Source organism: Gigantopelta aegis, chromosome 5, assembly GCF_016097555.1.
Source record: "Gigantopelta aegis isolate Gae_Host chromosome 5, Gae_host_genome, whole genome shotgun sequence".
NCBI lineage: Eukaryota > Metazoa > Mollusca > Gastropoda > Neomphalida > Peltospiridae > Gigantopelta > Gigantopelta aegis.
Window position 1 is genome coordinate 372,886 of NC_054703.1, and position 60,948 is coordinate 433,833.

Sequence of the window (60,948 nt, forward strand, 5' to 3'; positions counted from 1 at the left end):
TGGCCGGCTCCTCCGTCCATGACAGGAAAGGTGGGGGGGGGGGGGGGGGGGGAGAGGAGGGACCGCCTGTACTGGCAGGTGCAAGGGAGCACCAGCAGCCCGATCAAATCAGGTATTGGCACCACAGCTGTCATCCGTCACATTGAAATTATAAAAATAGAGATTATTATATGAGCTTGTGTGTCATACTGATTTAATGTAATGCTTGAGCAATACAATAATCATGACACAAATTCCATAACATCAGTACGATTTACACACGAGTGTAATAATTTCTTTATTATCCACATTATCCAAAATATGTATTATTTTTATGAATAACAAGCTAAGACCATGTCAAAAACTGCAATGAAATAGCTGCATCAATATTAGTGTTATTACACTACAATGTAGACTATACCTGTAATTCTAGACAGCAGTATGCCCATGCATAGTGACGTCACAAACTTATCGTCGTGTCTAAGTTTACATCTGATGTTACACGTAACAAAGGTCGTTCACAATCCACAGGATCGCCTTGTCAAGTAGTTGTAATTTTATTCTTATTAACCGTGTGTTAACAATGCGAAAGAATAGATGTCTGACATCAAGGAACGCCGTAAAGAAATTCGTGATACATATATGTATATAAAGTTTCTTTCTGCCTCTAAAGTAAAATATTTGTAAAGAGGTTCAGAAGCTTTTGTTTGGTTTCGATTACAAATACATATTTTCAATTTATTTCGTAGTATATGGAGATGTCGAGGCTTTGTAAACAATTCAATGCTGGGGGGGGGGGGGGTGGGGGGTTGTCATCTTTATTTCATAAAAGTTAGTGAAGTTAAATATCCCTGTTAATATTACCGGAAAAACATTTATCAGTAATAATGTCTTACTTGCTCTCTCTCTCTCTCTCTCTCTCTCTCTCTCTCTCTCTCTCTCTCTCTCTCTCTCTCTCTCTCTCTCTCTCTCTCTCTCTCTCTCTCTCTGTCTCATCTGTGTATCTCTCTGTCCCTCCTCTGTCTCTGTCTCTTCTCTCTGTCCGTCCGTCTATCTGTCTGTCTGCTGCCTGTCTGTCTGTCTGTATGTCTCTCTCTCTCTCTCTCTCTCTCTCTCTCTCTCTCTCTCTCTCTCTCTCTCTCTCTCTCTCTCTCTCTCTCTCTCTCTGTGTGTGTGTGTGTGTGTGTGTGTGTGTGTGTGTGTTGTTCAGGATCTCAATATACATATAGCTTAAGCCACTGTTGTGTCCTATCATGGTGCTAACATGTCTTGAATTACACCCTTTATCCTGCACAATGTCACGACATCCCATAGATCACACTTGTGTCCTGCTCAAAGTTCCAACACCCATCAGAGCACCGCTGTGTCCTGTGTAGCGTAGCGAAATCTATTAGACCACCCCTGTGTCCTGTTTAGTGTCTTAACCTTTTTTTTTACCACCGCTGTGTCCTGTTTAGTATCTTAGCATCCATTAGACCACCTCTATGTCCTGTTTAGTGTCTTAGCATCCATTAGACCACCGCTCTGTCCTGTTTAGTGTCTTAGCATCCATTAGTCCACCGCTCTGTCCTGTTTAGTGTCTTAGCATCCATTAGACCATCGCTGTGTCCTGTTTAGTGTCTTAGCATCCATTAGACCACCGCTGTCTCCTGTTTAGTGTCTTGGCATCCATTAGACCACCGCTGTGTCCTGTTTAGTGTCTTGGCATCCATTAGACCACCGCTGTGTCCTGTTTGGTGTCTTGGCATCCATTAGACCACCGCTGTGTCCTGTTTAGTATCTTGGCATCCATTAGACCATCGCTGTGTCCTGTTTAGTGTCTTAGCATCCATTAGACCATCGCTGTGTCCTGTTTAGTGTCTTAGCATCCATTAGACCACCGCTGTCTCCTGTTTAGTGTCTTGGCATCCATTAGACCACCGCTGTGTCCTGTTTAGTGTCTTGGCATCCATTAGACCACCGCTGTGTCCTGTTTGGTGTCTTGGCATCCATTAGACCACCGCTGTGTCCTGTTTGGTGTCTTAGCATCCATTAGACCACCGCTGTGTCCTGTTTGGTGTCTTAGGCATCCATTAGACCACCGCTGTGTCCTGTTTGGTGTCTTAGCATCCATTAGACCGCCGCTGTGTCCTGTTTAGTGTCTTAGCATCCATTAGACCACCACTGTGTCCTGTTTAGTGTCTTAGCATCCATTAGACCACCGCTGTGTCCTGTTTAGTGTCTTAGCATCCATTAGACCATCGCTGTGTTCCGTTTAGTGTCTCAGGGTGACCAACTTTCTGGGATTTTCCGGAAAATCCGGAATTTTCAACCCATATCCGGAATTCCGGAATTAATGCCAAATATCCGGAATTTTTTCCAAATTTGCTATCATTATTTTTTTGGGGGAAGCAATCATTTCTGAATATATTTAAAATGTTCTATATTTTTAAATCTCGAGTTTATTAAACAGAGTTTATCATTCTGCATTCTCCATTGCAACCTGAACTTGTTACTATGGACCTTTTCGTGCGCTTACTAAGACGTTTGTCTATTGGCTGTATTTGTCAACAGCCGACCAATGAAAATGCTTTTGACAATCGAGTAATTGAAGTCATGTATGAAATTTGTCTTACTTGCTGTGTAGTTTATGTATTCATTTTAAAGATATTTCAAATATCATATAGTAATTACTACGGGACAGACATCGGTTCTATGGCGATGCATGCAACTTCGCCACGATGTGTATAAATCTGAACATATAACAGAGCACTTGGGATCGTACGAAAACAAAAGAACGGATCCACAATTCTCTTCTTAATTTGTGTTCGTATGCTTTCACGTGCAACATTCACTAATACTATTTGGCTACCATAATCTGTGACACATTCATGACATTAATATTAATTAATTAATATACCTACCGATCTTGTTTTATTCAAGTAAGTTAAACTATAAAAAATGTAAATTTTTACAAACCATTGTTAGATTTTGCCGCGAAAAACGCTACTCTAATAGTAATGTAAGCGTAATGCAGAACGATAGCCAGTCTTAATGTGGGTATCAGACGTTTCGTCCCCGATTCAGTTAACCACAAATTAGTTCGACCCCACTGATGAAATAGTGCAAATGTGGCAATGTACCTTCATAAAAATAACATTGGTCCCAAGTTTGTCATTTTATTACTGATCTGTAGGTGGGAGTGAAACTGTACTATACTATTTGCTAATAAAGTGAGGCTTTTAGGGGGGTTTTTGGTGATGACTTTTGATGTTTGGTCTGCCTGTGTGTGTGTGTGTGTGTGTGTGGGTGTGTGCGCGTGTGTGTGTGTGTGGTAATGCTGTTAATTGCTGCACTAGGTATAGTAACTTTGTTTACACTGACGAATATATTTAGCATATTTTACTAGAGAAGCCATAAAGTAGGCCTATGCTTAAAAGGGAAGAAGAAATTTTTTGCCACTTGTGTGGATTGATTTATACTTTTATTATTGAATACATAACATTCCAATAAATAATACATTTTTTTTTTATTATTGTTATGTATCTCTTTGGTTGTTGTTATTTTTTAAATATGTCAAATATGATGCTATTTAATTATTTTTTATATTTTTGAATATGGCGTTTTTGCGTGCTTTAAACTATTGTTTTGAAAGGGGCGTTTGCGCGCTTACAAATTAAAATACCAGAATATTCCAGAAAAAAGATTTCCATTAGGTTGGTCGCCCTGGTGTCTTAGCGTCCATTAGACCACCGCTGTGTCCTGTTTAGTATCTTGGCATCCATTAGACCATCGCTGTGTCCTGTTTAGTATCTTGGCATCCATTAGACCACCGCTGTGTCCTGTTTAGTATCTTGGCATCCATTAGACCACCGCTGTGTCCTGTTTAGTATCTTGGCATCCATTAGACCACCGCTGTGTCCTGTTTAGTATCTTGGCATCCATTAGACCATCGCTGTGTCCTGTTTAGTGTCTTAGCATCCATTAGACCATCGCTGTGTCCTGTTTAGTGTCTTAGCATCCATTAGACCACCGCTGTCTCCTGTTTAGTGTCTTGGCATCCATTAGACCACCGCTGTGTCCTGTTTAGTGTCTTGGCATCCATTAGACCACCGCTGTGTCCTGTTTGGTGTCTTGGCATCCATTAGACCACCGCTGTGTCCTGTTTAGTATCTTGGCATCCATTAGACCATCGCTGTGTCCTGTTTAGTGTCTTAGCATCCATTAGACCATCGCTGTGTCCTGTTTAGTGTCTTAGCATCCATTAGACCACCGCTGTCTCCTGTTTAGTGTCTTGGCATCCATTAGACCACCGCTGTGTCCTGTTTAGTGTCTTGGCATCCATTAGACCACCGCTGTGTCCTGTTTGGTGTCTTGGCATCCATTAGACCACCGCTGTGTCCTGTTTGGTGTCTTAGCATCCATTAGACCACCGCTGTGTCCTGTTTGGTGTCTTAGCATCCATTAGACCACCGCTGTGTCCTGTTTGGTGTCTTAGCATCCATTAGACCGCCGCTGTGTCCTGTTTAGTGTCTTAGCATCCATTAGACCACCACTGTGTCCTGTTTAGTGTCTTAGCATCCATTAGACCACCGCTGTGTCCTGTTTAGTGTCTTAGCATCCATTAGACCATCGCTGTGTTCCGTTTAGTGTCTCAGGGTGACCAACTTTCTGGGATTTTCCGGAAAATCCGGAATTTTCAACCCATATCCGGAATTCCGGAATTAATGCCAAATATCCGGAATTTTTTCCAAATTTGCTATCATTATTTTTTTGGGGGAAGCAATCATTTCTGAATATATTTAAAATGTTCTATATTTTTAAATCTCGAGTTTATTAAACAGAGTTTATCATTCTGCATTCTCCATTGCAACCTGAACTTGTTACTATGGACCTTTTCGTGCGCTTACTAAGACGTTTGTCTATTGGCTGTATTTGTCAACAGCCGACCAATGAAAATGCTTTTGACAATCGAGTAAATTGAAGTCATGTATGAAATTTGTCTTACTTGCTGTGTAGTTTATGTATTCATTTTAAAGATATTTCAAATATCATATAGTAATTACTACGGGACAGACATCGGTTCTATGGCGATGCATGCAACTTCGCCACGATGTGTATAAATCTGAACATATAACAGAGCACTTGGGATCGTACGAAAACAAAAGAAACGGATCCACAATTCTCTTCTTAATTTGTGTTCGTATGCTTTCACGTGCAACATTTCACTAAATACTATTTGGCTACCAGTAATCTGTGACACATTCATGACATTAATATTAATTAATTAATATACCTACCGATCTTGTTTTATTCAAGTAAGTTAAACTATAAAAAATGTAAATTTTTACAAACCATTGTTAGATTTTGCCGCGAAAAACGCTACTCTAATAGTAATGTAAGCGTAATGCAGAACGATAGCCAGTCTTAATGTGGGTATCAGACGTTTCGTCCCCGATTCAGTTAACCACAAATTAGTTCGACCCCACTGATGAAATAGTGCAAATGTGGCAATGTACCTTCATAAAAATAACATTGGTCCCAAGTTTGTCATTTTATTACTGATCTGTAGGTGGGAGTGAAACTGTACTATACTATTTGCTAATAAAGTGAGGCTTTTAGGGGGGGTTTTGGTGATGACTTTTGATGTTTGGTCTGCCTGTGTGTGTGTGTGTGTGTGTGTGGGTGTGTGCGCGTGTGTGTGTGTGTGGTAATGCTGTTAATTGCTGCACTAGGTATAGTAACTTTGTTTACACTGACGAATATATTTAGCATATTTTACTAGAGAAGCCATAAAGTAGGCCTATGCTTAAAAGGGAAGAAGAAATTTTTTGCCACTTGTGTGGATTGATTTATACTTTTATTATTGAATACATAACATTCCAATAAATAATACATTTTTTTTTTATTATTGTTATGTATCTCTTTGGTTGTTGTTATTTTTTAAATATGTCAAATATGATGCTATTTAATTATTTTTTATATTTTTGAATATGGCGTTTTTGCGTGCTTTAAACTATTGTTTTGAAAGGGGCGTTTGCGCGCTTACAAATTAAAATACCAGAATATTCCAGAAAAAAGATTTCCATTAGGTTGGTCGCCCTGGTGTCTTAGCGTCCATTAGACCACCGCTGTGTCCTGTTTAGTATCTTGGCATCCATTAGACCATCGCTGTGTCCTGTTTAGTATCTTGGCATCCATTAGACCACCGCTGTGTCCTGTTTAGTATCTTGGCATCCATTAGACCACCGCTGTGTCCTGTTTAGTGTCTTGGCATCCATTAGACCACCGCTGTGTCCTGTTTAGTGTCTTAGCATCCATTAGACCATCGCTGTGTCCTGTTTAGTGTCTTAGCATCCATTAGACCATCGCTGTGTCCTGTTTAGTGTCTCAGGGTCCATTTCTGACCACCGCTGTCTCCTGTTTAGTGTCTTCCGGCATTCCATTAGACCACCGCTGTGTCCTGTTTAGTGTCATGGCATCCATTAGAAGCACCGCTGTGTCCTATTTGGTGTCTTGGCATTTTAAATCACCGCTTTGTTAAACAGAGTTTATCATTAGCATTCCCATTAGACAACCGCTTGTCCTTTGGTGTCTTAGCATCCATTAGACCACCGCTGTGTCCTATTTGCTGTCTTAGTCATCCATTAGACCACCGCTGTGTCCTGTTTGGAGTCTTAGCATCCATTAGACCGCCGCTGTGTCCTGTGTAGTGTCTTAGCATCCATTAGACCACCGATGTGTCCTGTGTAGTGTCTTAGCATCCATTAGACCAAATATGTGTCCTGTTACTACGTGTCTTATCATCCATTAGACCACAACTGTGCCTGTGTATAAAAATCTTAGCATCCATTAGACCACTTTGTGTGTCGAAAACATACCTAAACGATCCACCACTATTCTTACTGAGTGTCCTTTCACGATGAAACATTTCCACTAAATACTCGATGGCTAAAGTAATCTGAGACACATTCATGCATTAATATAATTAACAATATACCTAACGATCTTGTTTTATTCAAGTAAGTGAAACTATAAAAAATGTACACTTTTACAAACCAGCCCAAGATTTTGCCGCGAAAAAGGGACACACTCTAATTTAATGTGAGCGTAATAACACTAACGATAGTTTATCTACAAACCTGGTACACAGACGTTACAGTCCCCGATTGAGTGAAACAAATTAGTTCGACCCCACTTTGAAATGGTGCAAATTCGACTCCATAACTGTACCTTCTCAGAAATACGTGGTCCCAAGTTTTCAAAAATATGAAAAATGCATTTTGTGATATTAAAAACACCAGGATGACCCAAAAAACACTTGGAATGTACGGAAATGGTGATAATCTAAACAATAAAAATCTAAGTAAAGTATGATTTGGGTGTATCAAAAACGGCTATAATAGACACAAATTGCCTTAGTGTTTATAATGATTTATATGTGAATTTAATGATTTTTTACTAGAAAGCCATAAAGTAGGCCTATGTTTAAAAAGAAGTAGAAGATTTTTGCAAAAATAATGGATTGATTTATATTTTATTATTGAATACGACACCCAAGCTAAAAACAATATTACGGCTATGTATCTGTTGTGTCCTGTCGTTGTCAATAAAGTAGTAGACCAAACCTTGCCCTTCAAGTGTCTTAGCATCCATTAGAAACCGCTGTTCAAGTTTAGTGTTTTAGCATACACTAGACCATGTGAATTGTCCTGTTTAATACTTAAAATCCATTAAAGTCCACCGCTGTGTCCTGTGTAAATGTCTTAGCATCCATTAGGCCACCGCTGTGTAACACACTTAGATCACGTTTTTGTCAAATGGAGTGAAAAAGCAGGTTTTATATCGATAAATACCATGGGAATCCCCAACTGTCCCAATTGCTTGAAATAATTTTGAAACAAAGTATTCTGATGTCACCGGTAGAACAACGTCGATACACAACATACACTACGTCACGCCCAAGTCACAGAGTAAATTAAAGGGACACACCCTAGTTTCAACCTCGTGAAAATTAAAACTGTAAGTTTGGTTGTATCTACAAACCTGCAACACATATGGTACAGTTACAATTGAGTGAAACATGAGTCTGTGACTTTGAAATGGTGAAAATTCGTATCCATAACACTTACTTCTCTGAACTTTATGCGTTACTGAAAAATTCAAAAATGCATTTTGTGAAGAAAAAACATCACAAATGAACAAAACAAATCGAATGTACGGAAATGAATACTAGAACAATAAAATGTAAGTAAAGTATGATTTCAGTTATCACCAACGTCTCTGATATTAAAAACGGCTATAATAGACACAAATATGCCCTCTAAAAATAGATTAGACCTTGTCTGCTCAACGGTTTTTTCTGAATTTATGTATAAATGTTTTCAGAAGCATTAGATCGCCAAATTAATAAATACGATTCAAATGAATTTTAACGACACCCAAAAAAAAACATTACCAGGATTGGGTGTTAAAATAATTCAGGTGAATGGAAAGTAGTACACCAAACCTTAAACTTCAAAGAGAACTATTTTCCTTCGAAACTAAAGAAGAGCTATTTTTAGAAAAACTAAGCCGTGAATTGTAAACAACTAGCCTACAAAAGGATTAAGGAAGCAAGGAAATGTTTTATTTAACGACGCACTCAACACATTTTATTTACAGTTATATCGCGTCGGACATATGGTTAAAGACCACATAAATATTGAGAGAGGAAACCCGCTGTCGCCACTTCATGGGCTACTCTTTTCGATTAGCAGCAAGGGATCTTTTATATGCACCATCCCACAGACAGGATAGTACATACAACGGCCTTTGTTACACCAGTTGTAGAGCACTGGCTGGAACGAGAAATAGCTCAATATGGTAATTATATCTTCAACGACTACCCATAATCTAAGTTAGGGGAATAATTAATCACTCCCCTCATATTTGTTTTTCTCGGTAGTGTCTGATAATGGTATACTATTCGCATTTTTCCTGTCTATAGGATGGTGCATATAAAAAAATCCCTTGCTACTAATGGAAAAATGTAGCGAGTTTCCTCTCTAAGACTTCTTGTCAAAATTACCAAATGTCTGACATCCAATAACTAATGATTTATAAATCAATGTGCTCCAGTGGTATCGTTAAACAAAAACAAACCTTTAAACATGTTTGTGTATTAATGAAAAAAATATGTCATAAAATGAGTCGAGATACCTCTATAAAACTACTAATGGAAAAATGTAGCGGGTTTCCTCTCTAAGACTTCTTGTTAAAATTACCAAATGTCTGACATCCAATAACCGATGATTAAGAAATCAATGTGCTCTAGTGGTGTCGTTGAACAAAACAAACTTCTCCTTGATCTTTGGAACATTTGTCCGTAGTGGTGGTTTTGGGGGAGGGTGGAGGGTGGAGGTTACTTTCTGTACCCAAATCAAACCTCAAACCAGTGGTTTGTAATAATGGAATATTAGCAACAATAATTTAATATAATGACAGTCAACAATACATTCGTTTACCAGCACTTGTGGAATGTGACGACTGGAGAGCGACATAATAGAGTTATCTGCCTTCACAAACAGTATTAGTGGCTCAGTCACGTCTCACGGCCGGGCCTATTTGATCAGGGGGTGCGAGCGCAAACAGACAGAAGAGTTTGTAGATAGTGTTTCAAATCTCTCTATTACGTTCCACGTTTGTCCACGTTGAGCTATTCGTACCACGCGGTACGGGTAGACCGAGTGTTGACATTAGGAGGAAGTCAGAGCCGCGTTCTGCGTGAAGCTTTTCATCGCGAGCTCTCGATGATGTAGCTCAGTGTTAGGGTGAAGCGTGAGGGGTCGCAGGATCAAACGCCTTCAATGGTGTGAAGGGGGGTGGGGGGTGGGGGTGGGTGTGAGTGGGTAGGGACGTGTTATTTTATTTTGTTTCGAGGGGTTGTGGGGTTTTTGTTTGTGGGGGGGGGGTTCTTGTGTGGATTGTGGTTGTGGGTTCTTTCTTTCTTTTTGGAGGGGGGTTTATTGTTGGGATATTTTTATTTTTTTTTGGCTTTTGCTCTGTGTGGTTTATCGTTATTGGTTTTTTTTGTTTTGTTTTTTTTGTGGTGTTTTTTTTTTTGGGGGGGGGTTAGGGGGCGGGGGTGTTGGTCTTTGTGGGGTATTCTGTTTTGTTTTGTTCCGTTTCGTTTTCATTTCAACTTATTTTCGTGCTTATATCCAATTAAGGTTCAAGCACGCTGTCCTGGGCACACACCTCAGCTATCTGGGCTGTCTGTCCAGGACAGTGGGTTAGTTGTTAGTTGGTTAGTGGTTTTGAGAGAGAAGAGGGTGTAGTGACCTTACACCTACCCATTGAGCCCTTAAGAACTCGCTCTGGGTTGGAGCCGGTACTGGGCTGCGAACCCTGTACCTACCAGCCTGTAGTCCAATGACTTAACCACTACGCCACCGTTTCGTTTCGTTTTGTTTGTTTTGTTGTATTTTGTTAGTTTTTTGGGTTGTTTCTTTTTATTTCTGTTGTTTTTTTGTGGGGGGTGGGTGGGTGGCAATCTATTACATGTGGATCTAACAGCAGCGAGTTGGAGCTCATGTCCACCAATCAAAACCTTACTTGCAGAATCATGCCAGTGATTTGAAAATAATTTGAAAAAATTCCGAATTATCCTGAGGGTATACGATATGTTTCATGTGAATTACGAATGCCTTATTTAGACCAGTAGAACTAATTTAATCAGATTGCTAACAATACTGCGTAGTCTCCAATGTCCAGGTAACATTTCGTATGTAAATAATAATTTAAATATTGACCAATCACACTTCGCCTTTTAATAACGTTATAACGTCTATTTTAGTGGCCGCAGTACAGCGAAACATACCAATACGTACGGGATGGGTTATAAGTCTTCAGTTTTACATTACAAATTATTTATTTTATAAAATAAAACATGTTTTAAGGCATTCGTAATTCATACGAAACATGTCGTATACCCTCAGGATAATTGGGAATGTTTTGATTGGTGGACATGAGCTCCAACTGGCTGCTGTTAGATCCACATGTAACAGTGGAGCTAATTTTAATTAGATTGGGTGGGTGGGATTTTCCGTTGCTTTATATTTGTTTTCTTATTGTATGGATTTGTGGGGGTGGGGTTGATCCTAATCAATTTTCCATGCCTTATACATGAAATTCCGTGGTATGCACTATCCTGTCTATGTGAAAGTGCATACAAAAGATCTCTTGCTACTGTATAGGTTTACGTAGCCTATGAGGCGGCAGCGGGTTTCCTCTCTGTCTCTCGACCAAATGTCGAAATGACCATAATAGCAGTAACTTAAAATGTACTGAGGTGTTGCTAAACAAACGTTTCTTTCATTTTGATTTCTCTGCGATGCGTTCAGAATATATATTTGTCGCAAACGTCTGCTAAAGATTGCACTGGTTTCTTCTCGTCAAATCTATTTAAGATTAAGCGCTAAAACCAGCTGGCAAGTTTACGTAATGCAGCCGAGCGCTTGCATCAGTTGAACGCAAAGTAGAAAAAGAACATATTCTACAGATTCTGCTAAACCAAATCAATTCCCATTGCTGCCAATGTTAACATATTCTAATAAAACTGTATGAACTCGCCTTAGATGCACTGCACATTGACCTTATATTTTATCTATCTGTAAAAAAAAATTAAAGACTTTTTTTTATAGCAGCACTCTAGTTAATGGCAGCGGAAAATCAAAGATTCATTTTTTATTCTACCCTGTAATGGTTTTAACTTCTAGTGTAAACTACATACCGATTATAGACTGTAAAAGTATATTAATTCACTGACAAGAAGTTATTATAAATTCACAAATAGAGAATGTCACCAATTACTACCAATCAGAGCAGCAGTCGTTTTTAGTCCGTAAATATTGGCGCCTTAAACTGACACGGAAGTACTCAATTTCGCAGATAAACTCTATGTTCACCTGACAATCACGTCAAGAGGAATATTTACAATTACACATTGGTTGTAGTGAATTTAAATCGGTTACAGCCACGGCGGAAGCAAGTAGACATTGGGGAGGGGGCTGTCTGAGATCGAGGGCGCAAAACGACGTTTCTAGGGGGTTCGGGGTACGCCCCTCCGTTATATTTTTAAAAATAGATGTGGAATGCAATTTCCTGCATTCTAGAAGTAAAATTCATCTCTGCCTTAAGATTTACTACCAAAGATATTTTTTATTCAGAATTATTGCCCCCCCCCCTCCCTCCCCACCCAGACCCCCTATGTTCCGCCGTGCTTGGTTTATGCTACAGTACCTAGCGGTGGTAAAACATTGGCGGATCCAGGTGCGTCACAAAGGTTCCATGACTCACTCCCCCCCCCCCCCCTCCTCCGCCTGTTTGATAGATAGATAACTAGTTTAACGTGCTCATGTACCACATGAATTTCGAACACATCCATCCAGAGTCCGAACTCCGATAAGATCGGTGGCCTGACTCGGGATGGGGGGGGGGGGGGGGGGGGGGGGGGGGGGGGGGTTAGAGTTGAAAATGAGCAGAATTTTTAAAATACTAAAGTTGATAGAATTTAAAAATAATTAAATAAAAAGTCACAGTCCAAAAATAAAAGGAATTGACTGCTTGGTCGAATATTTATATAATTTGGAGCATTTTAGAAGGACAGTCCAAAAATAAATAAGAGAAAGAAGAGAGGATCGGACTATTTAATAATATTAAAAAACATAGTAATTTCGACATAAATTTTTGAACGAAGGTCTAAAAGCTTAATATGAATAAATGTGGTTATCCAGATTCTGCCATTTTCGTTTAATTCTGCAAAATCATCCTTCCACCTCCCCCACCCCCTATAAAAATGTTTGAAGTGCCCTTTTTGATGACTGGTTTTTTTTTTTTTTTTTTTTTTTTTGGGGGGGGGGGGGGTGTAAATTCATCATCCACAGTATTATACAACACTAAACTGTCCTAACAATGCGTCTCTGAACATCTATATATCAAATATTTCTGGTGATTTCGCTTTCTTTGGGAACTCGGTTCATGTGTCTTCGGCACACTCAAACTCATCCTTTTTGTAATTATGAGACCCCCCCCACACACACACACACACTGGAAAATCCTGGATCCGCTAATATATAAAAGTAAGATATCTCGTAGATTTGTCGGTACTGTGTTCATATCTCAATGCAGACACCAGCCTATGCGCGGTCGGTCTGGGGTCGATCCCCGTCGGTGGGCTCATTGGGCTATTTCTCGCTCCAGCCAGTGCACCACGACTGGTATCTCAAAGGCAGTGGTATGTGTTATCCTGTATGTGGGATGGTGCATTTAAAAGATCCCTTGTTGCTAATCGAAAAGAGTAGCCCATGAAGTGGCGACAGCGGTTTTCCTCTCTTAATATCTGTGTGGTCCTTAACAATATGTCCGACGCCATATAACCGTAAATATAATGTGTTGAGTGCGCCGTTAAATAAAACATTTCCTTCGTTCCTTCCAGCCTATGTGAAACGAAAATATTTACATTTGTTTTGTTTAACGACATCACTAGAACACATTGGTTTATTAATCATCTACCGGCCTCGGTGGCGTCGTGGCAGGCCATCGGTCTACAGGCTGGTAGGTACTGGGTTCGGATCCCAGTCGAGGCATGGGATTTTTAATCCAGATACCGACTCCAAACCCTGAGTGAGTGCTCCGCAAGGCTCAATGGGTAGGTGTAAACCACTTGCACCGACCAGTGATCCATAACTGGTTCAACAAAGGCCATGGTTTGTGCTATCCTGCCTGTGGGAAGCGCAAATAAAAGATCCCTTGCTGCTAATCGGAAGAGTAGCCCATGTAATGTCGACAGCGGGTTTCCTCGCAAAATCTGTGTGGTCCTTAACCATATGTCTGACGCCATATAACCGTAAATAAATTGTGTTGAGTGCGTCGTTAAATAAAACATTTCTTTCTTTCTTTTATTAATCATCTGTTATTGAATGTCAAAACATTTGGTAATTCACTGTCTTGGAGAAAATCTTGAGCGGGACGTAGTCAAGTAATAAGGCCTGATGCACGGTCGGTATAAGATTGATCCCCGTCAGTGAACCCATTGGGCTATTTCTCGTTCCAGCTAGTGCACCACGATTTATACATCAAAGGCCGTGGTATGTGACATGAAAGATCCCTTGCTAGTAATGGAGAAATGTAGCTGGTTTCCCTCTAAGGCTATATGTCAAAATTATCAAATGTTTGACATCCAGTAGTCGATAATTAGTAAATCAATTTGTTCTAGTGGTGTCGTAAAACAAAACAAACTTTAATTTTATTTTTAAAATAAACATTGTCTTCAAAACTGTGTTTAATATCAAAACCATCCACAGCAAATAACATAATAAGTTACTTTGAACAAAACAACATTTATTTTCTGATCATAACTACATTTTTGGTCAGTGACCATAACGTGATTTATCTAGTCATCATATCTTGTTAACATAATCCATCATGCAACCATGCTTTAAGAATCCTATAACCGAATAACCCCAACATGATAATTCGAAGTGTTATTCTGTCACTGCCTGATAACACCTCCGTTGCTAGCACGATAACCTTGGCGTCGCTATGTGTGTTATCAGATCACTAGGGAATGAATTCTGCGCATAAAGTTTCAGGTAGGTTGTTTCCTCAATAATTGTTGAACTGCATGAATAAATATAACATTTACACTTCCCATAACATCAAATTGTCTCTTATTTTTCAATTCTCCATTCTTCGCTCCCATTCGAAAAGAGTCAGCGTTTTGAATTAAACATTTTAAAACTGAAAAGAAAAACAAGTAGCTTTCTGCAAAGACTGTTTACATTGGAACAGCGTCTGACATCACATTCACTAACAGTCAGTGATGTTGGTGTTCACGTCACACATGTATTTTATTTAAAATTTGGAGACACATACCTTGTTTGACTGGCTAATAATACCGCTTTTGACTGAAACCTATTACAAAAATATAGCTTGAAAGGGTTACATGATGCGTTTTGTGACGCAAACAAAGGTATAGAATTACACGGTAATTGCCCTACAAAACATTGCTGAAAACAATTTACATTTTCAATTTGTATGCACTGTCCTGTCTACAGAAAAAATCATATTAAAAAAAGACAACTTGCTGAAAAGACGTCCTATGTGGTGGCTGGTGGTTTTCTCTCTTTGTCTCTCACTGATCCAAATGTTGAAAGAACCAATGTTAGTGACCGGAAATATAAACATTTATTTAGTCACCTTATCTTAACCATAAATATAGTGATTGCATTTAATAAAGTATTTTTTCCTCTTTTTTTTTTTTTTTTCCTTTGGACGCATTACGGTTCGTATTAATATCCCTTTAGTTATGCCTTTTCTGTTTCAAGTCGCGTCGTGTTAACGAACCTTTAGTAGTACACGAAAACCTGGATTTAATATTCCTCACCGATCATACCGAGTCCGCCACCGTCAACGCGTGTCAACAATCAAACATTGAATGGGCGTGGTTATCGCTCATTACCACTAGATGGCACCGGTGGTGCTAGTGTCGTCTGTTTGCCGCCGGGTGTGAGAGGGTCAAAGGTCAGGTTTACCCGACGTGCTGGAATCCGTTCTGGCTTGTGTTTACGACTTACACATAAGTGGTTTTCAGATTTCTATGAAGTATCATAGAAGGATGTCAGTCTGAATAATTTCAACTTGGGGTTGTTTTTTTCTGTTCTTTCTTCGTTTCTACGATTTCATACAATCGTTAAAGCAGTAACACGTGGTATATTTCGATTAATTAACCAGAATAAATCATCCATCAGTCTATCCCATTAAACATATTAAACCTGCAGTCTCGTGAATATTTGTATTATTTGTCCAACTAAAACGTATTTGCTGTGATTGCGACTGCACAATAATCATACAGGTAGTCCAAACCCTGAGTGAGTGCTCCGCAAGGCTCAATGGGTAGGTGCAAGTGATTTTGAGAGGAAACCCGCTGTCGCCACTATATGGGCTACTCTTTCCGATTAGCAGCAAGGGATCTTTTATTTGCGCTTCCCATAGGCAGGATAGCACAAACCATGGCCTTTGTTGAACCAGTTATGGATCACTGGTCGGTGCAAGTGGGTTACACTTACCCACTGAGCCTTGCGGAGCACTCACTCAGGGTTTGGAGTCGGTATCTGGATTTAAAAATCCCATGCCTCGACTGGGATCCGAACCCAGTACCTACCAGCCTGTAGACCGATGGCCTAACCATGACGCCACCGAGGCCGGTACAATATATTAAATGATGGGAAAGTGAAAGTGGGGCTTTAAGACTGTAGTTTTGTACTTGTTTTTTAAAGTTAGTAAATGATAGACAGGCAAAATTGTGGCTTTAGGTAGTACTAAACCTAATAACTTCCGGCTGGGTCAAAGTTCGAGTTGCGCCGAACTTTTGATAAAGCAGTCTTGTGATTTGGTGATAAATGTGAGTGTGTTGATTGTAAAAAAAACAAAAAGGTTTCATCTGGGCAAAAAGAAATGTATGGAATTTTATTTCATCTAGTACCACTGTATCAAGTAGCCTTGTACTTGAAACATATATGGGGTACCTGTTAAAAAAAAAGTACTCGAATTTTGAGCGGAACTAGAGTAGTCATTGACGCTACCCGTTATCTCAGAAATGAGCAGCTTGACCCGCATTCCTTTTTTTTTTTACTCACTTTAAGGGTGAGGGGTGGTAGTATTTATATCCGTGGTGTATATGTCAATTGATACAGGTAGAAATTTTAGCCATATATTTTACTATTTTCTATGGGATTTGATTTGGTGGTATACACCCTTTAAGACTATAGTCGGGTGTCTTGTATGTTTTACATTATTAAAGATATTAAATTACTGGGAGGTAAGATCCAGCTTTAGTGAAATTGTTTTTCTCTATTGCAGACATCAGCCATGATCGCAATTTATCAAGACAAGATTTCAACAAGTTACAAAAAGTATGCTTTCTGCTCTTTCGTTAGCCTTAAATATCATTTTTCCTCCGTCTATGTAACTGTTTTCTTTCTGTTATTAAATAATCTATTTATTACTTTGTATATTAATAATTCCACCACATTTTTAACCTGAAAATTTAACAATGGGTAATAAATAACGCATTTACTTTAATAATTTTATATCAGTGTTAAAAAATGATTTAAAAATGATTGTTGTTTTTTTTGACATAGTAACCAAAATTGATTACAAAACGAAAATCCAATTGAACAATAATTACTATTATTCACAAATGTATTTTCGAAAATGATTATAAATATAAGTATACATGTTTGTTGTGCTTTGTAAATGATTCTGGGTGTTAATGTGTTAACAGATACGTGTCATTTCCCCTCCTAACATCGCAACCAAAACTGATTACAGAATGAAAAAACTAATTGGAAAATAATTACTCCAGTTACCCAATCGTTTATTTTTTACCTTAATTATGCATGTGTCTTGTATTTTGTAGTTGATGCTGGCGGTAAAGGGGTTAACTGGCAGATGTCAACAGAGCAGATCGATCCAGAACCGACTGGCTGGCATCTGGTCGGGGTTAATAAAGAGTTCCAAGAACTACAGAAAGAATCCCTTACAGCTACACGTAAGTAACACCTCTGGTGTAATCGTGGGGGAGGGGCATTTTACCACGTCTCCCCCCCAAAAAAAAACCCCACCCCCCCAAACACACCTCGTTTTTGCACTACCTTTTATATTTGTCTGCCCACCAGTATTCACATACGTTCGTAAATCTAGTTATCGTACTTATTAAAATATTTAAAGGAGGTAAATGGGTATCATACGTTGACTGTAATACCTTAAATAATATTGAGCCTGAAAATAAAATTTAGCTTTTTCTATAACATATTGTAATTTCGGAGGGGGGGGGGGGGGGGGGGGGGGGGGGGGGGAGTAGGTGAAAAGGACAAAACAAAAAGGAAATGTACGTAAGCCTAATCGTTTGTGCATAACAATGAACATAATAATACACCAGCTATTTAAAACTCAAAATGTACTATATTTCACACGCACGCACACACACACACACACTACAAACATACACACGCGCACACACACACACACACACACACACACAAACACAAACATACACACGCCAACCGAAGTTTTTCAGTATTCTCTATAGATTATATTAGACATGGATGTCGAGTATTAACTAAATACACTTACAAATCATTGTCCAGGACCTTTTCAAAGATATTAGACAGACAGACAATGTATTCCGTATAAAGGCCATAGTCCCATAATACAATCAGAAACAGTTTGCGCGTATGTGTAGCGAACATTTGTACAGTGTACTATAGGTATATATTTAAATATTGAAGTATTTTTAATTTTTTGCACATTATAAATATAAATACTTACATTAAATAATACATCCAGATTTTCTGATATCATAATATCTATAAAGGTTTGTAGTAAATTAATTTTTATAAATTTCGAAATATGGTGATCTCTTGGTGCATTATAACGCTTATATATAAGCAAAATATGGAGATATTAGAAAGATTATTTACTTGAACGTTGTATTTTACGTAATAATGAATTCAAAGAATAAAACATAATTAGGACACTAACGGTGAGTCAAAAGTAGCGAGGGGTGGGGGTTTTTCACCAAAAAAACGAAAGGACATATTAAACTGTTATTATTTGTTTTAATTTTTGTTGATTTGTAGCTCAGCGTTTTTGAGTGGTTGGTTTACTGGAGTGACGTCACCAAGGCGGCGAAGACATGCGGTGATTGGCCAACCAGCTCTGTGAGCGGGGAGGCGGACTACCAATGGCATCACGAGTTTATTGACCTCATGTTTGAAATATTTGACACGAACAGTTAGTGTATACCTCTTTAAAACACGTTAAATATCGTTTCATTTAAGCTAAGGGTGACAGTAACATAAAGAATGGAGAAACAGAAATACAATTTACACTTCTAAACTGAAAAAGCAAGTTTTTCGAATTTTTCAGGATGAACTACCTTATTAGTTACGGCCATTTGTGAATATTCATTTTTATTCCACTAAAAAACCCAACTGTTTTATATATTATACTGCCGTTCGAAAGTAATTACTAATCTATTTAAAATTATGATTAGATAGAGTTTGGTTGTTAACAGGATTTTATAGGCCTACTTGCTATTATGATGTAATGTCGCTCTCACACAACAAAAAATAAACAAACAAAAATAAAACTTTATAAAAATCTACAGTCCATCCAAAACAAAATAAAAAAACGAGAAAAAAACAAAAAAAACATATAAAAACAAAACCGAAAAAAGTGTATTTTGTTTTCTCTCTTGTACAGGAGAATCTGATGACGTATTATAATGCTTCCTTTTTTAGATGACAATCACATCGATGAAGAAGAATACTGTAAATGTCTCATTCACTTTGGTGTTCCAGAAACCTCATGTCGTAAAGCATTTAACACATTATCACTAGAGGTGGGTCTCTCTCTCTCTCTCTCTCTCTCTCTCTCTCTCTCTCTCTCTCTCTCTCTCTCTCTCTCTCTCTCTCATTGCAACTACAAATCTAGGATTATTAACAAAAAAATAAACAAATGTGACATCACATATTTTAATTCTCTAGTCTTTTCAACTTCCACAATATCGTTTTACTTTTACTTGTAATGATAAATAAAATTATTTAGTTGTAAATGTTATGGTATAGTAAAATTACATTTCAAAACAAAAATTAATAAATATTTTTGCGAGAAGCCATTGTGCAATTGATAGCGTCCCTTTAATAATTATTTTTGTTTCTTTTTTCTTTTCAACAGACGTCAAAACAAGGAATCAATCACCAGCAGTTCAAAGATTTCTGGCTGGAATTCATTCTCAGTGACAATGTGTCTGATACCGGCAATTATTTGTTCGGCGACCCATTTGTACCGAGAAGTGAAGATGGAGCCACTACGTAAACGTGAAGTAGACGTCGCCATTCAGGAGTTGAACCCAGGTGTTCACAAAACGATTATAAAACACTGATGATAGTTTATAGTATGCGAGACTCGGACATTAGAATGGTTTCGCAAACATACCATTACTTTTACGGATAGTAACAGTACTAATCGTTTAACTAGTTTTGCAGATCGGCACGGTTAGTGGCTTAAAAATGGCGGCATTCTCACACGTGTTATTTGTTTATTATTGTTTTTTAAATTATATATCAGGGGTCGCGTTAAGATGCGTCCATGCGTCCCTGAACGTATGGAAAGCAGACTTGGACGCCTGCTCATCACCACAAGTGATAAGAAATCCGTCCCAGTTTATTTTCAAAGACGCATTCCAGACGCATGTTTATTCCATTATTTCATCATCACCATGTCGTAAGAGATCTGGACGCATGGAATCAGATAGCCAAGTCAAACAATTCGTCACTCATAATCCCGCCATGATCTCCACTGTCGTTCCCACTATAAACATATTGTACAAAATTAATGTAAATCACTTTCTTCTCCCGATCGTCTGGTGGTATTGTGGGAATGGCAAGACGGGTCTATATTTTGAAAGGTATAGAGGACACTTCGATTGATTACGGTTTATTCTTTCAGGCCGAAACGCCATCGGAAATCCTCGTGTGGTCAATGTACGTCACAATCAATGGGGTTTCCGTAAGCAGACACGGGCTATGTTACTAACACCGGAGCCGTGTTAACAGTCGACGTGTACTTTATTATAGTGGAAAGATGAAATGCCACACTAAGTTAATTATTGCGGCCACTATATCAGCAAACTACATCAATATATCACTATGCGTCTGAACATTGATATAGTTTAGGTATAGTGTGGATTTGGTTATGTATTTAAACCATTAACACGACTATCGAAATTAAAGTCTAAAAAAATGACGTAAATTGACCACACTGATATTGGCAATCGGAAAACCTCGTAACTTCTGTCGAAACCGAACCGAGTGTAGCTATACAGTTTACTAACTTGTTTGAATATTCCTACAAGCGGATAGATTTTCCTTTACAAACAAAACAATCTAAATTAGATATGCATCACTAATTGTTTATTTTGATAACAAATAACTAACCTATAACAACATAATATCAATACGATAACCAATTTGGAAATTGGACTTGCCCGAGATCAGACATAGAAACAATCATGGCCGCCCAAGTTGTTCGCTTCGAACGATCTAAAACGCAATTTTTAACATCATTAAAAAAATAAATAACAAACTCGTACAAGACGTGGATGTTGTCCATCCTGACTGAAGCTATGGAAACGTGTTCTTAAGCTGTTATTTCCTATAAGAAAAAAAGGGACTCGTGGATTTTCAGAATGGACTCATGGAAATGAGCCAATTCAGGAGCAAATGAGTCCACTGGGAAAAGAAATTGACTCCTGGGAAAAAATCCTTAATGCTACCCCTGTAGGCCTATATTAACCACGAATTTTATTATCTGTTGCAGGCCTTTTAATCGTAAAGAGCGAGAAGCAAACTGCTGTTACGTCTCCAGCTACACCGAAAGTGTGTCACGTTCCGTAAAAGTAACGGTTAGGTTGCGAAATCTCTATTAAAAACAAAATGTATACTGTCCAGTTTTAACTTCCGAAATTCTTGTGTTCGTGAATTTCCGCCTGTACCTTGTATTTTCGTGACTTTTCGGATGTATTCGGATGTATTCGAAAATTCATAAGAAGCCAGAAAAATACTTTTGGGCTCATTGTTCAATTTTCGAAGAATTTCTTTCAGTGAAGATGTTAAAGTAGGCCTACAAACAACATTGTTTTTAAGTACTGACGGAAACTGTGAAAGTCAATTTTAATTTCAAAAACTAGAAGGTGTGTTTTCTATGTTAATCTTGTCGACGCAGTTCATTAGAAAACGGAGTCATTAAAGTCGCAATCTCTTCTTCAGTACAGTGGCATTTACATGGCCAAACACACTGGGAATTTCCTCTCACGCAAAATGAAATACAGTTTATCTCGGTCATAGACAGCACTCTCTGGCGAAGTCAGAGGTTGTGTGCCCACGACAGGCGTGCTTGGACAGTTCTCTGATATAACCATCAAGTGGACAATGGGTGTGCTAGAGGTGAGCTGTTTTGGCTTTCAGCACAGGCGCTCTAAACACGTGATGTATTTTAAAGGCATATTGCCACAGACCACTGACCGATTAAATGGCCTAACAAAGTATATGCATTTGAATAGTCTCTAAATGTACTTTTTTTAGTAACCATCCATACATCACTTATTAATGATATTTTTTAAAAACATAATTGAATTATGGCAATGGTCCATAATTTAAAAACTAATATTACCAAGAGGGTTGACATGGATTTCACTCCATCATGGTTCAGTTAAAGTGATTCAATAGCCAGGTTTGGTTTCCAAACATTGATCTAATTTTCATTTATTATCCACTTTTGGAGAAACAAGGTCCTTAAATCCGTGACAGTATGCCTTTAATAGTCGGTTAGTAATTATGTACTGTAGCAGACGGTTAGCAGCAATACGTAACAAAAGTTGATTTTGATTGGAACAGCTGCTGTCAGAATTCATTGTTGACGATAAGTGCTAAAGCCAACGCCTGTACATTTGAAAATGACGGCGGGCAAACGACGAAATTATTGATTAGTAGTTGAGTAATGGTAACCGAAACTAGATACATAATCACAATGTATACAATTAAATGTCTTTATTATGAAGTCTGTCCCATAGCGTAATATTCACTAGAAACTGTTTATCTCGAACTATTTCGAGATAACTATGTTTGTCATTATTTTCGTTTTTATACTTTAAGGAAGGTGCTATAATCACAATGTTTTATTGAATGTATTAAAACACATATTACTGAAAACAGAGTTCCTATTTATTTCTGTTGTTAAAGGGATGGTCCGGAGTTTGCTGCAATTTTTAAGATGTCATCGACTAACAGAGACGTTTTAACGATCGTAATTACATATCATATATATTTTTCTGCATAAAATATTAGTGGCTGTATATTAAACGTGTTTCTGGTCGTTCTAATATTTGTACTAGGTTAAATTTCATTTTATTTCTTAAAATAATCTTTTTACGTACGTACGAAATTATATGAAGACGAAATCCAGTTTGGGTTTCTTACAAATATTAAGACGACCACAAACACATTGGACATACAGACACTGATATTCTAAACAAGAAAATATATTTAATATGTAAGTTAAATCGTCGAAACATTTATTAGTAGGAAACATCTTACGATGCAGCAAAATCAGGAATGTCCCTTTAAACGTTGTATTATGTCTTAGTCTGAAAAGCATTGTGTGGTACATCTTCATAAATCAAGGCTAATATTCGTTCCTCGTATTCAGCCTTGATACACGTAGTCAAGATTACTGATATCCACTACTAGCGCCCTCTATTGGAAGAAAATTTGTAACACCGATTATGTCCCTTACACGTTGACATCGCTGACCAATCACAGCATCGGTAACATGTGACAATCATGAAAGCAATATCAAAAATTAACCGCCGGACGCTGACGCTGCCATCTTTGTTTGCAATAACAAGGGAATCTATAAGGAGCGTTGCGATTCGTTGCAATCAGATCTCATCGCATCCAATGAAATTTAAGCATTTTGTGGCACAATTTCTTGACGACATGTATCAAGGCTGAATACGAGGAACGAATATTAGCCTTGATTTATGAAGATGTGTGTGGTACATCTGGTTGCTTACTACAGCTATAGGCGTTCGGGCTCTCAGTTTTGAAGTGGGGCAAGCTGGCTTTGGCCCAAGTTGAACAAAAATGCTAGAATCTGGATAACAACATTTATACATATGACCATTAATGCCAACCAGCAATATAGGGTTGCAAACCGAATCACTACTACGCATTTTTACATGGATTACAATTAATTGTTAGGGTGAAATGACGGAAATACATGGCGAAATTTTCTTTTGTATTCCTATAAAACAAGGGTGTGTACACAATGGGAAGAAAGGAAATGTTTTATTTAACAACGCACTCAACACATTTTAATTACGGTTATATGGCGTCAGACATATGGTTAAGGACCACATAGATATTGAGGGAGGAAACCCGCTGTCGCCACTTCACGGGCTACGCTTTTCGATTAGCAGCAAGGGATCTTTTATATGCACTATCCCATAGACAGGATAGCTCATACCTCGGCCTTTGATATACCAGTGGTGGTGCATTGGCTGGAGCGAGAAATTGTGCACATACTACACAACCATTGCACCCCTTTCCCTTCCCCTTCCCCTTGTCCATTGGCGTATCCAGGATTTTATATTTGCGGGTACCCACACTATGACAAACATAATACGTGGTGGGGTAACAGAGGTGTGATTGAGGAGCCTCTGGCGCATCCAGAAGTGGTGTTACATGGATCACAGAAGTGGGGTTACAGGGATCCCAGAAGTGGGGTTACAGGGATCCCAGAAGTGGGGTTACAGGGATCCCAGAAGTGGGGTTACAGGGATCCCAGAAGTGGGGTTACAGGTATCCCAGAAGTGGGGTTACAGGGATCCCAGAAGTGGGGTTACAGGTATCCCAGAAGTGGGGTTACAGGGATCCCAGAAGTGGGGTTACAGGTATCCCAGAAGTGGGGTTACAGGTATCCCAGAAGTGGGGTTACAGGGATCCCAGAAGTGGGGTTACAGGGATCCCAGAAGTGGGGTTACAGGGATCCCAGAAGTGGGGTTACAGGGATCCCAGAAGTGGGGTTACAGGTATCCCAGAAGTGGGGTTACAGGGATCCCAGAAGTGGGGTTACAGGTATCCAGTAACATCCAACCGTTTGAAGTGCCCTTTACAATTACTTTATCCATAATATACAACACTAAAATGTTTCTAAAAAGCACCACCTATCATCATCTTTATTTCAAAACATTTTGCCCCCGAATCCCCTACAGATCTCGTTCCCTAAAGGAGCTCGGCTTATTTTCCATCGGCACTCAAACTTACCCTGTTTAGAATTTTGTAAACCCTTTTTCAAAATGCTGGATCCGCCCCTGGTGCTGGTGGGGGGGGGGGGGGGGGGGGGGCAATGCTCCCATGCCCATTATCTTGGCTATGGCAATGCACTCGTCCCTTTGTTTTTAAGGGTCATTCCTGAGTTTGCTGCAATGTTTAAGATGTTATCGACTAACAGAGACTTTTTAACGATTATAATTAAATATCAAATATATTTTTCTGCATAAAATATTAGTGGCTGTATATTAAACATGTTTCTGATCGTTCTAATATTTGTACTGGGTTAAATTTCGTTTTATTTCCTGAAATATATTTTTTCGTACGTACGAAATTATTTGAATACGAAATCCAGTTTGGGCTTCTTACAAATATTAAGATGACCAGAAACACATTGAATATACAGACACTGATATTCTAAACAAGAAAATATATTTAACATGTAAGTTTAATCGTATAAATATTTTATTAGTCGGAAACATCTTACAATGCAGCAAACTCAGGAATGTCCCTTTAACAGCAATAATTAATTTCGTTGCCATTTAGAATGCCACAATTCTTAATTTAGACATACTGGGGCTAAAATTCGACTTTGTCCGGCAGGTTACAAATTCTGACTGCCCGAATCAAAACCTTCCGGGCTAAACATGGCTGACTAAAACTAATTTGTGAATATAAACGTAAAATAAATGCCGATTCGACTGGACGACAGGCAAAAACATCTTCCGTCCCGTGGTGATGTTGACCGGCAGAAACCGACCGGGCCGGCAGTATATCGATCCCTGTCTTAATAACAACATTATTTTTAAGAGAACAGTAAAACAGTCACGTATTATCAAGGAATCACATTTATTTAGACATCAATGGTTCATAAATTAAAAACAAAACAAGAAGAAATTACAACCAAAACAAGTCATCAAAGCCTAACTCATCTAACAAGCGAATAATCTGATCTTTGGCGAGTTCAGGAGGGAGAGCGCTTGCGAACAGTTTGACTGGTATCCATCCCATCCTACCTAATCTCATTCATTTAACATTAGTCGCAACAACAAAAATTCACAAAGCTCTTTTAAGCTCTCTTCAGTAGACCTAACATCGCATCGTCTTTGGCAATCTATTCATATTTCGAAATCGCAATATTGCGAGAGTTCAGTGCAATGTAAAACAAAATGAGATGTTGCTAACTAGAGCTCTGCGAATTAGACACCAGTCAGTTTGGCGAGCGCTCGGTATCGGCAGAGAATACATTTCAATAACTGAAACACTGGAAATTGTATGCTGCTGTAGTTGTTGTAGTTGTTGTACGTAGTCGTAACGGTTGTTGTGATGAAGATGTTGATGGTGTATTCAGTCTATGATAAGCTAGTAGTTGATGAGTTGAGAAGCACCGGGGTATTGTCCAATCTGAAAATTGAAAAGAAAAGTTTAGCAGCCATACATTTAAAGGAGTAATATCAGTTACAAATGCCATATTTAACTAATTTTGTCATATATTTGTGAAAACAAAAATTACGAACCAATCGTATCCTATGCATAATTTGCATAAATAAATCGGGTATAATGTTACGGAGTGTTCACTTCAACTGAACGCACACAGTTCCTTCGGTTTTCCTCTAAAGATTCTCCAGTTCGGTTTTTTACCAGTAAATTCAGTTATATGGTTAGACAAATATTACTGGTAATAAATCTTAAGGCAGAGATGACGTTTACTCTTAGAATGCAGGAAATTGCATTTCAGATCATCTAGTTTTCAATTTTTTACGAAGGAGCATATCCCCCGAAGTCCCTGGAACTTGCTTTGGGCCCTCGACCTTAGTCGCCCCTCGTGACCCCACCAATGTCTACTTGCTTCCGCCGTGCCTGATGGTGGTCATGTTTTATGGGCATATAGCTGAAAGTTTAGTTTTTACATTTTAAAGCAAAATTCATAAATAAAATTTGCGGCAAGACCTCATTAATTATATAATTTCGACACTTTAAATTTAAGCGACGAACACACTTTTTCGTGTAAGCATAGGTTGTCCGTAGAAGTAAAAATAGTTATGTATTAATTCAAATGATAACCCTAGTTTTTAAACACTACGACTTATTTTTCACTATTAGAGCCGTTTTCGATAACTGAAATCAAACATTACTTAGACACTTTACTCTGAGAAGTAACGATTATGAACACTAGCTACAATCTACTTTGTAAGGGCATTTCCCTATTTCAACGTCATAGACTCTTGTTTCACTGTATTGTAACTTTATCCAAATGTATTTTAGGTTTGTAGATTAAAAAAATCTTGTGTCCATTTTCACGGGTTGAAACTAGGGTCTGCGACTGTACCATAAGCGTACGAAACGGGGGCAACTGCCCCCTCCCCCTAGTGCTGAAGCAATACCTCAAATTCGGGAAAAACTGATAGTTATATTTGGAAAAATGATGTGCTAACCCGAGTCCTTTTTAACATTTATTTCCATTTTTCTACCCGCAAAATTAATTGTAATCCATGTAAAATTGCTTAGTGATTCGTTTGCAAACACTATATAGCTGCTTTGTAGTAATAATAATATGAATAAATCTTATTATCCAGATTCGGGCATTTTCGTTTAATTAGAGCAAAAACAAATCTGCACCCCATTCCACCCCACTCAACCCCACTCCACCCCACTCCACCCCCTACAAAAATGGAAGCCCGTACGCCAAGGGACTGAACGTTAACGTTGCTCGATGTCGCTGCTATTAACTTATGATTCTACCAGACCGATAAAACCTCTTACAATGACGGTCTTAACTGTGACGATCGTAGCTGCGACAGAAAATCATCATCCAAATCTGTTTCGATTGCTGAGCACTCGTCTGTGCCACCATGACGTGTAGAAGTTGAAGAAGAATTTCATCAGCTTGCGGAAGTCACGTGGTGGTCTCGCGGTCGGCCTGAAGATCGGCCGCCTCGTTGTGGATCTGTATGTTAAAGGCGCCCTCGTTGTCGTGGTTGGTCTATAAATAACTGGCCTCGGTGTGGGCCGCGCTGTACAGAACCCTAAAAAAAAAATATATATATATATATATATATATATATATATATATATATATATATATATATATATATATCCAATAGCCGACGATTAATAAACAATGCAAACTTTAATTTTGAATATTAACTGGGTGAACCATCCATGTTGCCCCCCCCCACCCCCCAAAACCCCCCTAAAAAAAAAAAAACCCACCCAAAAAACCCTAACACCCAACCCTCTACCCAACCCTCTAAAAAACAACACCTCCCCCGCCCCCCCTCCCCCCAAAAAAAAATATATATATAAAAAAAAAAATATATATATATATATATATATATATATATATTAATAGTTTTAAGTTACCGTAAATACTTGATTATAAGCTCTGGTTTTTTTTATCGTTTTATTTTTTATTTTTTGGTTGTGCTTTTTGTTGTGTGTTTTGTTTTGTTTTGTTTTGTTTTGTTTTATTTTATTTTTTATTTTTTATTTATTTTTATTTTTTTTGGGTGGGGGAGGTGTTGGTTTTTTAGAGGGTTGGGTAGAGGGTTGGGTGTTAGGGTTTTTTGGGTGGGTTGGGTTTTTTTAGGGGGTTTTGGGGGGTGGGGGGGGGCAACATGGATGGTTCACCCAGTTAATATTCAAAATTAAAGTTTGCATTGTTTATTAATCGTCGGCTATTGGATGTCAATCATTTGGTAATTTCGACATATAGTCTTGGAGAGGGAACCCGCTACAGTTTTCAATTAGTAGCAAGGGATATTTTATATGCACCATCCAAATTACAGGATAGCACATACCACGGCCTTTGATAGGTCAGTCGTCGTGCACTGGCTGGAACAAGAAATAGCCCAAAGGGCTCATCGACGGGGATCGATCCTAGACCAACTGCACATCAGGCGAGCGCTTTACCACCGAGCTCCTGGTTACTGCTCAAGACTCGGTCACTATTCGAGATCTAACTTAGTTGGTAGATAGCCATAAGCGTACGAGACGGGGGGGGGGGGGGGGGGCAGGGTGTGTGCAACTGCCCCCTAATGCTGGAGCAAAACTTAAAATTCGGGCAAATATTATACAGATATTCGGGCAAAAAGTGCTAACCTGAGACCTTTTTACGATGTATTTCCATCATTCTACCCGCAAAATTAGTTGTAATCCATGTAAAAATGCACAGTGATTAGTTTGCAACCGTATATAACTGTTTGGTAGTAATGCTATTAAACATGAATAAATGTTGTTATTCAGATTCGGGCATGTTCGTTAAAAGCCAGCCTGCCCATCGAACCCCCAATCCCCTCGGTGGACTGATTCTCTGATAGTGTTTTTCCCATCCCAACCAGTGCTTCAAGACTGGTATATCACTTCCCAGGATAATAAATTATTTCTACTTCCTCTATAGGAGGACTGCCACTCTCCATGACGATAACATATTTGAACTTCTTAGGAGGACCGCCACTCTCTGGAATGGTAGGCTATACCCTTCCTACTTCGGCTGTGGAACAGAATAATCAACCTCCACTGAGTGGATTCGAACCACGGACCCTCTATTTGAAACTCCAGCGCTCTACCAAACTAAGCTAAAGGAAAAACTTTATACAAATAATTCTGCCCCTTTACAAGGAAGGCCATTCTACAACAGTGGTTTGATTAATTTCGCTTTATTGGCGTAGCCAGGGTTTTATTTGTGGATCACCCAGATTTATGTTATGGGGTGACAGGCAAATATAAAGGTTCGTGGGGGAAAGGGGTGCGATGGGTAGCCGCCATGCTGCCTCGGTTGCGCCATTGTTTCGCTTTGGGTCAGGACCCAAATCCAACATTTACCATAGCTTAACCAGATGCCTGTGAATTTTGGGGGATGGATGTAAATGAATTTAAGGACAGGGCCTGTAGAAGGTGGGTAGGTGCGGCAGGGCCGTACACTCGGGGGGGGGGGGGGGGGGGGGAGTTGCCCCCCTAAGAATCTCACTTTTTTTTCTTTTCTTTTTTTTTTACTCCAGAAAATAGCATACACATCTCAGGGTTTAATTTGTATAGTGTTTCATTTGTTTTAAAAAAGTAGTGCCTCCCCCCCCCCCCCCCTTCAAAAAAAGTAAAAAAAGAGAAGATTTTGATCAGGGTACGGCCCTGTGCGGGGCGGTAAATGAGTGAAAGTACCTTTATGTAGAAGAGCCAAGGGAAGACCACGTGATCTTAGATGGGCTTTCTGCTGACAAAACACACAGTCGTTGCTATAGGTAACGAGGTCGCTGCCACAGAACGGGGAGAACTGGCGAGTGCATGGCCACCGGGAATATGGTTTCGTGTCGTCACATCCGTCCCACGAATCTGACGTCACTTCCGACATCAAAATAACTGAAATTAAGATGGTGAAAATTAATATCAAACGTTGAATATATCCATGACATAAATCACATATTATACATTTCACTCACGTATTCAAACACAATTTATCATAAAGTATAGATTATGAGGTCAAATGGTGAAACACATTGTGTCTAAGGCTATTCCACTATATGACTCATCACAGAATGACAGACTAACATGGCTGATGTAACAATATCACAAGTTTAGTGAAATCCACAAATCTGACGGTTGTAGTTAGGCCTATAACACTTTGCACTACGTGTATATATCTAATGTGTATATAGTTGCAAGCTCGCCTCATCTTATCATAACATAAAAACATGTGCTAATGCAAAACATAATCAAAATTACGGTTGTTTTCTTGTGTGGGGTTGTGTGTTTTGGGGTTGTTGTTTTTGTTGTGGGTTTTTTGTGTTTTTTTTGTTTTTTTCTAAACGCCACAAACATTTAACACAGAGAGTAAGAGACAATGACAATTTTTTTTTATAACTTTTTATTATTATTTTATTTTTTGACATTACAAACATGGATGATGATGAGATGGATGGTGAAGCCACAGTATTTCTATTTCGGTATGGAACTACTTGACAGGTCTGTGCTTCACGCTTGCTGTCAGTTGAGCTATCTCGGTATCACCCGAGCCCGGGGTATACGGAACCTGCAGTACATGCCGGGTAATCATCCCCCATGTGGGGTCATACACTCGGGAAACACACCCATAATCGCAGATTATTGATGGAAAAGTTAGTTGAAAGGAAATGTTTTTATTTAACGACGCACTCAACACATTATAATTACGGTTATATGGCGTCAGACATATGGTTAAGGACCACACAGATATTGAGAGAGGAAACCCACTGTCGCCACTTCATGGGCTACTCTTTCCGATTAGCATCAAGGGATCTTTTATATGCACCATCCCACAGACAGGATAGCACATACCACGGCCTTTGATATACCAGTCGTGGTGCACTGGTTGTGACGAGAGAAAGTTAGTTTTGTTTAACGACACCACTAGATCATCTTGATTTATTAATAATAATCGGCTATTGGGTGTCAAGCATTTGGTAATTTTGATGTAAAGTCTTAGAGAAGAAACCCGCTACATCCATCCATTAGTTGCAAGGGATCTTTTATAAGCACCATCCAATAGACAGGAAAGCACATACCACGGACTTTGATGATATACCAGCAAAGTTAAAGTTTGTTTTATTTAGAGCACATTGATTTATAAATCATCGGCTATTGGATGTCGAACAGTGGTAATTTTGACATATACAATAAGAGAGGAAACCCGCTACATTTTTCCATTAGTAGCAAGTAATCTTTTATATACACCATGCTACAGACAGGATTACAGACAGGAAAGCATATACCAAGGTCTTTTATATACCAGTCATGGTGCATTGGCTGGAACGAGAAATAGCCCAATGGGCCCACCGACGGGGATCGATCCCAGACCGACCGCGCATCAGGCGAGCGCTTTACTACTGGGCTACGTCCGTCAAGTCCGTCACTTCATCTAAAACAGTGCGCAATTTAACAAAACATCATAAGCCTAGTTTTGCACGTAAAAGTAAATTTACGAGTAAATAACAATTCTTATTATTACTGACAGCACAACAAATTTCATTTCCTTTGGTCGTTAAATACTCCATCTTCCGTAATGATGTCATGTTTCGGGCGTGAAATAGATGCCAAACACTTTCAAATGTATGACCGGTATTACCGTTTGTCGAAGACGTAAACTTGCGAAGTTTTGTGAAATTAGCTCCAGAGCGTCAACGGAATAATAAAAAAGTAAAGTTTATTTTTATTTAACGACGCCAGTAGAGCACGTTGATTTTTTTATCTTATCATCGGCAATTGGACGTCAAACATATGGCCATTCTGACACTGTTTTTTTTTAGAGGAAACCCGCTTTCGCCACATAGGCTACTCTTTTACGACAGGCAACAAGGGATCTTTTATTTGCGCTTCCCACAGGCAGGATAGCACAAATCATGGCCTTTGTTGAACCAGTTATGGATCACTGGTCGGTGCAAGTGGTTTACACCTACCCACTGAGCCTTGCGGAGCACTCACTAAGGGTTTGGAGTCGGTATCTGGATTAAAAATTCCATGCCTCGACTGGGATCCGAACCCAGTACCTACCAGCATGTAGACCGATGGCCTAACCACGACGCCACCGAGGCCGGTACGGAATAATAAAGTTAAGGATACACCATTGGTTTATTAATCGTTTTCTACTGGATTCTGATATGCAGTCATCAGAGGAAACCTGCTACATCTTCCCTTTAGCAGCAAGGGATCTTTTATGTGCACTTTCTCACAGACAGGAAAGCACGTGCCACGGCCTTTGATACACCAGTCACAGTGCACTGGTTGGGACGGGAAATAACACAATCAGAGAATGGGTCCATTGAAGGGATTTGAACCTCGGGACCCAAACTTCTCATTAGCACAAAAATACATATCGGCTATTGGGTGTAAAGAAAACTAAGAAAATTAATATGATGATAATAAATACGTTTAACACAGTTACGGGTAAATTAATTGCAACTGGAATGAATAAACGGTAGGCAATATGTTTGTTTGTTTGTTTTGGTTTTGTTTTGGTTCGTTTTGTTGTTTTACACAATTAAGCATAATATTATATTAAATCAAAACGTATCCTTAAATACATATGACATAATTAAGGGTACCGTATTCTGAATAAATAAATAAACAATTAATACTTTTTAATAATATATTAAGCATATATTCATGTGATTAAATTAAATATTTAAATACGTTTAACATAATTAAGGATAAATTAATTAGAACCAGTTAATGTATTTAAATATATTGTATATAATTAAGAAAAAAAAAAATAGCAGCACCCCATACCAAACAAACAAAAACAAAAACAAAAAACCCCACCTATAATTAATCCTTAAATATCATTAATACAAGTAAGGGTAACTTGATATGGATCAACAAATAACAGACAATTGATATTTTAAAAACATTTTTGCATAGTTAAACATATATTAGAACAAAAGTAACCGTTAACTGCCTTTGATATTATAACGTGTAAATTAATTTCAGTTTCTAAATTAAAGACAGTATATAAATACATACATATTTTATTTTTAAAATAATGTATTAAATCAAAATTACTTTTTAAAAATACTTTTGACATAATTAAGGGCAAATTAATAGGAATAATTAAATAGAAGCATTTGGATTAGACTATAAGTAATCCTTAAATACGTTTAACACAATCAAATCTAAAGAAATGGAATTTAATAAATAGAAGATAATATTATGAAAATATGTTTTACACAGTTAAGCTTATATTGAATTAAAATTCATCCTTAATCACCTTTAACGTACGGTACGGTAATTGACTTCTTAGTTTTTTTTATAAATAACAGACCCTTTAAAAATTGTTTACATAATTAAGCTTATACTAAATTAGAAATAATTTTTAAAGCCGCAGACCCTAGTTTCAACCCGTAAAAATTGACACTAAACTAGTTTATCACTAGTTACAACAGAGTGAAACAAGGGTCTGTGACCCTGAAACAGGACAATATCCTTAAACATAGACTAGAACCTGATTCCATAACAGTTACTTCTCAGATGCGCGTGCGGTTTTTTTGTTTTTTTGTTTTGTTTTTGTTTTTTTGTTTTTTTAAATATGAAAAATGCAGGATGTATTAGAAACACCAGGATGACGAGAAACACTTCGGATAATCTAAAGAATAAAATATAAGAAATATTTCATTTTAGTGACCATAAACGACTCTAATATAGACAAATATGTCTTAGTGTTTAAAAACTAGGGTCTGTCCCTTTAAATAGGGCCTACATGTAGCTTTTATTTATTGGAATCAATAAATAGCAAAAAAAAATTTGAATGTGATTTACAGAGTTAACCTTGTATTAAACTATAATTCATCCTTAAGTAAATTTAACACAATTAAAAATAAATTCATTTGAATCACTAAACAACAGGTACTATATTTTAAATATGTTTACATAATTAAGCTTGCAATTAATAAACCCCCAATTAATCATTAATACCTTCAACACAATTAAAGGTAAATTCAATTCAATTCAATTCAGTTCGTTTATTGCTTTAAGCTACAAGCTTATCAGCACAACATATTTACACAGCATATATAAACACACAGGAGAATTAAATTATTATATACAATGAAACACATACTTTTGATCTAACATATTAAGTAACAAATTACCTGGTATCGGTATATAGCAGATAATAGAGAAAATAATATTTTTTGTTGTATAATTACATAATTAAATAAGTACCTAAATTAGAATAACGAAATTAATGGTAAATTAATGGTAAATTAAGAGTAAATTAAGAGTAAATTAATTGAATTAATTTTACTCACTGGCGATTAAAAGGCACTGCAATAAAACGATCATCTCGACGCAGAGCGAAAATCCAGACTAGAGCCGTCGTTTCGCATTCTAATGTGATCTGGAAAAACGGGTTAAAACTCCACTTGTTAATCTCGTTAAAAAAGCAGACGTATTTGAAAATTCACAGGAAAGTAAAGGTTTCCGTGTAAACAAAGTATACGTAAAAGGTTGACACGAGCGGCGGGTCGAGGGAGGGGTGTGCCTATGTTGCACATTCTTGATTTTCAAACATGCCGGGAGCCATTTCCAGTTATTAACGTTTTCACAAGTAATTAAAAGAACTCTTTTCTAGTCACTCCTTTTTTTAAAAGTGTACATCAAACATTGGCCCAGCCGGAAGGGGCAGAGACATGAAAGCCATACCCACTAATCACATACTCCCCTCCCTCCCTCTATATTATAATACACCTGAAATTAGAAACTATCGTATTCGATATAACTGGCTATAGTGTATGATTTTCTATTGTGTTACATTTTTGAAATTGGAAAGGTAGCTGGCTACCCCAAAAAACCCAACAATGCAGAAAACAAACAAACAAACAAATAAATTTGCAAACAACATCCACCTGTGGTTAATAGCTTGGAGGGTATTTAAACCAGAATAATAATACTTTGCACTTGATATCATATGGACATTTGCGGTAAAACTTGCAAGTTTGCAGATAGAATGCTTTATAAGTAGTAACAGAAGTAAAATTGTTAGTTTGCAGATAGAATGCTTTATAAGTAGTAACAGAAGTAAAATTGTTAGTTTGCAGATAGAATGCTTTATAAGTAGTAACAGAAGTAAAATTGTTAGTTTGCAGATAGAATGCTTTATAAGTAGTAACAGAAGTAAAATTGTTAGTTTGCAGATAGAATGCTTTATAAGTAGTACCAGAAGTAAAATTGTTAGTTTGCAGATAGAATGCTTTATAAGTAGTAACAGAAGTAAAATTGTTAGTTTGCAGATAGAATGCTTTATAAGTAGTAACAGAAGTAAAATTGTTAGTTTGCAGATAGAATGCTTTATAAGTAGTAACAGAAGTAAAATTGTTAGTCAAAAGATGTAACGCCCGACATGAGGAAGGAAATGTTTTATTTAACGACGCACTGAACACATTTTATTTAACGACGCACTGAACACATTTTATTTAACGACGCACTGAACACATTTTATTTACGGTTGTATGGCGTGGGACATATGGTTAAGGACTACACAGGTATTGAGGGAGGGAACTCGCTGTCGCCTCTTCATGGGCTACTCTTTTCGATTAGCAGCAAGGGATCTTTTATATGCACCATCCCATAGACATGATAGCACAGACCACTGCCTTTGATGTACCAGTCGTGGTGAGTCTGACATGAGAAAGAAAGAAAGAAATGTTTTATTTAACGACGCACTCAACACATTGTATTTACGGTTATATGGCGTCAGACATATGCTTAAGGACCACACAGATATTGAGAGAGGAAACCCGCTGTCGCCAATGAAAAAATGTAGCGGGTTTCCGCTCTAGCACTACAAGTCAAAATTACAAAAAAATTGACATCCAATAGCCAATGATTAATAAATCAATGCGCTCTAGTGGTGTTGTTAAACAAAACAAACTTTGACAAACTTTTATATTTAGGGTGGTGCATGCCTGGTACACTGTGAGTGCCGTGCGAGTACCACTGTGTCTCCCTGTGATGACAGGGGCGGAACGTAGCCCAGTGGTAAAGCGCTCGCTCGATGCGCGGTCGGTCTGGGATCGATCCTTGTCGGTGGCACCATTTGGCTATTTCTCGTTCTAGCCAGTTCACCACGACCGGTATATCAAAGGCCGTGGTAAGTACTATCCTGTATGTGGGATGGTGCATATAAAAGATCCCTTGCTGTTAATCGAAAATAGTAACCCATGAAGTTGCGACAGCGGGTTTCCTCTCTCAATATATGTGTGGTCCTTAACCATAGTCAGATGCCATATAACCGTAAATAAAATGTGTTGAGTGCGTTGTTAAATAAAACATTTCCTTTCCTTTCGATCGGCATTCGTTAAATAGTTTTACCCCAAATGGGTAATAATACCAATATGATATCAGGAGCAAAATATTATTGTCCTGGTGTGAATATTTTCAAAGTTGTTAATCAGTGAAGAGGGAAACAATCTTTGGAGGGGGGGGGGGGGGGGGGGGGGTGGGGGCACACGATATATTAGCCACTCCTACAATCCTAACAGGACTTATTGGTGATTTGGGTACACCACCCCCACCCCCACCCCCTACACACACATACAACCATTATAAAAGCTTGATTGAACCAGTGACATAAAAATATTTATTTTACAGAGATATTGTTAACAGTCTTTCTTCTTTTACTTAGTTTGAAGAGCTGACATTATTTACCACCATCACCCCCATTCAATCTTCGAAAGTCAAGGGTGCTATTCCGTGACGTTACTCCATAACGATAGGAGTCAGGATTGAATAGAAGGAAATGGTTTATTTAACGACGCACTCAACACATTTTATTTACGGTTATATGGCGTCGGACATATGGTTAAGGACCACACAGATATTGAGATAGGAAACCCGCTGTCGCCACTTCATGGGCTACTCTTTTCGATTGGCAGCAAGGGATCTTTTATATGCACCATCTCATAGACAGGATAACACATACCACGGCCTTTAATGTACCAGTCGTGGTACACTGGTTGGAGCAAGAAATAGCCCAATGGGCCCACTGACGGGGATCGATACCAAACCGACCGCGCGTCAGGATGGAATAGGACCCTTGTCTTCACTTCACTTCATTTCACTTTACTTTCGTGTTCTGGTTTGTGCCCCATTAGATACTGTGCCCCCTCCCCCCCCCCACTACACCGGTGTAGGGGGTTGGGGTGGGGGTCTTTCAAATATCTTTCTTATGGGCTCTACGTCCGATGGCTTAACCACTTCACCACCGAGGCCGGCGGACAACAAATACAGAGTGAGAGAGAGTGAGAGAGGGAGAGAGAGAGAGAGAGAGAGAGAGAGAGAGAGAGAGAGAGGGGTGGCAAAATTCGGGCAAAACAGTGGGAAAACAGTGGGAAAAATTCGGGCAAATTTTATCTGGGTAAAATTTCGGGCAAATCAACCCCTCCAGCCCCCCTAAATCAAAGAGTCCCCATACGCCCATGCTCGGCGGTGTAGTGGACCATCCTCGGCGGTGTAGTGGACCACCCTCGGCGGTGTAGTGGACCACCCTCGGCGGTGTAGTAGACCACCATCGGCGGTATAGTGGTTAAGCCTTCGGACATAAGGCTGGTAGGTACTGGGGTCGCCTCCACATACCGGCTCCCACTTAGAGCGAGTGTAATGACTCAGTGGGTAGGTGTAACACCACTAGTCTACATTCTCACTAACAAACAAGCACAAAACCCACTGCCCTTGACGGACAGTCCGGATAGCTGTGGTATGTGTTCAGGACAGCGTGCTTGAACATTAATTGAATATGAACATAAAAATAAGTAAAAACAGACGAATGTAAAATAATTTTTCAAATTACATCAAAGCACGTGGAAGTTTGAAACACACTAGGCCTACATGTACATGAAACTGATTGCCACTAACAGTATTATTACACCTGTAATTATTTATATAAACAATGTCGTGTGTAGTGTAGTGTAGTGTAGTGTAGTGTAGTGTAGTGTGGTGTAGTGTAGTGTGTGTGGTGTGATGTAGAGTGGTGTCGTGTAGTGTAGTGTAATGTAGTGTAGTGTAGTGTAGTGTAGTGTGGTGTGGTGTGGTGTGGTGTCGTGTGGTGTCGTGTCGTGTCGTGTCGTGGGGTAGGGTGGTGTGGCGTGGCGTGGCGTGGTGTGGTGTAGAGTGGTGTCGCGTCGTGTCGCGTCGTGTGGAGTCGCGTCGCGTCGTGTCGTGTCGTGGGGTAGGGTGGGGTGGGGTGGCGTGGCGTGGCGTGGCGTGGCGTGGCGTAGAGTGGCGTCGTGTCGTGTCGTGTGGGGGCAGGGCCATAACTAGCAGGAGGGAATAAGAGGAGCGTGGGGGTAGGGTAGGGGAGTGGGGAGTGGGGCGTGCTATAGAGAAAAGGAGAAGAAAAAAAAAGAGCTGGCCTAAAACCTTTTCATCCTGTATTTCCATTATTCTACCCACAATAGTACATGTACTTGTAAACCACGTAAATATGCGTAGTGTTTCGTTTACAACCCTAAATAGTTGTTTGTTAGTAATGCTAATATGAATCAATGTTATCCAGATTCGGGCATTTTTGTTAAAACGGGCAAAAGCAGTTTGCCCCCCCCCCCCCCCCCCCCCCCCCGAAAAAAAAAACAAAAAAAAAAAAAAAAAAAAACACCTGGAGGACGGATGGTGATGCTACTATGGCCTACGGTTCGTTTAACGACACCACTAAAGCACATTAATATATTAATCAACGGCTACTGGATGTCAAGCATTTAGTAATTTTGACATATAGTCTTAGAGAGGAAACCCGCTACATTTTTCCATTAGTAGCAAGGGATTTTTTTATATGCACTATCCCACAGACAGGATAGCACATACCACGACCTTTGATATACCAGTCGTGGTGCACTGACTGAAACGAGAAATAGCACAATGGGTCCACCAACGGAGATCGATCTCAAACCGACCGTGCATCAAGCGAGCGCTTTACCACTGAGCTATGTCCTTGCCCCACGGACATATAGAGTAATTTGCTTTGTTTTTATCTTTGAACATTTCTGTTCTGGGATTTGAACTGGGGACGGTGGGTAGCAGTAACCCATCCTTAATCCGCCACAGTAGTGTACGACATATCCCAGTGTGTTAAATAAATTCACTGTACATACAATTCGGCAAATTAAAGCGACGAGGGAAAAAAGTCACCCGAGCCACGACCCCAAAGTTTACAGTTCACAACGAACAACCACTATGATTTGTTTTTTAAAGGCATACTGTCGCGGATTTAAGGACCTTATTTCTCTAAAAATGGATAATAAATAGAAATTATATTAATTGTTGGAAACCAAATATAGCTATCGCATCACCTTAACTGAACCATGATGGAGTGAAATCCATGTCATCCCTCTCGTCAATTTTAGTTCTTGAATTATGGACCATTGCCATAATTCAATTATTTTTACAAAATGTCATTAATAAACGGAGTATGATGGTTATGAAGATGGTTGAATAAAGTACATTTAGGGACAAATCAAATTATTTTTGTTCAGGTTTGTTAGACCATTAAATAGATCAGTGGTCTGTGACAATATGCCTTTAAACCACAAATGTTCGTTCTGTTTACACATGTATATGTCAAGTTGACCCGAAAGCACACTTCCACGTACGGAAAGCCACGATTTAAATAAAAGTATTCTCATTAGTATATTGTGTCGGTCGACCCAGACTAATATTGAAACAGTTTCACGTCTGCGGAGAAAAAACCCACAAACTTTATAAAAACCTGTAACCGCCTTTGTTACACACTCCTTGGTCAGAACACCATACATTATTTATTATAGCACGTGACAATAGCACACACTTAAAGACATGCGATTGGCTGCTTCACGGCGACGTCCTGCCACAGTCATAACATCCACTGAAATAAGCACAACCGCAATTGATTGCTCTGTGACGTGTGTGTGTGTGGGGGGGGGGGGGGGGGGGGGGGAAAGGCGCGCTTGACAAGTTTCCTGGTGGAACATACAGCTCCGTGTTCAGCGACAGCGAGCGTTAAAAAGTTTAGTTTTTTTTGTTTAACGACACCACTAGAGCACATTGAGTTATTAATCATCAACCATTGAATGTCAAACATTTGATAATAATTATCAGACTTAGAGATGAAACCCGCTACAAATTTCTATTAGTATCAGTGGATCTTTTATATGCACCATACCACAGACAGAATATCATATACCACAGCCTATGATATACCAGTCGTGGTACACTGGTTGGAACGAGAAAAATACCAATGGAACCACCGACGCGGATCGCTACAGCGAGCGGTGCTAATGTTTGCTAACTATTTTCTTTGGTTATAGAAAATGGTCATTAAGTTTAATTATGTGTAGCGTAAAAAATAGTCTAGCAAACGTTAGCGACACACGACTGAGTTTGCCCCTGGTAGACTATCTGTAGCTAGATAGGGCTACCAGAGACAGGTGAATTGCACAAAGACAGCACACTTGTCGAAAACATCTCACTGGCATAACGTTACGTTATAGAGTGTTCGCTTTAACTGAACGCGTCTCATTCCATCAGCCGCTCTCCCCCCCCCCCCCCCCTCTCTCTCTCTCGCTCTCTCTCTCTCTCTCTCTCTCTCTCTCTCTCTGTGTGCGTGTGCGTATGTGTGTGTTTGTGTGTGTGTGTGTGTGTGTGTGTCTATCTCTTTGTTTTGAGATATCTCTCCCCCATCTCTCTTCTCCCAACTGCCAAAATAACCATATGTTAAACATCAAATAGCTATAGTTGAAAATGTGATAATGTGTCATTTAAACAATTGCATTCCTTTCCAACATGATTCCATTATATTCTTATAGCCTACTTAGTCCACAAACCGATAGTGGGTTAAAGGAACATTCCTGAGTTTGCTACATTGTATGATGTTTTCGACTAATAAAATATTTCTACGATTAAACTTACATATTAAATATATTTTCTTGTTTAGAAACCAGAGTCTGTATATTCCATGTGTTTCTGGTCGTCTGAATATTTGTAAGAAGCCCAAACTGGATTTTGCCTTCAAATAAATTCGTACGTACTAAAAAATATATTTTAGGAAATAACATGAAATTTAACCTAATACAAATATTAGAACTAGTAGAAACACGTTTAATATACAGCCACTAATATTTTATGCAGAACAATATATTTGATATGTAATTACAATCGTTAAGAAGTCTCTGTTAGTCGATAACATCTTAAAAATTGCAGCAAACTCAGGAATGTCCCTTTAATGGTTAGGTGAGAGAGAAGTCGGTATGATGGTCTTATACCTCCCCATTGGGTTGGATCTCCAGTACCGAAATGCGAACCCCAGTACCTACCATCCGATGGCTTACCCACTGGACAAAATTTAATTTGGCCACTACCTTCCCGACGAACCCATAGGCACTTGATGACAGGATAATGTAAATATTGTCAATATACCACAATATACCCCTCAAAAAACCCTCTTAGCACGCACTAGCCTACATACAAACCCCTGAAAATATTGCACTAACACGTAGCCTATATTGTTACAAGGCTTAACAAGCGTTTTCCCTACACTGAACGCAAAAATATAAATTTGAAAACTGACTTGAAATAATTTATGTTTAATTAATTAAACATTTTAAATCTCTGAACTGGTTTATGAAGTTGCAAAAAAATGTCAAATGTAGATATTATACAAAGTAATTAAAGAACTTACATTTTCAAAGTCGAATATATATGGTCCTGATGAAGTGTTTTTAATACCTGATTATATCAAAGTCATAAGGTATTTTTCAAGAAGCATATGATACAAATTAAGCTGTAAAAGTATTTTTTTACTTTTTTTTACATTTTTCTTATGTTGTTTCGTGTTTTAAAATTACTGAATATTTATCGGACATTGGGCTTTTAATCACAGTGACTAACTCAATGCAGCAACCACCGTATCATGTACTAGTGTCATTTGGAAATGGTTTATTATCCTGTCATCAAGTACCTATGGACGAACCTTGATCATCCGAGGTTTGATTTGGTGAATGGGTATTTTTTTTTGCGGACATTTACTTCCGGATCTTACCGACAAATGTCGAATGCGAACGTTCAGTAGCTTAGACAGGGAATGAGTCACGCATTAAATATAACTTGTTGTGATAGCAGATCGCATCACCTCACGAAACCAGTTGACTGGAAATACAGGTGAAAAGATTTTCGTCTCAGGTGATAAAACAATCTGAACTTCCAGGTGTTAAAATATCACCAGACTGAGCATTCATTAGCTTTGTTTACCACCTACACACTTAGTATAGTTAATTGATTTTTCAGATTACCTTTCAGTTTAACAATAACAGGTTATTTTGGTTTTGATGTTTGTGTAGGTGAGAGTTCGTTACGCTTTGTAAGTTTGTTTTGTTTTTGAAAATTGAAGTCTTTGAACAACTTTCCTGTTTTACCTACTAATATTTCAGTATTTTATAATAGTTGTCTACAAAAATAACACAAGCTATTATTAACATAATGTAAAAATTTAACCTGATTTGTGATTAGTTCTTACGTTCAGGAACAATGAATCATTGAATGGTAAATAACCAGCCTGATGATGGTGATGTGTGATGGGTCTTAAGATCAGTCCTCCCTAGTGGATAGAACAATTTCAATTTGAATTTTTAATATAATATTCTGTCCAGAATTTGACAGTTTGTAGTACATTGTACTACATATAAGTGCACTCTATCCCAGTTCACATATCAATCAATGAACTGGATTAAAGTCGCACGCCCTGCCCCTAGTTTCAGCCCGTGAAGATTAATTCTAATTTTGGTTCATCTACAAAACTGTAACACACTTCGATCACGTTTTTATAAAATAGAGTGAAAAAGCAGGTTTTATATCGATAGATACTATGGGAATCCCCGTGACCCAATTACTTGAAATAATTTTGAAAGTTAGTATTCTGATGTCACCGGTAGATGTCGCTCGAAGCACAGAAATGCCTATGTCACGACAAATTTCCCAGAGTGCACACAGACTTGGGGTGCGTTCCTTTCACCTCTCCTGGGCATGTTCCAACTGTTCTGTCCTGGACAGCGAAAGGAATGAGTTTGGAACAGGAAGTTACTTTACCAACATAGGTGCTTCTGTTGAGAAAGTGGCTGCTGCAGCATCATGATACGTGAATCGGAATAAGACGACAATGATAGTCCGTCACTGACCATGTTGACTATACTACAGTGTTTGAAATAATAAATTTTATATATAAACCGCAATTAGCCTACATTTGCTATTCGGCACCGGGTACTAGTGGCTAACCTATTGTTATTAGCAATTAGATGCACTGTTTATTATTGTTGGTAGTAGTAGTAATAGTAGTAGTAGTAGTAGTAGTACAGTCTGTAGGAACCAGAGGTGGGGAGGCACTTCCCCTCCCAAGGACGAAAATGTATGGTTATTTTTGTCCTACTCTATTTAAATAAAGGTAGCAATATAGATTGTGTCCCCCCACCCACCCCCCACCCCCCAAGGTTATATCCCCTCTCCAGATATTGTAAGACTTGGCAAAATTATTGGCTTTAAGGGTTTGTAACGTTTTGTATTGAGATACTTACTTGTCTGAACTTTATTGTTAATGAAAATGTTCACGAACTGTGAAGAAAAACCTCACAAATGAACGACAAGCAAACGACAACAAATCGGATGTTGATTGCGCGAACCGTGCACGAGAAAACAAACCGAACCAAAATGATAACGGTCATGTGGTATACCAACGTCTGTGATGTTGAAACGGGAAGATCCCCTCTAAAAATAGATCAGACGTTGTCTGCTTAACATTTTTTTCTCGGACGTGCGTGCGTTTTTAAGAAATGCGAAAAAGGTTCAAACATGCTCGTTGTGGGTGCAAACTGAGACTGACAAAGCTGGAGTTTGTATAGCCAGAGTAATATAAAATATTTAGTTTTGCAGGATCACATTTTTGCGATTTAATGAAAATGAGTCGGTTTGCGAGCATTTATTTTCACAAATCCCCCATCCCTTCCCCCAATAAAAAACCCCTGAAGTACTGGTACTGATGTCAATAATTTTAACGTTTATTATTTACAAAATGCTGCAAGCTTAATCTACCCTGTGTGCTTTTTCGTAATCCTCAAATTTGTTATGAAAAACGAATCTTAAAACAAAATTTGAAGGCGTGATGCAAGCTCAAGTTTGATTTAAACTATTTATTACTGTCAAAATACTCACTCAGTACAGTTTGTGATTGACAAACAAGCAAAACATATGTAAGTTTAGTTACGAGTATAGATTCGTTGTTCAAGGCCACTCCAGATTGTGTTCATTTCCACATTTTAACATACTGTGATATTTACTTCCATTTTCTAAATGTGTGTTGCTTTCATCGCCAGCATATTGTTTATTATCTTATAATATATTGTCTTCAGGTACTTCTATATTGTTTGTTTGTTTTTTATTTAAAGTTTTACGTGTTGCATTATTACTACTAGTCCCGTGCAACGGAAACTAACAAGGTCTCGAGTTTAACTGAACAAGACTACTTTTTTTCTTCTTTTTTTTAATGTCCAATTTTCGTCTGCCTTTAATTGCATGTGGAATTTATTTTCACAATTTTATTCAAACACGAAAAATAAATTCCACACAAGAATAAAGTATTTTATAGTACTCTGCCATTCGAGAGCTAGACTGATATTTGTAATAGGCCCCTGCGAAGCTTCGTATATTCGATTCAATTCGAAATCATCGCGAAGATTCGATTCAATTTGATTTTTGTGTATTCGAAATTTCGAATATTGCAGTGTACGGACAATCGGAAAAAGAGGGACAAACTATATGGCCAACTGTTAAAATTAATAAACAATAAAGAATGTGGAAGACAAAGCAGGATCACGTGAAGTCTTTCCCACTCCTGGCTACAGTCGCGAGAGACACACTCGGCATTCAAGCTGCTAACTGCTCTTCAGAAAGGGGTGAATTCCACAGGCACAAACGTTATAACCGACAAACGACATACTCTCGCCAAAATGCAGAGAGACACATATGGGAATATAAAAACGCTGATCTCATCCTATCCATGTCAGACTTCAAGCAGAGAAAGTGATGCGATTATAATGTTACTAGTATGTGCATCATGACACACTGAATCGATAATTAAGTCGGTCAATAAACATTGCTTGACTTAACGAGTATTTTAATTTTTAGGATTCTGTTTTTGTATGTGCGAAGAATATCCACTGGTATTTAGTTTTGATCTCCGATTGGTGATGAGTGTTAATTTTCACATGTTTACTTGAATTATTTTGTGATCTAATTAAAAGCCAATAAATGATCACTTCCAAGATATTATCTCATGTTAGATCAACTGTTCAACCTATGTACACATTAGTACTGGTTTTCTATTTAGGGTGCTTTATTTAAACTTCAACCTTGTGTAATCATGTTAATCACCGTACGTACTCACAGTTGAGTGGATATTTATATTGTCTTTCTAATTTCTTTCACTGAGCTGAATATTCCTTTGTGAACTGCATCTGATACACTTGATTATTCTCCAAGGTATTCGAGATTTGAAATTCGATTCGATTTGAACATTTTCGAATATTCGATTCGAAAGGAAAACTGAGATTCGCAGGGCCCTAATTTGTAAGTCTATGATCGCTCTCTCAGTCAGAGATTATTGTATATCGCGAACACACAGAATGGCTGACTACCACACAGTAGACAAAGATTCCCTCTCTAACATGTACAACAAAAATTCTAAGTTTGATGCAGGACTGTCCTTCCCTATCACCTATGCATCTCTTTTTTGACAGAGTATATATATATATATATATATATATATATCTATATGTATATGTATGTGTATAAAAATGTGTATTACCATAACAATTATTATGAGACCGTGAGCTCAGAGCACCCCAACCCTGACACTGTCATTCTTTGTTCTATGTTTTACAACTAATAATAACAAGTGGAGCCGAACTTCAGGACAGTCTTGACAAGTGACACATATTCTCTTTTTATTTCTTACAGATTGTAATGCAGCTTGCGTGTAGAATATTACGTGTATTATATGGTAGATCTTAGCGCAGAGAGGGTTAATCAAGAGATGTCCTTGAGAGTACGAGAAGTAAACCATTAATCAACACTGTTTGAGAACTACACTGTAACGATGAATACCAAGGCGGAAGACCAGTACGATTATATTTGGAAAAGTAAGATTAAGCTTTTGAGGTAACAAGGCGAGATATATATATATATACATATAGACATAATTACATTTCCATGGGTCAGGATGTAGCCCAGTAGTGAAGCTTGTGAAGCGGTCGGTTACCGGATCGATCCTTCTCAATAGACCCATTTGCAGTTTGGGCTATTTTCCGTTCCAACCAGTGGTCCATGACTGGTTCATCAAAGGCTGTGGTATGTCCTGTCTGTGGGAAAGTGCATATAAAAGACCCCTTGCTGCTTTTCGGAAAGAATAGCCTATGTGGCGGCAGCGGGTTTCCTCTAAAGAAATATGTCAGAATGACCATATGTTTGACGTCCAATAGCCGATGATAAGATAAAAATCAATGTGCTCTAGAGGCGTCGTTAAATAAAACAAACTTTACTTTTTTATATAATTACATTTCCATGGAGCGGAATGTAGCCCAGTGGTGAAGCGTTCGCTTGATGCACGGTCAGTTTTGGAATCGATCCCCGTCGGTGGGCTTGGGCTATTTCTTGTTATAACCAGTGCACCAAAACTGGTATATCAAAGGCCATGGTATGTGTTGTCCTGTCTATGGGATGGTGCATATAAAAGATCCCTTGTAATAATGGGAAATTGTAGCGGGTTTCCTCGCTATATGTCAAAATTACCAAACGTTTGACATCCAATAGCCGGTGCTTTAGTGGTGTCGTTAAACAAAACAAACTTTTAACATTACATTTCCATTGGCAAGGACAGTGTCAATTTTTGGTGCTTAGCTCATGCAGTTTCAAATTTGGTGTTTATACTCTCCATTTCTCACAAACTAGAAATCCTACGTCATTGAAACTTGATTTAGAGTTGCATCATAATATATATATATATATATATATATATATATATATATATATATATATATATATATATATATATATATATATACACACACAGTAGAATCTCATTAGGTCGATCTCGGAAGGGTCGAATACACTGCAATGTTTGAACCAAAATTGAAGTCCTGAGTTACACAAGTTTACACGTTGACAGAATGGTTAGGTCAAACTATCCAGTGAGTTGAGCACCAGCAGGGTTCGAGGCAACAGGATTCAACTGGATATATATATATTTTAAAATTAATTGAATAGTTTTTTTAAAGTTTAATTAAAACAAATCAGTTTTAATTTTGCTATTTAGTTCTTTTTAACATGCATTGAGATAAACATCTGTGAATGTAACTGCCAGTGACATTGAGTAAGTTTATGGTAGGCAGTTTTCTTCTCTTTAGGTGCCAGTGTGTCGTTCAGTGTTTAGATCACTTGCACATGTACATGTTAGTTAAACAATTTGCCGAGATGATATTAAAGTCTATAGTGTTTTTCCTAGCCTGTATTAGCATGGTGCGGCACCATGCCTCATTAGTCTAGTGCCATCGTGCCTTAATCAGCGCCATGCTGCCCTGAGATTAAACAAGCCTTTTTCAATAATTAATTCTAAAATTGCCTTTATAAAACACCCAAAAAGGTATTATTAATTAATAAAATATCCCTGTTATATATTTTGACATTCATTTATTAAAGCAAGCACATTAATTACATTTATTTTTATTTCAATAAAAAAAAAATCGTCTTTAATCAGGGAAATATTTCGCATGATTCATTCTGTTGTGAATGGGTTACACAATTTGAAATTCATGTGAGCTACCAATTAAAATTAATTGTTACATATATGTAATAAATAATGTAACAGATTGCTACTGATTATCTAACCATTCCTTTGTTTGTTATTACAGTTGTGTTAGTGGGAGATTCCGGAGTGGGAAAGACCAATCTGCTGTCTCGATTCACACGTAATGAGTTTAATGCCGAGAGTAAGAGTACAATTGGAGTCGAATTTGCAACGAGGTGAGTTTAAAGGCATACTGTCACAGATTTAAGGACCTTATTTCTCTTTAAAATTTAAAAAAAAAAAAAAAACCAAACCTAGCTATTGCATCACTTTAACTACACCATGATGAAGTGAAATCCATGTCAACCCTCTCAGCAATGTTAGTTTTTGAATTATGGACCATTGCCATAATTCAACTATTTTTACAAAATATCATTAATAAGTGGAGTATGGTGATTACGTAGATGGTTGAATAAAGTCCATTTAGGGACAAATCAAATATATATATATAGGTCAGTGGTCTGTGACGATATGCCTTTAAATCAACAGTTTTTAGTTTTCAAAATCTACAGAGTATTTTTTTTCTTATTAGAGCCATTTTTAGTTCCCTAACTGGCCTTGGTGGTGTCGTGGTTAAGCCATCGGATATAAGGCTGGTAGGTACAGGGTTCGCAGCCCGGTACTGGCTCCCACCCAGAGCGTGTTTTAATGACTCAGTGGGTAAGTGTAAGGCCACTACACCCTCTTCTCTCTCACCAGCCACTAACCAACTAACAACTAATCCATTGTCCTGGACAGACAGCCCAGACAGTGTGCTTGAACCTTAATTGGATATAAGCACGAAAATAAGTTAAAATGAAATGAAAATAGTCCCCGAACTGGCCAACAGGAGGAGACTTATAGGATTTATCTCTGGACTTCTGTCTGTCTGTCTGTTTGCCTGTCCGCCCCACATATAGTTTTCCAGATGTTTTTTTCATGATCATGTGCTGTTACAAATCAAGTTTCTCGTTTATGGTGATTTACCCATTTTTGACTGAGTTATGGGTCTTGAAAACATTTTCATTAGATCTCTTTTTCTTCCAATGCCTCAAAATATTGAAATGAAATTTTTTGTATACCTTTATCATGTTCTGTTACAAATTAGGTTTAACTTTCATGGCAATTTACCCATTTTTCACTGAGTTATAGTCGTTGAATTTAGGAGGTACAAACATTTGTAGGGCCTGGTTGGGGACATGTATTGCTTTAGCAGTACTCTCAGAATGCTTATTGATAAGTGAAATCGGATATCACTCTGTCAGAGAATGGGTCCTGTGAGGTGATCCCATCCTATGATGCAAGCACCTCACATGAGCACTCTACCAACTGAAGACCGGCACCATGGTTAGGCTATCGGTTTACAGGCTGGTAGGTACTGGATTCAGATCCCAGTCGAGGCATGGGATTTATAATCCAGATACCGACTCCAAACCCTGAGTGAGTGCTCCGCAAGGCTCAATGGGTAGGTGTAAACCAATTGCACCAACCAGTGATCCATAACTGGTTCACCAAAGGCCATGGTTTGTGCTATCCTGCCTGTGGGAAGCGCAAATAAAAGATCCCTTGCTGCTAATCGTAAAGAGTAGCCCATGTAGTGGCGACAGCGGGTTTCCTCTCAAAATCTGTGTGGTCCTTAACCATATGTCTGATGCCATATAACCGTAAATAAAATGTGTTGAGTGCGTCGTTAAATAAAACATTTCTTTCTCTTTTTTTTCTACAAACTGAACTAGATCCCACCTCCTAAGAGTACTGTCAAAGGTGAAATTTACCTGTAGACCAAAATCTATTACATTTGAAAACTGTATTTTGAGTGTCGGTTGCCTCTTGCTCCCTGTTCATCTGAGCGGGACGTAGCCTAGTGGTAGAGTGCACACCTTTTGCATGGTCGGTCTAGGATTGATCCCCGTCGGTGGGCCCATTAGGCTGTTTCAATTTATTTCTCATTTGAGTCTGTGCTCAACAACTGGTGTAAAAAAAAAAGCAGTAGTATATACTATTCTGTCTGTGGGATGCTGCATATAAAAGATCTCTTTTTAATCGGAAAGAGTAGCCCATTACATGATGGCAGCGGGTTTCTGCTCTCATTATCTGTGTGGTCCACAATTATATGTCTGACGCCATATAACGGTAATTAAAATGTGTTGAGTTTGTCATTAGACAATAGAATATTCCTTCCTTCCAATTCTGTCAGTGTTGAGTTTGTGTGTGTTTTCAGAAATGTCACTATCAAGGGAAGAACGATCCGGGCTCAGATCTGGGACACTGCAGGTCAGGAGAGATACAGAGCCATCACCAGTGTGTGAGTTACAGTCTGATTTACCTTCTAGTAAAGTTTCCATTTACAGTTAATTTACTACAAACACAGCCATCACCAGTGTGTGAGTTACTTTGAGATATATTCCTTTGTTATTATAATACATTATTTTTATTTCTAGTATGATATTGACGATACCGAAACACACAAGGTTAATACTCTCTTTATTATATAATCTCAAGCTTAATACAACATGTTTTTGTAAACTGTACATGCAACTTTAATTGCAGTCAGCCATTACTAGATATTCAAATGACGTAAGGATATGTGGCACAGTGTCTTTTTGAATGGATATGGTGTCAAATTCGAATAGCGTCATTTTTGATGTCCTTAACATCAAAATAAACTAGTGCGTAACTTTTTAGTTTTCTGAACGCTGGGCAGCTTACAGTGTAAAATTGCTATTGAAATGTTTTTATTTGATGACTATGAATGCATACGTCAATTATGGAGTGTCACCCTGGTACATTTGTTTAAATGTCAATAAACCTAGTGCAGTGACCTCGATTAATTTACATATAATTTGCAAAGTTATCAAATTCTTAAAGTATGTGATCTGAAAAATAATCACATACTTTGATTGCACTGAAAATGTAAGATATTATATGATAACTTGTGTTGTTGTTATTGTCCAGGTATTACCGTGGCACGGTTGGTGCTCTAGTTGTGTGACATTGTGTTATTATTTTGTCCAGGTATTACCGTGGCGCAGTTGGTGCTTTAGTTGTGTTCGACATCACGAAGCAGCAGAGCTTCCAGAACCTGGAGAAGTGGCTGGAGGAGATTCGTGAACACGCGGACCAGGAGGTGTGCATCATGCTGGTGGGAAACAAGGCCGATCTGAGACATCTACGAGCCGTGACCACCGAGGACGGGCGCATGTTGGCAGGTAAATACTGATTGGAAACACATGTTAAAAGTCAAAATTTGTTTTATTTAATGACACCACTAGTGGCAGGTAAATACTGATCGGAAACTGAAAGTTTAAGAAGTTTAATTTATTTAACGACACCACTAGAGCACATTGATTAATTAATCATCGGCTATTGGATGTCGAAACATTTGGTAATTCTGATATGTTAAAGTTTGTTTTGTTTAACGACACCAGTAGGGCACTTTGATTAATTAATCATCGGCTATTGGATGTTAAATATTTGGTAATTCTGACATGTTAGAGTTTGTTATGTTTAACAACACCACTAGAGCACATTGATTTATTAATCATTGGCTATTGGATGTCAAACATTTGGTAATTCTGACATATAGTCTTAGATAGGAAAGCCGCTACATTTTTCCACTAGTAGCAATGGATCTATTATATGCACCATCCCACAGACAGGAAAGCACATACCACAGCCGTTTACCAATTCTGGTGCACTTGTTGGAACAAGAAAAAGATCCAATCAGTTGAATGGATCCACCGAGGTGGTTCGATCCTGCAACTCAAGCACATCAGGCGAGCACTCAACTGAGCTAAAGTTTAAAGTTAAAGTTAAAGTTTGTTCAACAACACTACTAGATCAAATGAAAATAAATCAAAATGGCGGATGGAAGAATATGACCTGAGACTTTTACAAGCTGTTAGGACTTATGACGGCTGGTACATATGAAAAAAATAAAAGATGGTGGAGAGCAAAATATAATCTAAGTGCTTACAAACTGTTAAGATTCAAGAGAGACGTACATGTACATGTATGTTGGTACATAAATATAAAGAAAATAGATATTGGTGAGGGATGAGAGAGAAAATGCTTATGGTCTGAGGCACAAGCAATTAGGATTGATGACAGGCCTATGTTGGCAGGTAAATATAAAGAAAATAGATATCGGGGGTGGGTGGTGGAAGAGGAAATGGTTATGGTCTGAGGCACAAGCAATTAGGATTAATAACAGGCCTATGTTGGCATGTGAATATAAAGAAAATAGGTATCGGGGTGGGGGAAAGAGGAAATGGGGTATGATCTGAAGTTCTTACAAGCTGTTAGGACTGAAGATGGACGTACATTTGCAGGTAAAACGAAATGGGGATATGATCTGAGACCCAAGCCATTAAGACAAATGCTGGGCATATGTTAGCAGGTATTACAGTTACCAATATAAAGGAAATACATGGCACGGGGAAGGATCGGACAGTGTTCGAGATTAAAATTTTGGGACAGTATCCCAGTTGGATACTAACATTTCAAAATCTGGTATCCCACCTGAGAATTTAGTATTATATGGTATCCCATTGGGATACTGGATTCTTGAAGTCTGGTATCCAAAATTAAATTCTGGTATCCCCGGGATATCGGGATACCGTTAATCTCGAACACTGTCGGAGGATAGCCTGTATGTTAGAAAATCATAATGTGTATCAGGTTTTTTTTTTTAATGATATAATTAGTGAATGTTTTAAATAAATTTGTTTCAGAGAAAAGCAATTATTCATTTATTGAGACGTCAGCACTGGAGGGAGTGAATGTGGGCGAGGCGTTTAACAATCTCATTGTCGGTAAGTGAAACACTTCATCCTTCAGACAGATGGAAAGAAATAAGGGGTCACATGAATATACTGATTTATAGTGCTATAAAGGGTATGAGGATAAATAATAATAGATTTAACTGAGTTTTATACGCCCATCTATGATGGGTCGTATTATGGTTTGGCATTGTACATGCATGTGTCCATCCGTACGTCTGTCTGTTAATGTTTCCTTGTCTGGACCATATCTTGCATACAGATGCATACAGGACCATCAAACCTTACATGTAGGAACAACTTGGGATGGCGATGTGTCGCATACTATTACTTGGTCACTGTGACCTACTTTTCACAGTCTACTGCACATAACAGTAAATCCTTGTCCGGACCATGCCTTGCATACAGATGCATACAGAACCATCAAACCACACATGTAGGAACAACTTGGGATGGTGATGTGTTGCATACTATTACTAGGTCACTGTTACCTACTTTTTACTGTCTACTCCACATAACAGAAAATACACGCCATGGTAACTAAAAACATTCCCTGGCGTCTAAAAAATAAAATCACATTCGCCAGTTGGCGACTGCCCTCCCCCCCCCCCCCCCCAAACAATAGCGACATCTCCAGTCGTGAATGTTGTTTTAATCACATCGGAAGTCATGTTCACCAGTGGAGGATGAAAACATGTTTCTATTTTCATGTCTCAACTTTAGACGGCTTTAAAGACACAACTATTTAGAAAACAGTATTTATGAATTTACAAGGCAGTATGTGACGAAAATAAATATTATTTAAACCAACACGTTGAATCCTGGTAGATATTATCCCAGTGCTTTTACTTAACTTTTAATGAGTACCTTTGTTCTTTCCATCAATATATTTAGGTCAATCTCACTGTTGGTAACTTAAACATAACATGTATTTATTTCATTTGCTGTTCTTTAATGCCTTTTAGATCATATTTCCAATCTAGGTCAGTCTGATTAGTGGTAATATAGACCGTCAGCTGGGAGGGGGTAATCTTCCCGGCCTCCTGAGGGGGATTTGTGACCATTTTTTGTAGAAAGCCCATGACATGAAAAGATGAAATGCATGTGTTTGCCCTCTGTAAACAGGTCTATAAGTCTTCTTCTTTTCGTTCCTTCTTGTAATGATATCACATGGAGATGTTTGCTGCCAGGATGAATCTCACAGTGACACGGAGGGATTCCTGGTCTCCATAAAGTTTTTCTTCTGTGTTTTTCGGTGTTGGCCAATGAGCATCTCTGGGTTGACTGTGTTGTTGGCAATTGAAATTCTTGTTTTTCTTAATGTGACATGCAAATCTTTGACATATTTACAATCTACATGATACAATTATCTACAAAATAATCTTACAGATTGGAGAGAATTTTAGCCAGTTTAGTTGTCCAATGAAATAGTGAATAAAATGATAGATTTGGCATTTAAAAAACCCAAACATTTCTGATGAAAGTTAGTTTGTTTTGTTTAATGACACCACTGGAGCACATTGATTTTTTAATCATCGGCTATTGAATGTCAAACATTTGGTAATTTTGACATATAGTCTTAGAGAGGAAACCAAATTTTTTCCATTAGTAGCAAGGGGTCTGTTATATGCACCATTGCACAGACAAGATAGCACACACCACAGCCTTTGTCGGCCAGTTGTGGTGCACTGGCAAGAACGAGAAATAGCATTTCTGATAAAAATCACACCTTCAAACTGACATCATAGACCCAGTTTTGATCAGATTTGTTTTTTAATTGATGGCTATTTTTAGAATCAGAAATTTGGAATTATTCAATTATATAATCATTTATAAATTATATCATAATTTACTTGATTGAAAGACAGTTTCAGTTAACTTTTTTAACACAAATAAAATGCACTTCCATCTTTCTTTTGGCAGATGGAAATTTTGCAAAACACATTATTACATAAGCAGTTGTTATTTCTCCTCAACTGGTCCTTCTGGAGGGGACTAACTTTATGTCTATCTCTGTCCGTCTGTCTGTGTGTCCCACTGTGCCACATATAGTGGTCCAGACTTTTTTTCTCTTTTTTTTCCCAACAGGTAATGAGTTGAAATTTTGTTTATAGCTTTGTTACAGTGTAGGTAGAGTTTTACTTTCATTTGTGATAGAGTTAGGGTCCTTCAACATAGGGATATTAGTGATTTCCCTAGAAATTAGGCAAGGCATGGTAGACCATAAACTTTTGGGGCATTTTTACCATTTTCGCAGCACTTGTTTTTCATTAAAAATACACAAAAATTAATTGAAATAAACATTAATGTAATTTATGTGCTTGCTTTACTAAATGAATAGCAAAAGATATAAAAGGCATATTTTATTAATGAATGAATGAATGTTTAACGACACCCCAGCATGAAAAATACATCGGCTATTGGGTGTCAAACTATGGTAATGGAAACAAACAAGGTGATGATCAACATCAACAGAAAAATTCAAGATACAGACAAAAACACTGTAAAGAACTGTGCAAAAATACAAATACAAATATCACAGATAGATACTGACTTTTACTCTAAACTTCAATTTGTGCTGTATTGGCCATTCTCAAAGAGAATGTTACACCCCTGCACCACAGTGAGGTTACAGCATGCGCAGGTGCATATTTTAGTAATTAATAATGCCTTTTTTTGGTGTTTTATAAAGGCAAATTTAGAATTCATTAGTGAAAAAGGCTTGTTTAATCTCAGGGCAGCATGGTGCTGATTGAGACAAGATGGTGCTAGACTATTGAGGCATGGTGCTGATTAAGGCAAGATGGTGCTAGACTATTGAGGCATGGCGCTAGACTATTGAGGCATGGTGCTGCACCATGCTAAAACAAGCTAGGGAAAACACCAGATATGTAAATTTGTTTGGTCTGCAGGGCTTGAAACGTAAGAATTTGTCTCCCACTGCAATAGTTTCAAAATATTGCCAACGGTGAAACTGCCCACCTATAGCAATTTTCAGCCTGCCTATTGGAGGGTTTTTTCCAAAGTGACTTTTGCAGCAAATCAACATGACTAAAAGGTTATTTTGCTGTATGTAGACATATTTCAAAAGCACAAATGTTAAATACTAGCAGATAATATACACCAGGAGCCTAATTCACTAAACTCTCGCAACTTTGCGATCTCGCAGTGCAATGATAAAAGACTTGCAAAGAGGATGCTTTGTTGGCTAGCAGAGCCGAAGAGAGCTTTGTGAGTTAGTCCCCAGGCATATATAATACAGTGAAACCCCTCTAAACCGGACACACATGGGACTAAGACAAATGTCTGGTTTTAAGAGGGATCTGGTTTAGAGACGTTAAGTTCTGTCTTGGTTTTTAAAAAGGGACTGTAAATTATTCGGTTTTGATGGGAATTCCGGTTTATAGAGGGTCTGGTCTTGAAAGGTTTCACTGTATACAGTTTTCAGTTGTTGAGGAAAAGTGCCGTTGTTCACGCTCCTGACCTATGGCAATTTATATCTCAACGAAGGCAATTGCCCTTGATGCTGTCATTAACTTTATTGGGGAACATGTATTGCTTTGCTTGTTTCTAGGGCCCCCAAGTGAAAAGTGGACCTCATGTCGCAAGCCCCAATAGCCAATGTATTTTTCGTGCTGAGGTGTCGTTAAACATTCATTCATTCATTCATTCATTCCTGTTGCAAGCATGCGGGAAGCTTGTCGCAAGGTTGTAAAATGGTTCCAGATACTAGCTTAAACTGAACAAGCTTGTGAGAAGCTCATCTCAAGCGTGCGGGTAGCTCGTCGCAAGCTTGCGGGAAACTTGTCGCAAGGTTGTAAAAAGGTTCAAAATACTAGCTTAAACTGAACAAGCTTGCGGGAAGCTTGTCGCAAGCATGCAGGAAGCTTGCGAGATGCTAGTTACAAGCATGCAAGAAACTGGTGAGAAGCTTGCTGCAAGCATGCAATTAGCTCGAAACACAGTAGTTACTACCATGTAAGATATGCTTGTACAACCTAGATGAAAGAATTTAATTATGTTTACATTTGTTTGACAGATATCTTCAAACGGCAGGTGGAGGGGGGTGCGCACAACAACAATACAGAGGCAGCTCGACACGGTGGTCATGGCGATGGAAGTAAAATTGACCTGCAGACCGACAGTACAGAACAGTCAGGCTGTGGTTGCTAGGATACGGTGTGGCGGTCATCTTTAAACTAATTGTGAATATAACCAGATCTGGCTTCCTGCTAACCCTGTCTATACCAGCCACCCAACAGACAATACAAAGTGACCTTTGTGAGAATTAGGCCTTTATTGTGAGGTGGTTTTTATACACAGGTTAAAATATGTACATTTATGTGCTGAAGATACAGATCTGTAGTGTCCAGTTTGTGGACGGGTGGTGGTTGTCAGTTATAGACAGGTGGATGAATTCTGAGGTTAAGTGGTTCTTTTAAAATAACGTGGATGTTGTCCACTATAGACAGGTATTATTATAAGATGTGTTCTGTATCTGGGGTGACTGCAGGCTCAGTCATTGTACTGTGCAATGATATGGGAAGGTGACAAACTATGTGATCGGGGGGACACCGATAGTTTGAGGGGAGAATGCAGGAGGGGGGTATGAGGTCTTCCCCTCAATTATTTTTGAAAATCTTATGCTCTAAAATGTCTCTTGACATTTTGGTGAACATTATAACTGAAACATGCACACAGAATATGTACATATAATTCAAGAAGAATTTGAAAGTGGGGTGAGGTGGGGACACAAACATATCTTTACCCGGCTACTACTCTTAGTAATAGAGCGGCACATTCCTCTATTTCCTAAGCTAGTGCTGTGTACGCAGATTTTATTATATTTTTATTTATTTTTTCTTAACAATAAGACTTGTAGATCTGTTAGTGAAGTTAGTTGAACAGCTGAAATACAGTACGTGAGTTAACAATAAAGTCAACTAGCCCACCCGTGGTTGGTTTCTGATATCAGAAATTCTGAAGGTCAGAAATGTACTTTGGCCAGAAATTCCTACAGATGACACCACATGATACTAGTGCCTTGTACAAGAATAGTCATGAACATAACCGATTGTGACAACATTACAATATCATCAGTTGCTATGCAATCGACTATTGTCGTACGAGACACTTGTATTGTGTGGTGTCGCCTTTAGACCTTCACTTGTTGGTTCGTCCACCTACTGTCACACTCTGCTCTGGTAACTCGGTGCAGGCTCAGTCTTCTAAGATAGGTTGATTGCAAACATATTTTATTGTACAAAGAACAAAAGAATTGGGCACAATTTGACAACTTACGAGGCCCTCTTCTCTATTCATACAATATACTTGGCGACCTATATTACACAGCTGTAAATATAAACCATGTGTATACATTCAAGGATAACCAGTGGAAGGAAATGAATTATATACAACGGAATGTGAAGGAAAAAAAATGATGCAAAGATTACACAAATAGTAAGTCACGTGCAGTTAAACTCGCTATTACATTTACAAATAATCCTTAAGGCTTCTGAGAATTAAATATTTGCATAAACCATTTATATGGGCTACACAAAAACAAATTCAGGTAAGCGTTTTAAGGTAACCCATCATAAACATGTAAACAGATCAATATTAAAAATGGTAACATTTTGGGTCCTGGCTCTAAATTATATTATAAAATGTATATATTTCCCAATTTTTACACAGAATATTACTTTGACATCAATACACGAAACCACACATATTTGTAATATATTTTGAACATTAGTTAAAAAAAAAAAAACCTGTATTTTATTTCGGAAATTATTTTTCACAAATAGGATCACATATATTTTCAATTTGTTAACTTGTGAATGAATCAGTTTACAAATTCAAAATTTCATTAATTTTATAATCTCAATGATTTTAGACATTAACTCTCACATATATAAAAATATTATTGAGTAGACCAAATCAAAAAGTATATCTCATGGTTTTCAGTCCACCTTCTTAAGCTGCTAATTTATACATGTACAGGTGTATTAGCAAAATTAAATGCTTATTTAAAAGTACATGGTCTCGTAATTGCCAAAATCAAAATGTCATATCATTATCAGTTCTATTGGGATGCTGTGGTTATTCTATAAAGAAGACATCATTACATCTATTAGTACGTGTAAAACATTTAACACTGTGTACACAAAATATTAATTTGTCTGCTTTTTACTTAATCATTTAACAGTACAGTGCTGGACCCATATTCACAAAATATCGTAAGCCTAGTTTTACACGTAAACGTAAATCTACGACTGAAGAGCTATTCACGAAACAACGAAAACGTAAGTTACGTGTAAAGTTGGACGTAAATATAAGAGTGCCTCAGGTTGCAACTAACGCTGCTCGTAAGTTGTGTACATATAATAAATCAAGCACGATCGCCGTTATTTACTATTATTTACGGAAACTAGCAGCATTTCCAATAAATGAAGCAGTTTGCTATGGCGAACGCCCAGGGATTGAACATTTTTGTTCGTGATCGAACGGATGTTTTCGACTTGGCCAATTTCTCCTGAGTTATCTTTTCCTTTTTAAGAAATGTCCTCAAGTTCGTACCAAAACGCGGATCCCCACCAATACCAAAATGTTCACTGTTCGCAATGTTATTGTTAGCAGACGACAAACAAAATTGCGTTTTGCGCATTTGTTATTTACCCGGTAGCCATCGTTTCTAATGTGTTTTTATTAATTACTCCAGTGAGAATGTTAAATCGTAGATTTACGTCCAACTAAGTTACGTTTATATTTACGACCATCTTTGAGAATAAGGTGCTTCTTGCACGTAAACGTAAATCTACGGCACACGTAAGTGCTAGTCGTAGACGTAAATTTACACTTTTTTGTGAATATGGGTCCTGTTCTGTATAAGCTCGCTATTTTTGTCATTGGTGAGCCGTCTATGTTTTGTTTTCTTGCGGTCCTAGGCAACACACTGTTAGGTCTGATTTCTGGTTTATAATTTCACATATCTGCCCATGCTTGTAAGATAACATTCATTTAATAGTGTATTATTTTATTATAATCTCAAAAAAATATTTATAGACTTGTACAAATATTAGAGAGAGAAAAACAAACACCTATAACAAATATATGCAGAAATGAAGAACATTACAAAGGAAGAAACATGTGGTATGAGTAGAAACTCAGATCCAAACAGAAAAATTATTATTATAATCAGAAATACAGTCCATTGTAGAATGAAAGACCATGTCATTTTTCACCAACACCAGAAGCAGTATATTTGCTTAAATTAACCATTTTTATTGTTATTTGCAACAGTGTTAAGACAGGGAAATATTCAGGCATTCTGTGGGTTCGAAGATGGGGGCCCCTTCCCAAATATGGGGGAAGGAGGGACCGCCTGCACTGGCAGGTGCAAGTGAGCACCAGCAGCCTGACCGTGGTCGGTAGCAGGTGGGTGGGGGAGGGGGGGGGGTTGTTCCCATGTTATTTATTGCACTCATTTATAGTGTGCAAGATTTATGCCACATTTATGACCGCATATTCTTGCCTCATAAATTTGTGCAGTAAACAAATGGGGAAAACAACTGGCATACAGTTTTCTATATATGTATCATATGTTGTATTATATGAGGTTTTATTGTACTGTTTAATACCATTTATGGTGCTAGCCCTGCGTACGGTAATTAATATAATTCACATAAAAGGTTTTTTTTTCATTTTTGTAGAGCTCTTTATTTTGACCAATAAATTAGACATGTTAGCACGGTCACCTTAAAAAATTCACAGGAAAAAGATCCCTGCTTTTAGACTTTGGTATATAGTATTCTCAAAATGCATAGGATTTTTATTTAATATTCAGCCATTAAGAACACTGCTTTAAGCACATCTAATAGTTGGGTCTTTTTTTAAAATGATGTTCTGTGCTGAA

At 38.2% G+C, this 60,948-nt stretch overlaps 2 protein-coding genes and 1 long non-coding RNA gene across 4 annotated transcripts in view; 2 read left to right on the forward strand and 1 right to left on the reverse strand.

Moving 5' to 3' along the window:
* LOC121372868 overlaps positions 1–22,769 on the forward strand; it is a 23,742-nt gene extending 973 nt beyond the window's left edge. The window contains exons 2-6 of the mRNA XM_041499308.1: positions 16,861–16,913; positions 17,420–17,551; positions 18,642–18,795; positions 19,305–19,405; positions 19,741–22,769. Of these exons, the coding sequence (XP_041355242.1) occupies positions 16,861–16,913; positions 17,420–17,551; positions 18,642–18,795; positions 19,305–19,405; positions 19,741–19,881 (581 nt within the window). The 3' untranslated portion in view covers positions 19,882–22,769. The remainder of the gene's footprint in view (positions 1–16,860; positions 16,914–17,419; positions 17,552–18,641; positions 18,796–19,304; positions 19,406–19,740) is intronic.
* A 2,972-nt stretch (positions 22,770–25,741) lies between these two features.
* On the reverse strand, positions 25,742–30,178 carry LOC121372879. Its single transcript, XR_005958013.1, has 3 exons — positions 30,054–30,178; positions 27,660–27,922; positions 25,742–26,300 (listed from the first exon to the last, which is right to left on the reverse strand). It is a non-coding gene; the product is annotated as an uncharacterized LOC121372879 (long non-coding RNA).
* A 12,350-nt stretch (positions 30,179–42,528) lies between these two features.
* LOC121373688 (ras-related protein Rab-11B-like) lies at positions 42,529–59,366 on the forward strand. Of its 2 annotated transcripts, XM_041500415.1 has the most exons (7): positions 42,529–42,566; positions 46,389–46,570; positions 48,338–48,449; positions 50,474–50,557; positions 51,268–51,461; positions 52,986–53,066; positions 57,073–59,366. In XM_041500415.1, the coding sequence occupies exons 2-7, from the start codon at positions 46,528–46,530 to the stop codon at positions 57,204–57,206; spliced, it is 648 nt and encodes a 215-aa protein (XP_041356349.1). In that variant the 5' UTR covers positions 42,529–42,566; positions 46,389–46,527; the 3' UTR covers positions 57,207–59,366. The 2 variants fall into 2 exon arrangements, with proteins under 2 accessions (XP_041356349.1, XP_041356350.1); XM_041500416.1 differs by lacking the exon at positions 57,073–59,366 and having other exon boundaries at positions 52,986–53,074.
* Positions 59,367–60,948: the final 1,582 nt, after the last annotated feature.

Excerpts from the sequence above, each read along its gene's own strand:
- LOC121373688 (XM_041500415.1), top strand. The coding sequence starts at position 46,528 with ATGAATACCAAGGCGGAAGACCAGTACGATTATATTTGGAAAA. Across the intron at positions 46,571-48,337 it reads GTACGATTATATTTGGAAAA|TTGTGTTAGTGGGAGATTCC; the intron begins GTAAGATTAAGC and ends TTGTTATTACAG. Across the intron at positions 48,450-50,473 it reads GGAGTCGAATTTGCAACGAG|AAATGTCACTATCAAGGGAA; the intron begins GTGAGTTTAAAG and ends GTGTGTTTTCAG.